Below are 63596 nucleotides of genomic sequence, written 5' to 3'. Positions count from 1 at the left end.
GAACCCTCAAACAAGTGAACCCATGCGTGGATGGGAAAATAAGGAATTACGGTATATTCAATGGACTCCCCGATGACATAGAAAATGACTTCCACTAGATGATATGCTAGCTATGCTAGCTTCCAAAACCACAATGGCTTTAATAACAGCTCTCCCCCATGCATAGTCTCTAAGTATCCATAGCACCGATAGAAAACAGTGCTATCAAGTCTTACTAAGGGGTCCCAGTTGCGACACAGTCGAGTCACTGAACTACATGCACGTCATGCAAAAAGGAGATTTATCAACCAGCTGTGCATGTGCTTGGGATTCAGGACTAAGGGAAAGGACATCGGGTGTAGCTCAAATCTGATAATCTAGTACTTCTCCAATGATGTGAATGCCATGACGCCAGTAGAGAAGTGAGTCATCACTTTGATGGACCAGATGGGCCAGATCACCTCGTGTTTTCTTCTCCTTGTGTTTTGAAACACAGGAAGACATAGTGGAGTGACTAGAGTTCTTTATAATAAAGAAGTTTTAGCTTAAAGTTGCACTATGCAGAAATTACTCCACCATTTCCTGGTTGCTAAAGTTCTAATAGTTAGCACAGATACACAATGTAAAGACAAGTCCTTGCAGTGAAATTGTGATGCTATAATCCCAAACATTGTCAATATATTATCCTTAAAAGGAGAAAGCATAATCAGAGAGGAACGTTCATTATTCATTTATTCAGGATAACGTAAAGCACAATCAGAGAGGAATGTTCATTATTCATTTATTCAGGATAATGTTTGAAGTAAAGATACGAACGTTCTCTCTGTGAGCGTTCCCCTTTCAAGGATTTGGCCACGAGTGCAGAGGTGCTGAAGGAGATGGTTCACTCTTACAGCACTACTGCACAGTGTCCTCTGAAGGACGTCTTTCTCTTCCTCCTCCTCCTCCTCCTCCTCCTCCTCCCTAATCTCCTGTGGGCAGATTCTCCCCTAAAATGGTCAAATAAACTACGTATCTCACAATGATGTTACTGCCCTTTGACAACTGACCCATAAAACTTCTTAATCACAAAGATTTGAAAACAAATCTGACCCTGGAGGTAGGGTCATACACTACATGACCAAAAGTATGTGGACACCTGCTCGTCAAACATCTAATTCCCAAATCATGGGCATTAACCTCTACGGGATCGGCTTCCCGTATATGGGACGGTTGAGCTAACGTGTGCTAATGTGATTAGCATGACTGTTGTAAGTAACAGCAAACTTTCCAGGACATAGACATGTCTTATATGGGCAGAAAGCTTAAATTATTGTTAATCTAACTGCACTGTCCAATTTACAGTAGCAATTACAGTAAAAAAACACCATGCTATTGTTTGAGGAGAGCGCGCAACAACAAAAAACATATCACAGCAACTGGTTTGATACATTCACCTCTGAAGGTAAATAATGTACTTACATTCAGTAATCTTGCTCTGATTTGTCATCCTAAGGGTCCCAGAGATAAAATGTAGCATAGTTTTGTTTGATAAAATCAATTTTTATATTTAAATGTAGGAACTGAGTTCTACAGTTTGAACCCCTGCTGTCTCTGGCTCCACACCCACCCCGCCCGGCCATCTAGATGTGTGAAAGTTAGTGTATAAGCTAATGATCCATCATGTATGACATTCCTGGGAGTGTGTAAACTTACATTTTGTATTACCATATAATTTTTGTTTGTTCTCTGTAGTTATGTACTTGAAAATGTATCAATTGATCAATTCGGCACATTTGGGCAGACTTGATACAAAATAGTCCAGTTTTGCAATGCTTCACTGGACCAATCTGAAACTTTGCACACACCTACTGCTGCCATCTAGTGGTCAAAATCTAAATTGCGCCTAAACTGAAATATTATATTGTGGCCTTCTCTTGCATTTCAAAGATGTATTATCTTTTACCAGATCTAATGTGTTGTATTCTCCTACATTAATTTCACATTTCCACAAAATGTAAAGTGTTTCCTTTCAAATGGTATCAAGAATATGCATATCCTTGCTTCAGCTCCTGAGCTACAGGCAGTTAGATTTGGGTATGTCATTTTAGGCGAAAATTGAAAAAAAGGGTCCGATCCTTAAAAGGTTAATATGGAGTTGGTCCCCCCTTTGCTGCTATAACAGCCTCCACTCTTCTGGGAAGCCTTTCCACTAAATGTTGGAACATTGCTGCGGGGCTTCCATTCAGCCACAAGAGCATTAGTGAGGTCAGGCACTGATGTTGGGCGATTAGGCCTGGATCGCAGTCGGCGTTTCAATTCATCCCAAAGGTGATCGATGGGGTTGAGGTCAGGGCTTTGTGCCAGCCAGTCAAGTTCCTCCACACCGACCTCGACAAACCATTTCTGTATGGACCTCACTTTGTGCACGGGGGCATTGTCATGCTGAAACAGGAAAGGGCCTTCCCCAAACTGTTGCCACAAAGTTGGAAGTATAGAATCATCTAGAATCTCATTGTATGCTGTAGCGTTAAGATTTCCCTTAACTGGAACTAAGGGGCCTAGCCCAAACCATGAAAAACAGCCCCAGACCATTATTCCTCCTCCACCAAACTTTACAGTTGGCACAATACATTGGGGCAGGTAGAGTTCTCCTGGCATCTGACAAACCCAGATTTGTCCGTCGGACTGCCAAATGGTGAAGTGTGATTCATCGCTCCAGAGAATGTGTTTCCACTGCTCCAGAGTCCAATGGCGGCGAGCTTTACACCACTCCAGCCGACGCTTGGCATTGCGCATGGTGACCTTAGGCTTGTGTGTGGCTGCTCGGCCATGGAAACCCATTTCATGAAGCTCCCGATGTACAGTTCTTGTGCTGACGTTGCTTCCAGACGCAGTTTGGAACTCGGTAGTGAGTGTTGCAACCGAGGACAGACAATTTTAACGCGCTACGCACTTCAGCACTCGCCGGTTCCGTTCTGTGAGCTTGTGTGGCCTACCACTTCGCGGCTGAGCCGTTGTTGCTCCTAGACATTTCCACTTCACAATAACAGCACTTACAGTTGACCGGGCAGCTTTAACAGGGCAGAAATTTGATGAACTGACTTGTTGGAAAGGTGGCATCCTATGACGGTGCAACGTTGAAAGTCACTGAGTACTTCAGTAAGGCCATTCTACTGCCAATGTTTGTGTATGGCGATTGCATAGCTGTGTGCTCGATTTTATACACCTGTCGGCAACGGGTGTGGTTGAAATAGCCGAATCCACTAATTTGAAGGGGTGTCCACATACTTCTGTATATATGTATATATATAGTGTACCTGTACTAACTCTGGTAGTGTTGATCTCCTGTCTAACCCTCTCTACCACTAGAGGGCTCTCTACCACGTACACTGAAGAACTGAAGCACAGTGTACAGTAGGCCAGGGTTGGACATTACAGTAGACTGGACATTAAGTCTTCTCCACAGGAGCATTCTCCACAGGAGTACTGTAGTAGTGTCATGATCAGAGAGCACGAACACAGAGACATCTAAATTAGACTGTGCCTCAGGTTCAGGTTCGAGTCTGCATGGGGATTGGATTCAGTACAGAATCAACTCTATGACAGGTGATGATTGGCCCACAGGCCCACAGCTATCAGAGCCCTCTTAATCCACCAATCAGAAGCCAGTAAATTCACCAATCACCTTATTTTATACCAATCACTTTCTGCCTATATGGTCTGGGTCTGAACTGTTCAGTGCTCACTGTCTCCTGCATGGTGTTTCCATGGTAAGGAATGAATTAAGTGCATCTTAAAGTGCTTAGGGGGTTGGCAGTCCCTCTACCCTCTCGGCAGACAGGCAGGTCCCAGCACCCCCTCTTTCATAACATGCATTCCTTCATTGGCTTTTTCCTTGTCTGATACTTAGCAGTGCAGAGAAGTATGTTCTGAGAATCAGGTAGCATGTGTCTGGGCTACTGCACGTGTACCGTGAAGAATCAGGGTATGAGCACGATTATTGGCTAAACTGACTGTGTCTTGGGCAGCGAATTGAGAATTTACAGGTAACTGCGAAACACTTTAACTGGAAACACTTGAGGAAATGAGAGATACAAGGACCACCCATTCGTAAAAATGTATGCACACATGACTGTAAGTCGCTTTGGATAAAAGCGTCTGCTAAATGGCATATTATATTATTAAGATATATTGAAAGCAAGTGCTTCCACCCAGGTGTGATTCCTGAGTTAATTAAGCAATTAACATCCCATCATGCTTAGGGTCATGTATAAAAATACTGGGCAGGCCATTCTTTTGGCTTCAATGGCTATGCCCCCATAGGATGACAATGCTCCCATCCACAGGGCACGAGTGGTGACTGAATGGTTTGATGTAAACCATATGCCATGGCTGTCTCAGCCACCAGATCTTAACCCAATTGAACACTTATGGAAGATTCTGGAGCGACGCCTGAGACAGCGTTTTCCACCACCATCAACAAAACACCAAATGATGGAGTTTGTCATGGAAGAATGATATCACATCCCTCCAATAGAGTTCCAGACACTTGTAGAATCTATGCCAATGTATATTGAAGCTTTTCTGGCTTGTAGTGGCCCAACACCCTATTAAGACACTTTATGTTGGTGTTTCCTTTATTTTGGCAGTTACCTGTGTGTATGTGTATGTGTACGTGTATGTGTATGTGTATGTGTGTGTGTGTGTGTGTGTGTGTGTGTGTGTGTGTGTCTGTGTGTGTATGAATGAATGAAGTACATGTGTGTTCTATTGCATGCATATGCACGCGTGTGTGTGTTTTATGTGTATGCAAGCTTGTGTGTGTATACTGTATGTTGTGTGTGAGTATGAACACGCAGAGAGCATGGTTTCCGTTGCCAAGGTGCCTGGCCTGTCACTCTCTCAACACGTTGTCTATGCCGGCAGCGAGGACAGAAGAACGGCTGAAATAACAGCTTCCTCCCCTCTGCCACAATTCAAGTGCTGAGAAAGCAACTGTTGTCACCACCACACACTCCAATGAACGTCAAACAAAACCATGTCATGAACAATTTCACCCAGTCCCATCTTGAGAGAATACAAAATAGAGGGGGAAATCATTTTCAATGCTTAGATGACACCAGGAAAGAATGTTGGGGGTGTCATTTGGTTGGTCGGTAATGAAAATAACTGATTGTCATTGCATAACATTAGGGGAACTGTACTGTACAGATCATTTTGTAACTGTTGGATCCTCATCAGAAGCCTAAAGATGTTTCTGATGTGGTGTGGTCTTCGTACCTATTCCCTATTTCTGCCTAGAACAGAGAGAATTCAAGGGACTACAGGGACTTTCAAAGTCTGTTTTTATCAAACCAAAGACAGCAAACTGAATGAGGTCCGCCAGGGAATCATAAAACTCAACCACATACAAGCTCATGTCAACACTAGGATCCAATGTCATCATTACATTATCATTGTATTGTTTTATGAGGGTATTGAACAAAACATTTTTTTAAAAACAGACTTTGTTTAGGATGGAAAATGTTACTTTAGTATCGACTATATTTTTTACAAACAGATCATGTGAAACGAATGCCTCTTGTTAAGGGGAATGGGCACCACACTGGCTACAAATAAAATAAAATCAAATTTTATTGGTCACATACACGTGTTTAGCAGATGTTATTGCGGGTGTAGTGAAATGCTTGTGTTTCTAGCTCCGACAGTACAGTATATCTAACAAGTAATATTTAACAATTTCACAACATATACCCAATACACACAAATCTAAGTAAAGCAACGGAATTAAGAATATATAAATGAATATATGGACGAGCAATGTCAGAGTGGCATAGACTAAGATACAGTAGAATAGTATAGAATACAGTATATACATATGAGACGAGTAATGCAAGATATGTAAACATTATTAAAGTGGCTAGTGTTCCATTTATTAAAGTGGCCAGTGATGTCTAATCTATGGATATACAGTCGTGGTCAAAAGTTTTGCGAATGACACAAGTATTGGTCTTCACAAAGTTGCTTCAATGTTATGAGATATTTTTGTCAGATGTTAGTATGGTATACTGAAGTATAATTACAAGCATTCCATAAGTGTCAAAGGCTTCTATTGACAATTACATTAAGTTTATGCAAAGAGTCAATATTTGCAGTGTTGAAACTTCTTTTTCAAGACCTCTGTAATCCGCCCTGGCATGCTGTCAATTAACTTCTGGGCCACATCCTGACTGATGGCAGCCCATTCTTGCATAATCAATGCTTGGAGTTTGTCAGAATTTGTGGGTTTTTGTTTGTCCACCCGCCTCTTGAGGATCGACCACCAGTTCTCAATGGGATTAATGTCTTGGGAGTTTCCTGGCCATAGACCCAAAATGTTGATGTTTTGTTCCCCGAGCCACTTAGTTATCACTTTTGCCTTATGGCAAGGTGCTCCATCATGCTGGAAAAGGCATTGGTCGTCACCAAACTGTTCTTGGATGGTTGGGAGAAGTTTCTCTCGGAGGATGTGTTGGTACCATTCTTTATTCATGGCTGTGTTCTTAGGCAAAATTGTGAGTGAGCAAGCTCTGCACTGGTGGTGCCCAGATCCCGCAGCTGAATCAACTTTAGGAGACGGTCCTGGTGCTTGCTGGACTTTCTTGGGCGCCCTGACGCCTTCTTCACAACAATTGAACCTCTCTCCTTGAAGTTCTTGATGATCCGATAAATGGTTGATTTAGGTGCAATCTTACTAGCAGCAATATCCTTGCCTGTGAAGCCCTTTTTGTGCAAAGCAATGATGACGGCACGTGTTTCCTTGCAGGTAACCATGGTTAACAGAGGAAGAACAATGATTTCAAGCACCACCCTCCTTTTAAAGCTTCCAGTCTGTTATTCTAACTCAATAAGCATGACAGAGTGATCTCCAGCCTTGTCCTCGTCAACACTCACTGACATGATGTCAGCTGGTCCTTTTGTGGCAGGGCTGAAATGCAGTGGAAATGTTTTTGGGGGATTAAGTTCATTTTCATGGCAAAGAGGGACTTTGCAATTCATCTGATCACTCTTCATGACATTCTGGAGTATATGCAAATTGCCATCATCAAAACTGAGGCAGCAGACTTTGTGAAAATTAGTATTTGTGTCATTCTCAAAACGTTTGACCACGACTGTAGGCAGCGGCCTCTAATGTGCTAGTGAAGGCTGTTTAACAGTCTGATGGCCTTGAGATATAAGCTGTTTTTCTGTCTCTCGGTCCCAGCTTTGATGCACCTGTACTGACCTCGCCTTCTGGATGATAGCGGGGTGAACAGGCAGGGGCTCGGGTGGTTGTTGTCCTTGATTATCTTTTTGGCCTTCCTGTGACATCGGGTGCAGTTGGTGTCCTGGAGGGCTGGTAGTTTGCCCACGGTGATGCGTTGGGCAGACTGCACCACCCTCTGGAGAGCCCTGTGGTTGCGGTGCAGTTGCCATCCCAGGCGGGGATACAGCCCGACAGGATGCTCTCAATTGTGCATCTGTAAAAGTTTGTGAGGGTTTTAGGTGCGAAGCCAAATTTCTTCAGCCTCCACAGCCTACAGAGAGGTTATTTTCCTGGTACCACACTCCCAGAGCCCTCACCTCCTCCCTGTAGGCTGTGTCGTCATTGTTGGTAATCAAGCCTACTACTGTTGTGTCATCTGCAAACTTGATGATTGAGTTGGAGGCGTGCTTGGCCACGCAGTCATGGGTGAACAGGGAGTACAGGAGGGGGCTGAGCACGCACCCTTGTGGGGCACCAGTGTTGAGGATCAGCGAAGTGGAGGTGTTGTTTCCTACCTTGACCACCTGGGGGCGGCCTGTCAGGAAGTCCAGGACCCAGTTGCACAGGGCGGGGTTCAGACCCAGGGCCTCGAGCTTAATTATGAGCTTGGAGGGTACTATGGTGTTGAAGGCTGAGCTATATTCAATGAACAGCATATGGATTACATATGTATTCCTCTTGTCCAGATGGGATAGGGCAGTGTGCAGTGTGATGGCGATTGCATCGTCTGTGGATCTATTGGGGCGGTAAGCAAATTGAAGCGGGTCTAGGGTGGCAGGTAAGGTAGAGGTGATATGATCCTTGACTAGTCTCTCAAAGCACTTCATGATGACATAAGTGAGTGCTAGGGGGCGATAGTCATTTAGTTCAGTTACCTTTGCTTTCTTGGGTACAGGGATAATGGTGGCCATCTTGAAGCATGTGGGGACAGCAGACTGGGATAGGGAGAGATTGAATATGTCCGTAAACACACCAGCCAGCTGGTCTGCGCATGCGCTGAGGACGCGTCTAGGGATGCCATCTGGGCCGGCAGCCTTGTGAGGGTTAACACGCTTAAATGTCTTACTCACGCCGGCCTATACTGACGTTTTTGCCTGTTTGATTGCCTTGCGGAGGGAATAACTACCCTGTTTGTATTCTGCCATATTCCTAGTCACCTTGCCTTGGTTAAATGCAGTGGTTCGCGCTTTCAGTTTTGCGCTAATGCTGCAATCTATCCACGGTTTCTGGTTAGGGTAGGTTTTAATAGTCACAGTGGGTTCAACATCTCCTATACACTTCCTGATAAACTCAGTCACCGTATCAGTATATCCGTCAATATTATTCTCTGAAGCTTCCCGGAACATATCCCAGTCCACGTGATTAAAACAATCTTGAAGCGTGGATTCCGATTGGTCAGACCAGCGTTAAATAGTCCTTAGCACAGGTACTTCCTGTTTGAGTTTCTTCCTATTGGAAGGGAGGAGCAAAATGGAGTCATGGTCAGATTTGCCATAAGGAGGGCAGGGGAGGGCCTTGTAAAGCATCCCGGAAGATGCAGTAGAAGTGGTCGAGTGTTTTAGCAGCGCGAGTACTACAGTCGATGTGTTGCTAGAACTTCGGTAGCCTTTTCCTCAAATTTGCTTTGTTAAAAACCCCAGCTACAATAAATGCAGCCTCAGGATATGTGTTATCCAGTTTGCATAAAGTCCAGTGAAGTTCTTTGAGGGCTGTCGTGGTATCGGCTTGAGGGTGGATATACACGGCCGTGACTATAACCGAATAACATTCTCTTGGGAGATAATACGGTCGGCATTTGATTGTGAGGTATTCTAGGTCGGGTGAACAAAATGACTTGAGTAAGGTGACTGCAGATATGGTGCAGCCTTTTGAAGTTAGTTTAATTGGGAAACCACACAGAGACTGTGGAGCGATCTGGGAGACTTCTAACACACTGCTGCTCATTAGCTGCTACAGTAGGAAGGGGGTGGCATTGCAGACGAGTGTATTGATAATAGAACGGTTTGTTATGAATTAAAGCCTGCCATGTTTAAGGCTGCGACCTTGCGCCTACTTTGAAACCCTGAGTTTACACAGTCAAACTGTCCATTTTGAATTAATGGAATGTCAACTCAAAATATTAAGATGTGCAGTTTTATTGATTGGATATGCAGATAGTGTCACGCCCTGGCACTGGGGACTCTGAAATGTTGAGCCAGGGTGTGTAGTTTCTGTGTTATATTTTCTATGTTGATGTGCTAGATCGTTTAGATCTATGTTGGCCAGGGTGGTTCCCAATCAGAGGCAGCTGTATCTCGTTGTCTCTGATTGGGGTCCATACTTAGGCAGCCTGTTTGGCACTAGTCGGTGTGGGATCTTGTTCCGTAAAGGTTTGTTTTGTGTAACCTAGGACTTCTAGTCCTGTATGTCCTGTGCTAGCACCACGCACGTGTCGTGCAAAGATGGGCATTCAGCCAGGACGGGGTGTGCCGGCTCAACGCTCGTGGTCTCCAGTACGCCTCCTCGGTCCCGTATATCCTGCGCCAGTGCCACGTGCTGTAGCGCCAGTACGAGTGCACAGCCCCGTACGTCCTGTGCTGATGCCTCACACGTATTGTGTGGAAGTAGGCATTCAGCCAGGACGGGTTGTGTCAGCTCTCCGCTCCAGACCTCCAGTCCGCCTCCACAGTCCGGCCCGGCCCGTTCCGGCTCCCCGCACCAAGCCAGTGGTGCGTGTTCCCAGTCCAGCCCGGCCTGTTCCTGCTCCCCGCGCCAAGCCAGTGGTGCGTGTTCCCAGTCCGGTCCGGCCTGTTCCTGTCCCTCGCGCCAAGCCAGTGGTGTACGTCGCCAGCCCGGTCCGGCCTGTTCCTGTCCCTCGCGCCAAGCCAGTGGTGCGCGTCGCCAGCCCGGTCCGGCCTGTTCCTGCCCCTCGCACCAAGCCAGTGGTGCGCGTCGCCAGCCCGGTCCGGCCTGTTCCTGTCCCTCGCACCAAGCCAGTGGTGCGCGTCGCCAGCCCGGTCCGGCCTGTTCCTGCCCCTCGCACCAAGCCAGTGGTGCGCTTCGCCAGCCCGGTCCGGCCTGTTCCTGCCCCTCGCACCAAGCCAGTGGTGCGCGTCGCCAGCCCGGTCCGGCCTGTTCCTGCTCCCCGCACAAAGCCAGTGGTGCGCGTCGTCAGCCCGGTCCGGCCCGTTCCTGCTCCCCACACCAAGCCAGTGGTGCGTGTGTCCAGTCCGGCACAGCCCGTGCCTGTTCCACCGGTGCCTGGTCCGCTCCGGAGCCAGAGCAATCCGCTCCACCGGGGTCCGGTCCAACTCCAGTCAGCGGATCCACTCTGGAGCCAGAGCAATCCGCTCCACCGGTGTCCAGTCCAGCTCCGGCCAGCGGCTCCAGTCCGGAGCCTGTATGGTTTGATCCACCGTCATCGGGTCCAGCTCCAGTCAGCGGTGCCAGACCAGATCAGGGGCGCAACGGGGAGGTGGAGAGAAAGTGGTGGTCACGCCCGGAGCCGGATCCGCCTCCGAGGCGGAATGCCCACCCGGCCCCTACCCTGTTGTGTTTGTGTGGCGCGGTCACAGTCCGCGCCTTTGGGGGGGGGGGGGGGGTACTGTCACGCCCTGGCTCTGGGGACTCTGAAATGTTGAGCCAGGGTGTGTAGTTTCTGTGTTATATTTTCTATGTTGATGTGCTAGATCGTTTAGATCTATGTTGGCCAGGGTGGTTCCCATTCAGAGGCAGCTGTATCTCGTTGTCTCTGATTGGGGACCATACTTAGGCAGCCTGTTTGGCACTAGTCGGTGTGGGATCTTGTTCCGTAAAGGTTTGTTTTGTGTAACCTAGGACTTCACGTATCGTTTGTTTGTTGTTTTGTGTCGTGTTAAGTACTTAATAAAATGTACGCTTATCATGCTGCGCCTTGGTCCGTATCTTCCGTTAACGATCGTGACAGATAGTGGCTGTAAAGGGACTGATGGAGATTCTGTCTGCACATTCATTGAGTAATATCAACCTTGCTACAGATGGCCTTGGATATATCTCCCAATTAGAGAGTGAGAGTGAGAGAGAGAGAGAGAGAGAGAGAGAGAGAGAGAGAGAGAGAGAGAGAGAGAGAGAGAGAGAGAGAGAGAGAGAGAGAAGGTGAGGCTTATTTGATACAAATCCAGCATGATGACTGGAATTTCCACATCTGAATTATGAAAGGCAGCAGGGGAGCAGGGGAGCATGGGAACGCTGCAAAACAATACAGAAAGAACAGAGCGAGAATGAGAGAGAGAGTGAGAGAGAGAGAGAGAGAGGGAGAGGGAAAGAGCGCGAGAGAGAGAGACAGACAGACAGACAGATGCTGAATTATTGTCAAACTGAAGAGAATAAGTGATGATTCTGAGATCAGCAACTAAAAGAGGGAGATGCCAACGAAAAAGCTGTTGCTTTTTAGGGAACTGTAGATGTATGCTGAAGTAGCTTATCGAAACAAAACACAGACCCTTCAATGGACCAAGCACACTATCAGTACAACATGTTATCAAGCTGCATGTGAGGTGAGGACAGCGATTCTTAAAAACAATAAATCACTCATGATGACGTCTTTTACCTTCTACCTTTTCCAAGGCCCTGTTGTTATTGGAGACAAGGGTGGTGGACCAATCTGGACGATGGAAGGATTTACCACCTTTTTATTTGAGGAACGACTCAACTCCTCTGCCAATAGGGAGGCTGCTGCGTCACAAGACATGGGTTTTTATTCGGTAACGTTTTCGTTTGAGTTATATTGGTAGGTTTTTTTCCTTCGCTAGTGAATATTCCACTGGCTTCACTCTAGGGACAGTGTGTCAAAGTTTGACATTTCAAACCCCTTTCTAAGGCAACAGGTTTTTTCTCCTTCTCCCTCTCCTGAATTGGATCAAAGAAAAGCCCCAGTCTTCAAACCAGATTCAGAACAGGCCGGGCTGAGATAAGGAGACTTCTAATTGAAACCACATTGAGTTTAGGAGGAAAATACATGACACTGGTCTCTCTCTCTCGCTCTCTCTCTCTCAGTGAGAGGTGACGCTCGGCCCATTGGCACAGTCACACTCTTAATACCCCACTACCCAGATAAGGTAACAGAGCAGTCACTATTACTGCCTGTCAGTGTAAATGTTTATTTCCATAGTGATTACATTTCCATACATGGACGGATGGAAAGTTTGTTTCAACCTTTTTAACGAACCCTCGGCTGGGTTGTGTCAAATATGTGAAAAACTTGATCCCTGCAGTCAGTCGGAATGCAGAACGGGCTATTTCTACATTCTCTGATTTTTTGGGGGAAACAGCATGATTTTGATCAAGTTTGTAGTTTTTTCCCAACCCAACTTTATGGACACAGGGACAAGTGTTGTTTGACAGAGGTAATGGTTTATTGATACAGTATAGTGAACGTAAAGGATCCCCTTTCGATTCCTTGACACAGTCACCACTTCCTTGTTTGGTCATGTCCTCTCAGCCTTTCTGTCAACTTGTGCACTCGTCTAAGGTCAATGAAGATGAATTAATTCTCTACAGCACTTGGAAGTGCAGTGTAATGATGTGCCTGCAGGAATATTGTTCAGAGCCTGTTTAAACAAACGGACTGCAGCTGAACTAAAACGAAAATTAATTGGTGTATACAAATACATTTTGTCTGGCCAAGTTTGAAGTTGGGGACACACATTCTCACGAAAACATTAGAAAAGTAGGTCATTTACCAGCTCTTAAACATTTACATTTACGTCATTTAGCAGACGCTCTTATCCAGAGCGACTTACAAATTGGTGCATTCACCCTATAGCCAGTGGGATAACCACTTTACCATTTTTTTTTTTTTTTTTTTTTTTTGGGGGGGGGGATTAGTTTATCCTATCCCAGGTATTCCTTAAAGAGGTGGGGTTTCAGATGCCTCCGGAAGGTGGTGAGTGACTCCGCTGTCCTGGCGTTGTGAGGGAGCTTGTTCCACCATTGGGGTGCCAGAGCAGCGAACAGTTTTGACTGGGCTGAGCGGGAACTATGCTTCCGCAGAGGAAGGGGAGCCAGCAGGCCAGAGGTGGATGAACGCAATGCCCTCGTTTGGGTGTAGGGACTGATCAGAGCCTGAAGGTACGGAGGTGCCGTTCCCCTCACAGCTCCATAGGCAAGCACCATGGACTTGTAACAGATGCGAGCTTCAACTGGAAGCCAGTGGAGTGTGCGGAGGAGAGGGGTGACGTGAGAGAACTTGGGAAGGTTGAACACCAGACGGGCTGCGGCATTCTGGATGAGTTGTAGGGGTTTAATGGCACAGGCAGGGAGCCCAGCCAACAGCGAGTTGCAGTAATCCAGACGGGAGATGACAAGTGCCTGGATTAGGACCTGTGCCGCTTCCTGTGTAAGGCAGGGTCGTACTCTCCGAATGTTGTAGAGCATGAACCTGCAGGATCGGGTCACCGCCTTGATGTTAGCGGAGAACGACAGGGTGTTGTCCAGGGTCACGCCAAGGCTCTTCGCACTCTGGGAGGAGGACACAACGGAGTTGTCAACCGTGATGGCGAGATCATGGAACGGGCAGTCCTTCCCCGGGAGGAAGAGCAGCTCCGTCTTGCCAAGGTTCAGCTTGAGGTGGTGATCCGTCATCCATACTGATATGTCTGCCAGACATGCAGAGATGCGATTCGCCACCTGGTTATCAGAAGGGGGAAAGGAGAAGATTAGTTGTGTGTCGTCAGCGTAGCAATGATAGGAGAGGCCATGTGAGGATATGACAGAGCCAAGTGACTTGGTGTATAGCGAGAATAGGAGAGGGCCTAGAACTGAGCCCTGGGGGACACCAGTGGTGAGAGCACGTGGAGCGGAGACAGCTTCTCGCCACGCCACTTGGTAGGAGCGACCGGTCAGGTAGGACGCAATCCAAGAGTGAGCCGCGCCGGAGATGCCCAGCTCGGAGAGGGTGGAGAGGAGGATCTGATGGTTCACAGTATCAAAGGCAGCAGACAGGTCTAGAAGGACAAGAGCAGAGGAGAGAGAGTTAGCTTTAGCAGTGCGGAGAGCCTCCGTGACACAGAGAAGAGCAGTCTCAGTTGAATGACCAGTCCTGAAACCTGACTGGTTTGGATCAAGAAGGTCATTCTGAGAGAGATAGCAAGAGAGTTGGCTAAAGACGGCACGCTCAATAGTTTTGGAAAGAAAAGAAAGAAGGGATACTGGTCTGTAGTTGTTGACATCAGAGGGATCAAGTGTTGGTTTTTTGAGAAGGGGTGCAACTCTCGCTCTCTTGAAGACGGAAGGGACATAGCCAGCGGTCAAGGATGAGTTGATCAGCGAGGTGAGGTAGGGGAGAAGGTCACCGGAGATGGTCTGGAGAAGAGAGGAGGGGATGGGGTCAAGCGGGCAGGTTGTTGGGCGGCCTGTAGTCACAAGTCGCAAGATTTTGTCTGGAGAGAGAGGGGAGAAAGAAGTCAAAGCATAGGGTAGGGCAGTGTGAGCAGGACCAGCAGTGTCATTAGACTTAACAAACGAGGATCGGATGTCGTCAACCTTCTTTTCAAAGTGGTTGACGAAGTCATCCACAGAGAGGGAGGGGGGGGGGGGGCGGGGGGGGGGGATTCAGCAGGGAGGAGAATGTGGCAAAGAGCTTCCTAGGGTTAGAGGCAGATGCTTGGAATTTAGAGTGGTAGAAAGTGGCCTTAGCAGCAGAAACAGATGAAGAAAATGTAGAGAGGAGGGAGTGAAAAGATGCCAGGTCCACAGGGAGTCTAGTTTTCTCCATTTCCGCTCAGCTGCCCGGAGCTCTGTTCTGTGAGCTCGCAATGAGTCATCAAGCCACGGAGCTGGAGGGGAGGACCGAGCCGGCCGGGAGGATAGGGGACACAGAGAGTCAAAGGATGCAGAAAGGGAGGAGAGGAGGGTTGAGGAGGCAGAATCAGGAGATTGGAGGGAGAAGGATTGAGCAGAGGGAAGAGATGATAGGATGGAAGAGGAGAGAGTAGTGGGAGAGAGAGAGTGAAGGTTGCGGCGGCGCATTACCATCTGTGTAGGGGCAGAGTGAGTAGTGTTGGAGGAGAGCGAGAGAGAAAAGGATACAAAGTAGTGGTCGGAGACATGGAGGGGAGTTGCAGTGAGATTAGTAGAAGAGCAGCATCTAGTAAAGATGAGGTCAAGCGTATTGCCTGCCTTGTGAGTAGGGGGGGACGGTGAGAGGGTGAGGTCAAAAGAGGAGAGGAGTGGAAAGAAGGAGGCAGAGAGAAATGAGTCAAATGTAGATGTAGGGAGGTTAAAATCCCCCAAAACTGTGAGGGGTGAGCCATCCTCAGGAAAGGAACTTATCAAGGCGTCAAGCTCATTGATGAACTCTCCAAGGGAACCTGGAGGGCGATAGATGACAAGGATATTAAGCTTAAATGGGCTAGTGACTGTGACAGCATGGAATTCAAATGAGGAGATAGACAGATGGGTTAGGGGAAAAATTGAGAATGTCCACTTGGGAGAGATGAGGATTCCTGTGCCACCACCCCTCTGACCAGATGCTCTCGGGGTATGCGAGAACACATGGTCAGACGAGGAGAGAGCAGTAGGAGTAGCAGTGTTTTCAGTGGTAATCCATGTTTCCGTCAGCGCCAGGAAGTCGAGGGACTGGAGGGTAGCATAGGCTGGGATGAAGTCAGCCTTGTTGGCAGCAGAACGGCAGTTCCAGAGGCTGCCTGAGACCTGGAACTCCAGGTGTGTGGTGCGTGCAGGGACCACCAGGTTAGAGAGGCAGCAGCCACGCGGTGTGAGGCGTTTGTGTAGCCTGTGCGGAGAGGAGAGAACAGGGATAGGCAGAGGCATAGTTGACAGGCTGTAGCAAATGGCTACAATAATGCAGAGGAGATCGGAATGAAATGAACTAAACATCTGGGAAAGGAGAGAGCGGGGCCTCCCTTACCACAACTCCCATATATAACTCTCCCAACTTCCACCTCAGAAACTATAATTGTTTCACTGAAACACCCGAATAAAACTCTCCCAACTTCCACTTTAGAAATTAGAATTGTTGTAAGATACAGCGGTTCAATGTTTCAAGGAATAGACTCAACTTACTTTATTCAGCTAGCTAACTATGACGCCATAGCTAACTAGCATGCTAGCATCCAATAACACACGGTTTAGCACCAATACTTGGTTACAACAAACTACCAATAGTGTGTTAACACGCTAAACAGATAATTCGTGTCCGTGTCTAGTTCCTTTCATAACGCAGCAATAATTAAACGTTGGCTAGCTAGCACAAAGATAATGTATTTAGCTGCTACAGTACTGCTAGCGTTGGCTAGCTAGCAATGGCTGCTGTGTTGACTTTGTTTGAGAAACGGCGTCGCTGCGAACGAATGTAGCTGGCTAAAATTATATTGTATTTAGTTGCTATAGTACTGCCAGCTGGTAGCGTTGGCTAGCTAGCAATGGCTGCGGTGATGACTTTGTTTGAAAAACGGCGTCGCTGCGAACGAATGTAGCTGGCTAAAAGGATATTGTATTTAGTTGCTACAGTGCTGGTAGTGTTGGCTAGCTAGCAATGGCTGCGGTGTTGACTTGTCGTGTTGTCGCTGCGAACGAATATAGCTGGCTAGCTAACCTCGATAGTTACTCTATACTACACCTTTATCTTTGATACAAATACAACTATGTAGCTAGCCAACATTACAATAATCAAATCGTTCCATTGTAATGTAATGTGTCATATTAAAGCAACGCTGGTGGACCATAATACATTGGGCCTGTATAAATGTGTCCCCTAATGCATGACCAAATGGTTTTAGCCACAGAGGATTTCCTCGAGATACACAGGATGGTTTAGCTATCAAGAAAAGACAAAAGCTCAAAGATCTCGTCATTATGCTAGCGTCAACATTACCCATGCCATTGTGACTCCTACATTGTGATATGCACAGGATTAAAAACACCTATTGCATCTCTATGCTAACATAAAGAAAATTAGTTCAGTACTGTGGAACCTTATTCCCTTGAATCTCTTTCCTCATAGTAAACTGATGATGTTCATCCCTTCTTAGGGGAGGTCTAGAAGAAAACGAATAGGCCACATTATGCAATTGAACATTTAGCCTTTAGGTTATTTCATGCACCATTAACTACTTTATTATTACCTGTTAGTATGACATAATCCTTCTCTGATATATGACCTAGGAGACCTGGAATAGTTTAATTTCATGTCCAGGCTTGGAAAATGTCTGCTAAATGGTTATAATATCAGCTTTAGGGTAATTTGTTCAATGGATTGTTTAGGCAGAAGGAAATCTACACCATCCATTCAGATGTCTTAACCACAGAGCTTTAAGGATCTTCAGCTTAAGGACCAAAATCATGGAGGGAAATGCCTTATGTAGAAGTTTTGTTTTTTTGGGCAACTGTGACTTACATTTTTACTAGGGCAGAAAGCGTACACTGTAAGTCTATGGGGCTCCGGTTTTCAGCAACTATATAATTATAGTTCTCAGAGAGACTGTTTCTCGTACTCTGTTGTTGTTATGTTGTTGTTTTGGTCCTTGTGTCTCTCAGGTGTCAGTCAACCCTCTCTCATGAGTCCATTAGGAAAAATGTACTTGTCCGAAAGCAAGTATTTTCCCTTTCCCTTAGTGAACTGAACTCTGGGTCTGTCTTTCTGTCCTTGATGGTGAGTGGTCCCATTGAGGTCACACCGTATGGTTTACGGCCTGTTGTGACAGCCATAGCCCCCGGAGTGCTGCTCCCAATGCTCCATGGGAAACAGAAACACCCTGGGATAGGGTTGCAGACAGCTGCTGCAGAACAAACAGCTCAGAAAGAGGAGGAACACTCCACCGCATCTTGGCTATGCAGGACGACAGGACCAAGAGAGAGAAAGAGAGCTCCCGAACTCTAACTCCTGGGCTTGACATTCAATCAGTCAAAAGCTGCTGTGTGTTCTCTCTGTGTGCTTAGTTCCCCCTCTTTATGGATGGCTATTAGGATTGATTGATGTTGAACCTGACCTGTGGGATATATATGCACCTGTTCCTATGACTGTTTACAGAGGACGTTAGTAAGGCTTTCACTTACGGGGTTTTTGGGTGCCAGCTTTTGACTAATGTTGTCAGCTATTGATGGCATTGTTCTAAGAACTCCTTTGACTTAGCCAAATGTGGTGGTGGTGTTCTCTGCGACCTTGGTGACCATGAGATACAGTACGACGACTCTAGAAACTCTCTAGCGGCTAACATTTCATAAATAAACTGTTTCCTGTGCCTACATAGTTTATGGATTTTAGCTGTGGTCTGAAACCTATTTTCTGTAAATATTACACAAATCTTGTCTGTTACGTCTGTTTTCCTTGGCAGCGACTCCATCTGATTCTGAAGCAGAGAGAGAGAGCAGCATTTGGGAAACACATGATTGGATAAGACACGTCCTCAACTTCAGGATTTGGTGGTTTAACTTCACGACTCCAATCCATCATCACGTATTGTCATTTTCTACAGCCTCCCGTTTATCAACGTTTGCTAAATACTAACAATACCACAAATGACAAACCTGATAGATGCGGTTTCATTTCGCTTGCCAGCGCGGTGCGGAGTCTGCCACAAATATAATAAACTAGTCTCTTGATTATGTAACCCAATATAATTGTGGCGATGATATTTCATCTTAATGTTCTCTAAGTCTTTGTCTTTTGGAACCACAGAATGAAAACATCGTCTTCATAATTTTTATGCTGCATGATTGGAGACCAGATTGTCAGGTGTTTCCTTGGTTTCCATAACTCGGAATGCTCTGCTCTTATTTTGGGAGCTTCACCATGGAAACGAAGGACACGTTATCCACAGACCTAAGAAGAGAAACCGTTGGTTACATAATGTTGGATTACGACGAGACTTTAATTCAATATAAACTCTATGGGATGCTATAGAATCAGAACTTTTCCAGGCCTTTCTCTCTGTGCCCAACCGACATTCTTGCTGCTTGGGCTGCACACAATCCTCGCTGGGGAAAGGAAGAGGTGAATTGGTGTGCAACATAATCTCTCTGGATGGTTAATGTTAACAGCGGTGGGCCCGCATACTTTTCATCTGACCTCACTACACTACGGGCCATATTCAATCAAATAGGCCTGGGGAGTTTCCGGCTTTGCAGGGTAGCTCGTAAAATATGATCCTTCATGCACAGAATGGAACGTTGTTTTGTCAAGCATAGATACATAAAAGCAAACATACATTATTGCATCACAAAAATAATAATGTCTTTGAGATAGATATTCTAGTATCAAGGTTTTATGAACTACAACTAGAAAGTGTGCACACTGCACACAGAGTCCTACACAATCTGATCCCAGATCTGCCCCGGGCAGCTTTCCCATCTACGGCTCTTTAAAGAGCCCAACCTGAGCACTTCAGTGCCTCTAAAAGCCCCATGGCACTGATCTGAGGACAGATCAGCTCCAAAATATTTTATACAAATTTACTCCACACCATAAAACCCCCTGTATTTTGTGAGGTATTGGGTTGAGGACTGAGGTACACCATTGCATAACAGCCTTTGAACACCAGAGCTCTGGTGCTGGGCCCAGGGAAGCCAAGGCAGACCCGCTGACTGTAATGGCTCCTACAGGCCTGACTCAGTCACACTCCACTGGAAGGAGGAGCGGCCTGGCCCCTGGAGTTTCTGATGACCATAAAACCTGCCTGCGCTGGCGGCACATCGGCCCTGTCAGGAAACGAAGGAAAGAAAGAGAGGAAGGAAAGAAAGAGAGAAAGGAAGAAAAAGGCCAATGAATGAAGGATGCTGAGGAGGATAGGTGGCACTAGTTCTGCTCAGTACATCAATGGCAGCCATCTGTTTGTGTACCAGTATCAAACACATGTCAGTTTGTGAGTTTGATTGAACATCCTCCTGAGACATTCAGCCTGGGCCGGAGTTAAAGGTCTCTTACAAACATGAGACAAGCAATTGTTGTCTGTACAGCCACATTGGTTCTCTGTATACGGTTTGTCTGAACATCGGTTCTCGTTGATGAACCGTGACAAAACATAGCAGCATAGGGAAGAAGTCACTGGAGAGAATACAGGGGAATATCCTGAAGTTGTGTTCAGGACACAGTGTGCTCTTGATAAGCTGTTAGTTATAAATGACCACCTGCAGCCATTTGGTTTCCTCACAAGGCACCTCTTCAGAGTAGCACTCCTTCACCTCATAACCAGACCATTATGAACACTTTAACTATCCAACGAGAGAAAATAAAATAAAATGTAAAGTCAACAGTGGGAAATACCACAGGAAAACCAAAATGATATGACAACAGCGGATACAGCAGCGGTTGAAAGATGACTTATGGGAAGAGCGGAAGGGTCTCTGAAATCTAACTCTGTGAAATGCCACTTTTCTGTTCAACATCACTCCCTGGTTAGCTTTTTATTGCGACCTGTTTTCGTTGGCCTTTGCTCCAGTCATATAGTCTTCTGTGGCTAACCGTATTATAGAGGGGAATAGTAATGCTTTCCCAGTTTACTTTAAAAGCCACTCAATATGAAACAGTGGTATCAGAGGCCTCTGTGGACTTTCTATGAGGTAGTGCTAGATGTCTATATCGTAGGCCCTTGAATGGTTCCATACATCTACATGTATTCTTAGTGCATTCATTGGTGACTCCTCTAAATGGAAAATCAACCAATCCGATGGGCAGGAAAGCTGATAGACTGACGGACTATGTTCCATAATCAAAGAGGTGTCACTGGTCATGGAAGCAGGGGGTCTTCATTTTCTGTACAGACTCATTCTCAGGACTAACAGTGAAATCACATTGAGTCTTGAGAGAGTTTGCACCATCACCATCAAAGCGATTCAGCGATTCTCATTGAGGGCTTGTGTAAGGCTCCGAAACAGCTTGTATTCTTTTTAGTTTGATAGAGAACCTTTGTGTGTCTGGAGAGGAGTGGGACTTTTAGCTGTCCATTCATTCCAGGTGAAAGTCAGTCAGAATGAAATGTGTGTTAGTAAATCTACATCCAGCACCTACTGCATGTACTGTTCTATATGGCTGCTAATATCCCTTTTCCTCACCCTCAGCCACCAATTCTCTTGTCACTCATTCAATACTGCTTCAGTAAAGTAAAGCACTTCATATTTTCCCAAGCAACTCCCAATGACTTTATGTTGGAGTATAGAATATGGGACTGTGCCATCATCAAACTGTGTCTTGGAGTTCTTTCACTTCATGTGTTTGTTCAAGGCAAAGGGTTGAGACTATACAGTTATGCTGTGCATAGTAATGTGAGCCTGATGAGAAGGTGGAGAGTGCTTCAGTGTCCTCGTAGGAGGTTTGTGAGATGTTTTACAGTTGGTTTGCATGCTCAGATAAGTATTATAACATTATATGACACATATTAAATGATGAGAAGGAGAGAACCCCCATTTGAATTCCAACGGCCGGTTTCCCAGAGACAGAACAAGCCTAGTCCTGGACTAAAACAGATTTTAAAGGAGAATCTCCGTTGAGAACGCTTTTTAGTTCTAGGCTTAATCTGTGTCTGGGATTCCAGCCCCAAATGTACTTCTCCCAGTTTGTGAATTAGTCCCGGAATAAACAAAATTCAACACAGAGAACAAGGCCTACTTTATATGTTGATGTTCCAGATGTTAATCTGAAGGTTTTACTAGTAAATTGGTTGGTTAGAATCACAGGAGGTTGGTGGCACATTAATTGGGGAGAACGGGCTCGTGGGTAAGGCTTCTCTCTGGAGCGGAATCAGTGGAATGGTAACAAATTCGCCAAACACATGGTTTCCAGGTGTTTGATGCCATTCCATTTGTGCCGTTCCGGCCTTTATTATGAGCTGTCCTCCCCTTAGCAGCCACCTGTGGTTAGGATAGTACCAATAGCCATTCCTGTGTCACAATAATATCTGTACACTGATGTGGCTGCCTGTGTAAACCACTTTTAGGGATTTGATGACATGAATGATGTCATCATGAATCTGGTATGAGTTGCTCCTATATTTAACACATCCAGCCATGTCACTTACAACACATGGCCAATAATCCCTCAGCCCACACAAGGATACAATCAGATACTAATAAATAATATGTCTCCTAGTCTATGCCCGACAACATGTTCCTGTGTGAGTTGACACAGATTAACCTTAATCCCCAATCAAAGGTCCAAGAAAGCTACATTTATGATTTGGTTTTCCTGTGTGATTAGGCCTGGATGCTTAATAAAACTTGGTAGAATGGCCACTCTCCACATATAGGGCAAACAAATAGACCTCTATTGAGTTTGTGTGAGAAATCAGAAATCTCTTCTACTGAAACAGGTGCGACGTGTTAGCCTTAACGTCCTCTTACAGTGACTGGAAAATATCTTGACTTGGCAAAAATCATTTAATGTGGAACACAGTCGTGCTAAGTAAGAACAAGTGCCCCTTAGATCGTTGCTCCCCTCCTCCAGCCTCAATTAAACGACCGTACTTTGTCAGGATCCTGTCAACAGTAGTTAAGAGAGCCATGGCTTTGGTTGCGTAACCATATCCTCTCAGTCCTGGCTCGCAGGTTGAAATTAAAGACCCAAGGAATCATTCCTGCACTAGGCTACACAATGTCCTGACTCCATCTATAAAAAGGTATTACTTTAATGTATCAGTAGTTATGGATATGTCGAGAATATAGTCTGCATAGAAAAAAAATGGGCCTACTTCAATATAGTGTTTTAAAAAAGTATACTTTCAACAGACGGAAACTGAATCAAAGAAGAGAGCATATTGTGCTGTACATGTAGCGTGCTTATTTCCCATATTCATACTTTCATATTGTTAAAAAACGATTTTACAGATCCAATGAACTCCCGAGTGGCGCAGTGGTCTAAGGCACTGCATCACAGTGTCACTACAGACCTGGGTTCAATCCCAGGATGTATCGCAGCCAGCTGCGACAGGGAGACCCATGAGGCGGTGCACAATTGTCCGGGATAGGGGAGGGTTTGGCCGGCCGGGATGTCCTTGTCCCATTGCGCTCTAGCGACTCCTTGTGGCGGGCCAGATTCATGCATGCTGACCTCGGTCACCAGTTGTACGGTGTTTCCTCCAACACATTGGTGCTTCTGGGTTAAGTGAGCAGCGCGGCTTGGCAGGGTTGTGTTTCGGAGGACGCATTGCTCTTGACCTTTACCTCTCCCAAGTCTGTACGGGAGTTGCAGCGATGGGACAAGACTGTAACTACCAATTGGATATCACGAAAAAGGGGTAAAAAATATAGATTTAGATTTTACAAGTTGCAATATAAAGGGTAATCTTACAGTCAGATCCAATGAATTCAAAACTGCTCCAGGAAGAGCACATGTGAAATATGGCCTAGCATTCTTCATTGCAAAGCCTCCTGGGAAATGAGCTAACAAGTCAAGCTCCCATTTGGATTACACAAAAATGCACAGAAGGACTTGTGAAACAACACAAACTTGGTAGCTAATCTCCCACAATTATTTCCAGTTCTGTTTGGCTGATGATACTGATTACCTACTGGAAACTATTATTGATGACTGACAGGCAAATATCTGTTGTGATCTTTGGAATCTTCCTGATGACGGGTAATGCATTCTGAATGTGAAATATGTACATTCACAACAATATTACTGAGTTTTAGTATGGATATTTGGTCCTCATGGTTTGCCACTGTAATCCTTCACTGTAGGCCATGTATTATATACCCAGATATGGACTTTAACAAACGTTAATTATGAAGTGGAAAACGACCTCAATGTCCAGATGTTGCTAGACTTGGTTTGAAACGGACTACATGTTCTTTGGTTTTGAAAACAAACACAATCCTGTGAAAAATGAATTGTTATTGGTAATCATATTTTCTTTCCCTCGTTTCATATAAACGCTTTAGTTCTCCTGATTGATTTATTTGCCATGAGCTTTGATTGTTCTGATTGGCCCATTGGCCCGTGCTCTGCCCTTCGCAGCTCAAAGCGTTGTCTGTATATTTTTCCTGTTCACGTTTATTTGCATTAATCACCTCCGACTGAAGCCCGGAGGCAGATCCTAAAACCAGAGAACAACCTCAGATTAATCAGACTTCTGGGAAAACAAACGGATCAATCTGAAAGTCCTCCAGAAACCACTTGGAGATGATCATCTGTCTTGTAGTTCCTTTTTTGTGTGCTGTCTCAGCTGAGGTTCTACATTGAGCCTAACAGATGTAGAAGTCATTTCATATCAATTGTTTGGATTATTCTAACAGTGATCTAACGAGGCATATATTTTTTTCACAATATCTTAAGGTATATTTTTGTTGTTGATGTCCTTATTGGCCTCTTCTGATATCGTTTTTCATGTCACCAGAACGCCTCTGGTAAGAGTATCTATCTGGATAACAAGGCGGTTCATGCCAATTTCTACAGCTGTGCTCACCCATTACGCCAGGAACATCAGGGATAAACCAGACTTACAAAAGCTCATTTATTTTCAATTGCGTGTTTCCATGTTTATTTAATCCTGAAGAACCCATCACGTTAGACCAGGTTGTGGCTTACGCCCACTAGCAGTCTGTCCTAGCTCTGGAAATATGGCACCTATTTGTCTACATTGGGTATGATTTTGACAAATGTGTCTCTCTCTGGTATCACTGGCATGCCTACATGACACGTATAATCGGCAGGAATTTTTATGTACTGTCAAAATGTTTAGTAGATTCGACAGCCAAGAATCCATTGTGCCTATTGAAACAAACTACACAACAGCCAACTTCAATGCTGTGTCCATTGATGGTTTACCATACAAGAATCAATCCTGATATGTACATTTTAGTCATTTAGCAGACACTCTTAACCAGAGCGACATATACAGTAGTGAGTGCAAATATTTTCATATTTTGTTTGTTCTGGTCCCCCATGGGAATCAAACCCACAACCCTGGCATTGCAAGTGCCATGCTCTACCAACTGAGCCACACGGGACCATAGCCTGTTAATCATCTGAAGTGTTCCAAAACGTCATACATAAGGACATTTACTACAGGGTCTTTGTTGTGAGACTTATCTGAATTAATATGCTAACAGCTCAACAGACTTTTATTTTTTTCCAAAAGTATAAAAGAATAACTGAATACATTTGCAGGATTTCTACGATTTGTCCGATGCTAACATTTTTGAAGCAGAGTGACGCATTGAATCTGTCATTACTTTGTATTTCATGAACTTTGGCTTAACACTTAACAGTATTAGATAGGTGTGGTCACTAAAGTATAAATATCTTCCAGTAAATCTACCATTTCCTATCCATGTCTTTTAGATTTTGCTTAGCCGGAGATTCTCAGAATGTGTTATTATTCAAATGTTGGAATATCAGTTCTTAGAAAGAAATCTTGAGTATAAATAAAATCATTACATAAAACCTGTCATCTAGGCTTGGAATGATTTACAGGAAAGTCTGACTTTGACAAATCCTCACGTCATGAACAGCCGCATGCTCTATCTTAATACACAACTCAGCACAAATGTTCAAACAGAGTCTTTGTTACACACTGCTGTTATACCGTTCAATGTAACCGTTGTGAATTAACACAAGACCTTACTGGCTAAACCCTACTGGGTTTGCCTCATTCAGCTTTTTATCAGCATTCATCATTTTGGGTTCCTGGTAACTTTGGAGTTTTCATAACCATTCATCCAAGAGATTATGTAACGACGGACGTCAGAAAGTGGGACATTGTTCGTCAGAAACTTGTTAAATGGTTCAGCACAATGAACGGCTGCCCAGTGTCTGTTTTACAACTTGAGGCTATGATGTTCTCAGTAACTTTCCTACTGTGTTCTTAGACATATGAGAAAACATTCCAATCACAACCCCCATCTCTCGATTCCCCATCCCACACAATAGCAGGCAGGCCAGGTGTCTTGTCTTCAGCCGACCGTGCATGGCAATGGATGAGCGTGAAGGTTTAAAATCAGGAGTGAAACATGAAGCCATCTCACGTTTCTAATAAATGCCACTATATAATATAATAATATGCCATTTAGCAGACGCTTTTATCCAAAATGACTTACAGTCATGTGTGCATACATTTTTACGTATGGGTGGTCCCGGGGATCGAACCCACTACCCTGGCGTTACAAGCGCCATGCTCTACCAATTGAGCTACACTACCCTGACATGAACTGGGACAGGGAGGAGTCTTTGTTTACTGGTAGGTTGAGTCAAGGTGGATTTATGGGTAAGACGTGCTGCTCTGAGAGTAGCCTCGCCTTGTGTTGCCTACAGATCACAGGTGAGGCCGCTCTTAATGGTGCAGCACTCCATCCTGCATGGTGCTTCCTCTCAGGCAACATTCCATACATCACTGTTTCAATGGTGCTGCCATGATGCTTGCTCCTAATGTGGCTTCCTCGTACTGTTAGTCTTCAAACTCACTGCCAACACAGGTTGATAAAAATAAAAAGGGGTCTGGATTCCTGCCTCATCCACGGGCAACCGCGTGATGAAAGGATGACAAGGTTTGCAAGTTTACGACGTGACGGTGTCCAGTACCATATGCAGAATGGAGAGCTGCTCTGATATTTCCTTCATGTGTTGTCTAATAATGTTGCCAGTGAGGCCAAAGTTCATGGGTGGATACTTCAATGACTGAATCTCTGCAACCTGTTGAAAAACGACCCCATTTGTTTCTCCGAGTGTTGACGCGAGATATGCTTTTCTTGCCACAAACTTTTACTACCTAACATTTAGAAGATAACACAATAACTCAGGGTTGGACTTCATCCGTATCGCCGAAGTATTGCGTAAGATCTGCGTTATAGCTTGATTTTAAAGGCAATGTTCCCGTGTTCGCGGAGACTGCATTAACGGCAAACTCTGCACATGTCGGCTCAATCGGAAATTACGTTTAAACTTGAATGCAAATCTTCTGTGATAAGGATTGAATCCAGCCCTTAGTCCTCCTGCAGTCGCCCACGAATGAACTGAGAAGATTGTACTGAGGGATGGAAAATATCAAATGATTTTCTCCTCCAACTCGCCAATCTTGAGACTATCCAACTGGGGGAATTGACATGGTGTGCCGTTATAAGGGCTGGCCCATCTGGGCCACATCTGCAACCGTTTTCCAAATCACTAAACCTGCTGACCGAAAAAAAGGCTAAAACTTTCTAATTGTATATATTTTTTATCCATTTTGCTGGTTCACGAGCCATATTTCCATCGGAATGAAGGTAATCCATCTTGAGAATCACTATGTAAAAGTTCGTAAATCTCTGTGTTGATGGCCGTCACCTTGGTCTGCCAATGTCAGGGGCATGAGGCCAGGGTAGAACCCAGACCTCCATATGGCCAGAGAAAGTAGGACGCTGACGGAGGACGAGTGCAGTGCACATCTGCTTCCATTGGGCTATGATGGTGTTAGATATGCTGGTGTGGTGCGATAGTGTTGAGCGGGGGAGCTTCTCCATTAACCCTGGGGAAAGGAGGACAAGCTAAGCCTTTAGGGTCTTTACAGGAAATAAAACTCCTCATTGGTTTTCTCTTCAACTCCCCAGCAAGCGGAGGACAACAAACATGTGGGCCATCTCCTCGGCCATATGACTTTCATTGCTGAGTGGGATGTCCAGGGCATTTAGATGTGATAAAACAATGGAAGAGGAACAACTGATCTTGATTACTGAAGCAGAACGAGGAAGAACTTCTGACCCATATAACACAATGCTCCACCCAAGAGTAGTAGAAACAGAGGCTCCCCATCCCATGCTAATAGTTAAGGCGGGCTGATCTACGGGTCCTGCAGGATCTGGTTGTAGCTCCCTCCACCGGAGACGGTCTGTCTCCCTGTGGCCCATTAACCACTGTGGGTTTAACAAGAGACTAGAGATGGAAGACACGGAGCAGAGACATGGAGAGAGCAGCCAACGCATGGCAATCCATTTACTCCTCATATTCATCAAGTTGAGATATAGAACTTCTCCTGTGGTGTTTGGGAAGTTATTGAGGCCATGGGTGAACACTAAACATCTGTGGATTGGAGGCCCAGTTTCAGTATATAGTAACAGTGAGTGAACTCCAGAGATGACTAATTCAACATGGCTAGATAGGATACAGTTTATGTCAAATTGACGTCTAAAGTTGAAATATTTTGCATTTTAGCTAACCCTAAAGGCGTCAGCATGCTTCAGTTCAGTTGGCGGCTTGTTAGTCTTACCTGTGAGGGCAGCAGAGGTGTTGGAGCCGGCAGCAAGCATTTTGATTGGTCCATGTGAACTGAAGAAGTCCACCAATTGGAAGGCTGTCTTCTCCTCATTGCCTCCCAGACCTAGCTGACCTTCGTTGTTTCCCCGGGAGAGTACACGTTTCCCCGAGCTGTGGACAGGACACACACATTAGGCTAAACGCGTCAGCATGCTTCAGTTAGGCTGAAAACTCTCATACTCCCTTAAAAGACCTTCCCTTGAAAAACTAGAAAAAAGTGGTAATAGTACTGTTTGTCCATTTTGAGACGCCGTAGCCAGTATACACTTCCTCAAAATAGTCAGAATAAATCTAAGAAAGTTTTTTTGCCGAAGAGATCTTAGTCTTGCAATTATACATCTAACTTAGATGTGCAGTATTTTTCAATAGAAAATGTGCATGAAAATGAGTCGTACCTCGTTGAATGACAACAAAGACTTTATTGAATAATTCCTACTGTTGACCAATCCAAAACAAACAAAAACGTCACAAAATGTTGCCATAATATATGCACAAACTCTTCCGAACTGTTTCGGCTGGAAAGATGCCGGACCCCTTACGAAAGAGATTGCAGTCAGAGTGCAGTATAACTGCAGTATGCTGCAAATACCGAAGTCCAAAATAACACAGTTTTTTTTACTGCAGTAATTTTGCAGTGTAACTGCAGTTAGAGTGCAGTATAACTGCAGTTCAACTGCAGTACACTGCGATTATTCTGCAATCACTGCGTCCAAAATACCACAGTTGACTGCAGTTACTGCACTTTTACTGCAGTTTCAAAACTGCAATCCTTTTTTGTAAGGGACGCCTTAACCCTAAACCTTTTTCTAACCTGTTACGTTAATTATCCTAACCTGCTGCATAAGTTCCCCTACCTGCTACACAAAGTCAATTCTGGTCAATTCTGACATAAACTGTATCCCATCTAGTCAAAACCACAAATCGTGGATGATCGAACTTCTCAGGTCAAAGTACAGATAGGCGTAATGATGATGAATTGAACCTTGAACGGAGGTTAATCACCAGTAGCAGATGCATAAACTCTACACTCCGCAGGCTGGCGTGTGTTGCTGAGGGATTTTTTAGTGGGGTGTCTTCAACACTGGAGTGTTTGAACTGGGGGTCGTGGCTTGACGAAGCCCAGGTGGCCCTTCATTTCGTTGCAGAGGATTGAGATTGGAAAGGACCAGGGAAGGAAACACAGCAAGAAAACATCAACAGCACCAGTGACAAACTTTGGAAACAGGAGGAAGCCATCATGAGCAACAAAGTACTTTCCTGATGGGGGGGGGGTTGTGAAAGATTACTGAGTCACCTGAGCAAATCTGAATAGATTTGGAATTGTAGAGGTTTATCTCTGTCTGTGTCCATTAGTATTGTTTATAATTGAGAAAACTGTAAATTTTTCTGTAAATGTATTTGTTTTGCTCCTCTTGAACACAGATAGGGGTAATATAACTTGTTGTATTCTTATTTTCTGTCTTCCCAAACTTTCATCCAGTGACAAAGATGTGAGAAAGTACATGCTTAGCCTGCAGAGTTGTGCAGCCAGGCTACACGTTTACCTGGGAACCCATTCAGGGCATTATGGAAAAGTGCCCTCTCTCTCTCTCCCTCCCTCTCTCCCTCTATCCCTCCCTCTCTCCCTCCCTCTCTCTATCTCTCTCCCTCCCTCTCTCTCTCCCTCCCTCCCTCCCTACTCTGCCCAGACATGGGTGAGGGAGACAAAGGGGCCATTGTAAGGCAGAGGAGAAAATGATTTTCTTTCTAAATAGACTAGAGAATAGAAAATAGGTTTTTATTTTATGTTGAGCAACCTTGTCAGTGGATTGGAGAGCGATCTAGCCTCTCCAGTGGTTTCATCACTCATCATGGTGATATGGTGCAGGTGCTGCCACCACTCTGCACCACTGAGACTGGGATGCTTTGGCAGAAGAAACGCTTCAATTGGTTTAAGAGACTCCCCATTCACAACAATAACGGCTCCTATCAATTTGAGCCTGTGGGAACTGGTCCTCAGATTCCCAGAAGGATAATGTTTTGGGGTTTTCTTTGTGGTCAGATTCAGTTAGATACTGTATGGGCATGTACGTACACAGACGTGCTGTTTTTTATGAATCAAGCTGTGGCCATTAAAATCTTTGTTCAAAGGTCTAATTGAGCTCTATTAAGCAAAATAACAACAACAAAACAATCAGGGTTTTATTATCTGAAGCCAGTAAACACCTATGTTTTTCTCAAAAATGTCAAGTGATGCTTGATATTCAGATCTCAATGTGCAGAACAATAAGTTCAATCAACTCATGAGCTTTATTAGCAGTCACATGTTTATAGTGACGGTGATCTACCCCTACAGGAAGTGCACAAACACAAGAACGATCTGTACTTTACTGTCAGAGTTAAACATTAATGGGTCACTCAACCACTGAGTCATTGTCCTAATTAGCAGAACAATGTAAGAGCCATGTGCTCTGAGGTAAAACTGTTTCTGGTTACTGGGGCCAAACTTTCTGATTACAGTGTGTCCAGACCTTGCCCTAATTAGTCCAAGCCGTTGTCACTACTGAACACTCTGCTCTGGTTCTCTTTTGATGTGGTATCATTTCACTTTAACTGGATCGGGCGTGGAGCCAGCCTGGCCCCCTGGTCAGGCAAAAACAACATGTTTGTTTGCAGTCAAGAGGATGAAAAAGGACCCTGAAGTTTCACAACTGTACAGGACTTGGGCAGGGGCGGACTGGACATCTGGCATCTCGGGCAAATGCCAGGTGGGCTGGTCCATTTTTAGCCTAGTGGGCCAGTCTAACTTTTTTTGGCGCAAAATGATCACTGTCTGGCTAATAATGGTGGCCTCAAGGAAGAAATGGGCTGTTGTGGGGGCCGCCAGGAAAAAAATGGTCCGGTGTGGGGGCCAAAAGGAAAAAATTGAGCCGGTGTGTTAGAAATGCCGGGGCTGATTTTTGGTTCCAGTCCGCCACTCAGCTTGGGTGTTGACTTTGGTTACCTGCATGTCAATGCTTGTTGGTCACTGTGTCTCTGGCAGGAATGGTCCAACGAGTACGAGGGGTTAATGTGTTTCCCAAGTTTCAACATTTAATTTTTTCCCTTAACAGCCCTTCTTTTTTTAAAAAGTCAGAATACATGTGTGTTTTGGTTTCTGTTATTCATACTTCTGGTGGTCAGTCAGTCACCCATTAATTTGTCCATTGCATAAAATCTGGATTTGGTGATTTAGTGGAGTGCAGCATGAATCATGAATACGCCTTTATTGAGTTCCTGTGGGATGGAGCAGGCAGGCACTCTGTCTGGAACAACTGTCAGTCTGTATCCTGTCGCATGCGATGGCACGTGTGGGTTGGATGGGACTCCTACCATAATCAGCTGGAAGGAAGTGTGTGGACACACCCCCATTCCCTCCATCCCCTCCTCCTCCTCTCCTCCGTACTACCCCCACTCATACCCCCTCTATCCTAGGGGCTCCAGTTCTTGGCGGGAGAGCATGGTCACTGCCTCCCAAAGAGCTCCAGTGGAGGTTGGATTTCGAGACCCGATGACGCTGCTCCACTCGTGTCAGTTGTGCTCAGAAAGAATGTACTGTTGTGTAGTGTGTTCCAAAAGCAAAGTGCTTAAAAACATGGTACTGGTTAGTCTGCACTGTGTGCACATGTTGGGCAGAAGTGGAGATGGGAGTGTGTCATACAAACTACACTGCATGAGTTTAACTTTACTCCCAAGGCCATAGGTTAGGATGGAGCGAGGGTGCCACTCCTGTTCTCCCCCTGTGCCACCCCCCCCCCCCTGTTTTGCCAACCACATTGGCACCTCCTGGCATCTACATCACAATATCAGTTGAGTTGAACAAAGGATTAAAAAATAAAAATCACACAAAGGAGGAGGAGAAGGGGGGGAGGAGGAGGAGGAGGAAGGAGAGGAGGAGGAGGAGGAGGAAGAGGAAGGGGAGGAGGAGGAGGAAGGGGAGGAGGAGGAGGAGGAGGAGGAAGGGGAGGAGGAGGAGGTGGAGAAGGGGGGGAGGAGGAGGAGGAGGAGGAGGAGGGGGAGGAGGAAGGGGAGGAGGAGGAGAAGAGGAGAGGAAAGGAGGAAGGGGAGGAGGAGGAAGAAGAGGAGGAGGAGGAGGAAGGGGAGGAGGAGGAGGAGGAGGAGTATGGGGGGAGGAGGAGGAGGAGGAGGAGGGGTGGAGGAGGAGTAGGAGGAGGGGAGGAGGAGGAGGGGAGGAGGAGGAGGAAGGGAAGGTGGAGGAGGAGGGGAAAACCGGGTGGGTGATGCAAAAAAGGAGGGAGGGAAAAATAGAGGGAAACATTTCAGTGAGATTCCACGCATTTAGCCACCACCCTCCCCACCCACCCAAGAATAGGGTGTGTGGTGTGTGGGGTTGTGGTTGTGACATCGGCAGTCCCCTCCCACCCCCCACCCTTCTCCTATCCTGCTAGTATAGATGCTTCGTGGTCCGGTGGTCATCTCCACTCCACAGTGTTTCAACGGAGCGCTGCACAAGTCCTAAGTTGAGCTGCTACCTTATTGAAGTTGTCCAGCATCCCTGTCCAGAGATCTCCATGGCAGGCACCATGCTCCTCAGAGTCTCTCTCCTGCTCCTCGCTGGATCCATTCTCCTCAGCTGCATCCCTGCACAGAGGATTAGAGGCAAGTGCACAGATTGGCTGTTCTGTAAAGTCCGGTGTATTGTGTTTCTGGATAGTGTGGTCTTGTGTTACGTGTTTTATGTATAGTTTTGAGCATGCATGTTATGTTTTTGCCAAAGCATTTGTGACGGAAAGTGGTTTTGTGTTGTTGTTGCTTATCATTGTGCATTGTGCACTATGCAATGTTTTGCTGACTTTGAATATGTTCTCCAAATGCCATTGACATTGTATAGAAAAAAATTGCTTTGCCAAAACCAAATTGCTATGTGAACATAAAGTAGGGGTTTCATGGTCCAGTTGGTCCAGTTTGTAAAGTCCCATGAAATTATCCCAAAAGTATTGACCAAAATGTTGGGGACAATGCATAATGTATAGAGTTGTGCAGACTTGACTGCAGCGAAACCACAGTGTGAATGGTATCCTCATTAGAATAACAATATAATTCATGCCATTTAGCAGATGCTTTTATCCAAGCGACTTACTGACCATTAATGCAATGCATTTAGATTCAGGTGCAAAACCACTGTAACTGTGACTGTGCAAGATCAGAATTAGTTTGACTCAAAAACGGAATGAAAAGCAGAAGTTTGGTTGTCATACATTATGTTTCCTTGAATTTTGTTCTGATGTTTTTTGGTCTTCCTGTAGAATTGTAATGTCGGTTTGGAGCTTGAATTGCCTCTTGTTAGAGATAATGTTCAAACTGTTCGAGCTACAGGACTTTCAGCAGTCTACTGATTGGCCCATTAAACATACAGTAGTTATGTAATATGATGAATTCACTTTCCTAGAAATGAAAAGGGAAATGTCAGGCTAAAAACAATGGATGATCGATACACTGTATTAGCTCACATGCAAACACTCGCCAATATCAACATTTTCTTTGAGCAGCAGTGTGTATATGAATGGTAAACCAACTAAAATTCTGAGAAGTGAGGACATTTTGCCTGTCCTCACTTGTAAATATATTATTTTAGGTTTAGGGGTTAGGTTTATGGCTAGAATTAGGGTTAGGGTTAGAATTAGGGTTAGGGTTAGTGGTTAGGTTTAGGGTTAGGTTTAGGGTTAGGTTTAGAGTTAGGGTTTAAGGTTAGGGTAAGGGTTAGGTTTAGGGTAGGTTTAGTGGTTAGGGAAAATAGGATTTTGAATGGGAATGAATTATAGTAGGACATAGCTGTGTGTATGTATATATCTGCCTGTTGGTTGTCTTGGGGTGTTTCTTGGACAGGATCCCATGATTTAAAAAAAGTTAATCTATGTGAGCGCCAATCTGTGTGTTGACAAGAAATCTTATCCTAATAATAATTGTGCTGCCGTCCAGTGGACTTCCCAGAGGATGTAGCCTTGTGATTGCGGTGTCTAACGCAGCAGGGAGGGGTTTGGTTCGGCTTGGGATTGGGCCAACATCTCCCCTCCGCACACACCAGAATCTCAGGCAGAGAAGCTTCTTGTTAAACAGTACATGTTGTACAACATCCACGTGTCCACTTTGCTTTCCGTGCGGCGGTGTCTGCTTTCTGCACATTGTTAAGGTGCGACATGTATATTCCTGAGTACATACACGTGCCTGCTTTGCTTTCCGTGCGGTGGTGGTGGTGGTGGGGGTACATTGTAAATGGGCTACATGTGTGTACCTGAGTGTCTGAGCTCGGTGTATGTTGAAGCTGTGGTTGTGCAGGCAGCTGGAGACGGGGTTGGCCCGCAGCTCTTCATGCATGGTCAAACTTCATTAGAGGAGATGAAAGAGAGACGGCTCAGGGTCTCACACACCAAAAGACTCATCAGTTGTGCAACAGTGCTCGGTGCAAATATCCCCTACCTTCACGCTGTTTAACTACCGTCTCTCTGGTGAGGATGTGGGGGGGCTGTTGTGCCCCACTACTGTAGCTGCAGAAGGAGGGATGGGAAGCTCTACGTATGAAAGGGTGAAGTTGGACTCATGTCAGATGGACACACAGTCAGAGAGAATACAGTAGGAGAGCAGGTCTGTGTTTGTCAACACGCGGCAATGCATGTGCTTTATACAGTATGTGCTGCCAGTGAAAGCCCATTCAGTTATGGAGTACATCCACAGCTGCAGAACGTTGAGATCACGTCCATCTACTAAATGTGACTGGACAATATATACATATGAACCTAGAGAAGCTGTCAGGGACAATTTATGTTCCCTATAGCCATGAGATAAAATGCTCCTGGAGAGTCGATTTATAAAAGCGGTGTCTGGAGATTTAGGGGACTTTTGTTACAGTTGTGTGTGTCATTTTGAGAAGGTACAGGTATGCTCAATCTGGGAGAAATGGAAGGACCATGTTCCAGAACAGAATATACTGCAGGGGTTTCACAGTTTGGTTTGATTAAAGTTTGTTAGTTCCTCATTCAATATACAACAAACAAACACAACGGAATGGGATATCGCTGGAAGAGAAGTTGCTTATGACTAACATATTTAGAAGTCTGCCAAAGGATTAAATGCTAGCTAGACTTTTTCCCTAAGCGCAATACCCTGAAGGCTGGCTGTTGTTCACTTTAAGGGTCATGGAACCAAACCAACTTTTTTCACTTGTGATCAGCCTCACACTGGATTCTGCTCTTGGGTCAATCAGCTGCAGTTGGAAAGTCTTCAACTGTGAAACACCACGTCCGTGCCAAGAAACCAGCATGCGTGATTACACGTCTTAAGTGTCAAACTTCCATGCTTTCCCACCATTTGAGAAGGCAACAGGATGTCAATGCCAATCTGTAGAACAAACAGCCCGAAGATAGCTTAAGAGACTGAAGACGGACATACTTATGATCGCACACAATCTGTCTCCTGGAAGACTCAGAGTTGGCAAATCAAACATGCCTGCTGCTTACGCTTATTATTTTTTTTTTCCTAGACGAATTCTTAATATCATTAAAAGTTGGAAGAAGATTCAGTTGTCACTTTAAAGAACTCCCGGCTTTCGGCGTCTCACCTTTTGACACCAACCGTGATCTGCCCAACGATGCCTCTCTACCAGACGAACTCAATGCATTTTATGCACGCTTATTGCCCACTTTGACAACAACAACATTGTGCCGGGTGTGAAGGCATCACCGACCCAGAGGATAGGGTGATCTCGCTGTCACGTTCGCTTACAGACGGGACGGACCAAGGCGCAGCGTGATATGCATACATGTTTATTAAAATGAATAAACACAACGACAAAACAACAAACTAAACGAAACGTGAAGTCCAAGGTACAACATACCTCACACGGAACAAGATCCCACAACCCACTAGTGCCAATAGGCTGCCTAAGTATGGACCCCAATCAGAGACAACGAGCTACAGCTGCCTCTGATTGGGAACCACACCGGTCAACATAGATCTACACGATCTAGATCTACACCACACAGAAAATACACACCCTGACTCAACAAATACGAGTCCCCAGAGTCAGGGCGTGACACTCGCTCTCTGAGGCCGACATAAGAAAGGTCTTTAAATCAGATCAATACCTGCAAGGCCACGGGGCCCGACGGTATTCCAGGGTGCTTTCTCAGAGCATGCACAGCTGGCAGGCATATTCACAATAATTTTCAACCTCTCCTTGTCCCAGTCTTTAATCAAATCAAATCAAATTGTATTGGTCAAATACACATATTTAGCAGACGTTATTGTGGGTGTAGCGACATGCTTGTGTTCCTAGCTCCAACAGTGCAGTAGTATATAATAATTCACAACAATACACACAAATCTAAAAGTAAAAGAATGGAATGAAGAAATATATTAATATTAGGACAAGCAATGTCGGAGTGGTATTGACTAAAATACAGTAGAATATAGTATATACATATTAAATGAGTAAAGCAGTGTGTAAACATTATTAAAGTGACTACTGTTCCATGTCTATGTACTGTACATAGGGCAGCAGCCTCTAAGGTGCAGGGTTGAGTAACCGGCTATTGACAGCTATTTAACAGTCTGATGGCCTTGAGATAGAAGCTGTTTTTCAGTCTCTCGGTCCCAGCTTTGATGCACCTGTACTGACCTTGCCTTCTGGATGATAGCGGGGTAATAAACAAGCCGTGGCACGGGTGGTTGATGTCCTTAATGATCTTTTTGGCCTTCCTGTGAGGGCAGGCATTGTGACCTTGGTGATGCGTTGGGCAGACCGCACCACCCTCTGGAGAGCCCTGCGGTTGCGGGCGGTGCAGTTGCCGTACCAGGCGGTGATAAAGCCCGACAGGATGCTCTCAATTGTGCATCTGTAAAAGTTTGTGAGGGTCTTAGGGACCAAGCACCACATGTTTTAAGATGACCACCATCATTCCTGTCCCCAAGATCGCTAAGGCTTCATGCCACAATGACTACCGCCCTGTAGCACTCACTTCTGTAATCATGAAGTGCTTTGAGAGGCTGGTTATGGCACACATTAACTCCACCATCCCAGACACCCTAGACACACTCCAATTTGCATACCGCCCCAACAGATCAATAGATGACGCAATCTCAATTGCTCTCCACACTGCCCTCGCCCACCTAGATAAGAGGAATACCTATGTGAGAATGCTGTTCATTGACTACAGCTCAGCGTTCAACACCATTGTCCCCTCCAAGCTCGTCACCAAGCTTAGGACTCTGGGTCTGAACACCTCCCTCTGCAACTGGATCCTGGACTTCCTGACGGGCCATCCCCAGATGGTGAGGGTAGGCAACATCACCTCCGCCATGCTGACCCTCAACACGAGTGCCCCACAGGGGTGTGTGCTTCACTACATGGTATGGCAACAGCACCGCCCTCGATCGCATGGCGCTACAGAGGGTGGTGCGGACAGCCCAGTACATCATTGGGGCCAAGCTCCCTGCCATCCTGGACATCTATATCAGGCAGTGTGGAAGGAAGGCCCGGAAAATCGTTAAAGACTCCAACCACCCAAGCCATAGACTATCCTCTCTGCTTCAGCACGGCAAGCGGTACCGGTGCATTAAGTCTGACACCAACAGGATCTTGAACAGCTTCTATCTCCAAGCAATAAGACTGAAAATAGCTAACAAAATAGCTACATGGACTATCTGAGTTAACCTTGTATCTTTATTTACCTTTTATTTTTGCACTGTCTCTATGCACACTCACACACTCAGTCCAGCATCTTCTCACTCACGCATAATATGCACATACATTTATACTGACTCTACACACACGCACACTCACTCACATACAAGCTGCTGCTACTCTGTTTATCATATATCCTGATACCTAGCCACCTTACCCCTCCCTGTACATATCTACCTCCATCACTCCAGTATCCCTGCACACTGTAAATATGGTACTGGAACTGACCCTGTATATAGTATGCTTACTTACTTATTGTGTTCTTCATATTTTTCTTGTGTGTTTTGTCTAGTATTACATTGTTATTGATTATTGCATTGTTGGGTTTTGAGTTTGCAAGAAAGGCATTTCACTGTACTTGTGCATGTGACATTAAAAACGTAAAACTTGAAACATTAGTCAAGAGCAGGATAACTTTATTGACAACAGTAAACAACATAGCTAACAAGCTTTCCAGCATGAGGGGGCTATTTTTTATGCAGGTTGGCATTTATTGGCATGACTCATGTAATGGAGGCAGCTCTGCAGAGTGGTCACTACACTCACACCCTTTTTGGTTCCATAGGAGAACCCTTTTGAGTTCCATGTAGAACCCTTTTTGGTTCCAGATATAACCCTTTTGGGTTCCATGTAGAACCCTCTGTAGAAAGGGTTCTACATAGAACCCAAAAGGGTTCTACCTGGAACCAAAAAGGGTTATTCAAAGGGTTCTCCTATGGGGACAGCTGAAGAACCCTAGATAGCACCTTTTTTCCTAAGAGTGTAGGCATACCTTTACTTAGAAAAAAAGGTGCTATCTACAACATAAAAGGGTTCTTCGGCTGTTATCATAGGAGAACCCTTGAAGGACCCTTTTTGGTTCCATGTAGAACCCGTTTGGTTTCAGGTAGAACCCTTTGGTGTTCCATGTAGAACCCTTTCCACAGATGGTTCTAAATGGAACCCAAAATAGTTCTACATAGAACCAAAAAGGGCTCTCCTATTTGGACAGCCGAAGAATCCTTTTGGAACCCTTTTTTCTAAGTGTGGCAGAAATCTCTCAGTTCTACCTCCAGGGCAAGATTCATGACAATAAACGCCAACCTGCATTTTTGATGAGTAGGCCTTTCCATAAGCTTCAGTATACATTTATTGGTATTATGTAACATAATAATGTCTTCCACATTCTCCCCCTGTAGCTAGAATCACTCTTCATCTGTATATTGTTGTCTCCACAAGGGGTGAAGTTGTCATCTGGTCTATAATCAGAGGATAACACATTACAGTCCTTGTAAGTCTAGGGTCTCTTTAATAGATCCTCATGGATTTAGAGCTATAAAGCCAGAGACTGAAAACATCCTTCTTGTTAAATTAAAGGGAGTCAGCAATAACATGACAGGAGTCTTGAGTCTTGAGGTAAGCAGAGGTTATGTCACGTTGCCGGGGGAGATGCGTTTATTAATGACAGTTAGAATGGAAGGCGCCACTAGAAATAGGATGTTCGACAGCAGAAACCTGACAAACAAAACATCCTTTTCCCTCCAATTATATTCCAAACAATTCAAGATTACTCTTTGGGGTTAAGCAGAGATGCGAAATGGACACAAGTATCCAAGTAAACAGTTAATTCACTCACACTGTGGAATAAGTTGAACAATGTTGTGCTGATTCAGCAAACCCAGTGGTCTTTTAAATTCTTCCAAACCAATAGTTCCTGGCAACTTCCACAAAACCACCACACAAATATGGTTGTTTGTTTGTTTTTCACTTTCTCGTGATTGAAGAGTTTCGCGGGTCATCGATAATGAAGGCGCCGATATGATATCCAAGGTTCATTCCAAGTTTGCTCTGTGAATGGGAGTGATTAGGTTATCGTTAAAGCCTAATTAACACTCTGCGTGATTAGGATTAGCTGGAGTGCCAGAACGCTCGCCTTGCCTCTTGCCTGCATGGGCATTAAAAAGGGCGGGCTGCTGACTGATGTGTGTGACGACACAAAACGGCCACAACATCCATTTTAAGCCTGCTTTTCATTAGCATTTAACAGCCTCTTTAACCCAGCAGCTGAACCAGTCGAGTTCCTGTATGGTGGGATATGGGAATCTGGTGGACAAGGGAAAGCCTTCTCCAAAGCTAAAGAGCCTTATTACCAGGTTTAAATGAGCTCCAGTACTGATGTTTAGCCTCTGTTCTTGAATAATGACTTTTCTGAACTCAACCTTCAAGAGTTCCATCCTCCATTTCAATTCACCTTCTAATTTTACCTCTCCAAGCCTGACGATATCAGTGGGTTTAAAGTACTTTGAGTTTATCCTAATAGTCCAATGTTAAGACTGATGGAAGAATCAAGTATTCCATCTCCTGTATGCATTCAGGGTTATATTGGCTGCAGTTGAAGGGTACTGCAGTCTGTTTCATGAAAACCACAAACACAGTCCTATTTGATTAATCCCTTGGGTACCTGGGGAGAGGCAGCAGTTTATCTTGCAATTACCCCTAAGTCCAGAAGTTTCTTAAATGCAGCACTTGCAATCTGCTCATGTTCATGTGAGGTGCTGAAGGTTAGCTGTGATGGAATACACTAGCATCTTTACGTGTAATGAACCACAGTTCAACTAATCACAACTACAATGCAATTCAACTGTATTATTCTACTTCTTGGTCTTTAACAGTGAGAAGACAGAACATGAAGGTCCGCATCAACGCCACCGGCGACACCATCGTGATGAAGTTTGTCCGTCCCAACCCTGACACCAAGCTGGAAGGCTACATCCTGGGTTACGGCAGCAGCATGTTCTCTAAACAGTTCATCCAGCTGCCTGAGAATGGAGAGCCCTACGAGACTGAGATAGGTAAGACTAGTCTATGGTAAGACCACGCACGCACGCACACACACACACACACACACACACACACACACACACACACACACACACACACACACACACACACACACACACACACACACACACACACACACACACACACACACACACACACACACACACACACACACACACACAAACACAAACACAAACACAAACACAAACACACACACACACACACACACACACACACACACACACACACACACACACACACACACACACACACACACACACACACACACACACACACAAACACACACTAACCTATTGACTTTCAGGGATTCATCATTTATCAGATAGTCATAACATAAGTGTATATTGTGACTCCAACATACATCACTAGATAACCCGGGGGGAGAAACCGTTCCTCTGAGAAACTTAGCAACCTGTCTTTGTAGAGCACAGAGATTCCCCAAACAGGGTGAAAAGGGCAGGAGTTACACTGAGCACTCCACAGTGTTTACTTTCCTCTTTCAAACCCTTTCCTGCAGCTCAGTGGGTTCCATTCATCACAAACCACAGCCTCTCATGAGATACTTTCAACATTCCAACATCCCAACCCACTACAGCACCATAGCAGGGCAGCACTGGGTCAGTGAAAGATTACCTTACAGCTTGTGTAGATCATCCATTGAGCATGAAACCACATGCTTATGTTAGAATTTGAACGATACGCTGTTGCTTATTTTCCTTGATACTCCCACTCTCTACATTCACTTGTGTTAAAGTAAACATTGGAGTGCTTTAATAATTAAATCAAACAAATATGAGTCCTTTATTGCTGTTTTGTGTTGATCTGTTTGGATTTAGGACAGGCACTAAATGAGAGCAGGTCAGGAACACGTTTCCTCTTGTCGTATGAAAAGGCCTCAATGGCCATTGTGTAAATCCCAGGCTTTGAAGTGTTAGAGTAGAAAGGAACCAGGGACTAAAGAGAATTGAAAAACTCCCTTGGCTGGCTCCCCAATCAGTGAAAGGAGTGCTGTTTGTTCAATGCAGAACAGCTTTTTAGCAACTTCTCTTTGAGCCCTTTCACCTGTGTGAGAGACAACAGAAGTGATCAAACATCATTTATCACTGGTACAAGCTGTGACCTTCCACGTACAAAACCAACGACAACAAAGAGCTGAGTTAGATTGGTCTCAGGTGCCCCTCCAGAACACCTGATTGAAGTACCTCATCATGAGAGAGCCCACGGGGATCCAACGAGAGAGCAGAGGGTAGACAAAACCTTCTCAGCAATGATGACACATAGTAGTCCAATAGGACATGATTGTTACTGTGACTCTCTCGGATTCTCTTCTGTGCTGACTCTTAACTTAAATTGATTTAAAGTGTTTCCCCACACCCAACAGTTTTCTTTATTTTAAGCAATCAAATGACTATCATTTGTCCAATGCCCCACCCGTAACATTGTGCCAGCTTCGATCCATGCCAACCTACTCCTACTCCTGGCCTGCCAGCTCAAATGCTCTGGCTTTATGTTAATCCATTGAACACCAGGACCTAATCAGGCCCTTATTCAGGCCCTTAGTGCTCCACCCTTCACATCCTGTCTATTTTGTTATGTACAGTTATTCATTAATGAGCTCTCCGTTCTCATGCAACAGAAACACAACATTTCTGGATCACTGTTTTTATAGCACGTTGAATCCAAGTGGCCAGATGTGTCTTAACTGTGTTCCAGATCCATAACCATATTTTCACCCCTCCTAGCTGGCCTCAGACATTGTTTGCATATAGACAAGTATAATAACAATACACGACTGTTAGATTGTGGGCGGCTAATATAAACCCCTTTATATTCTATGTATTAAAGTCTCTACAGGTTGGACAACGTTCCATTGTTCAGAGGAGTTCAAGCAACTCAACTGCATTTCAATTTACTATCCGAACGACTGTTTGTTTTCATCTGTTGTGCTTGAAGTCAAGCTCTTTCATCTGTGTATCTGTTCTGCATCTGTTTATGGCTGGTTTGAATAGTTTCAGCCCATCTCCCCAACACCAGAGACCTGGCTGGGTAGTGACTCACCAGGCGTCAGGAGGACTCTTTCTACCCACACTCTTCTTTCACGGTCCAGGAAAATATACCCATTCTGGTATATTAGTTTTTCCATGACAGAGAAATCAATGTGACAACGTTTTCTTATTTAACCCTTTCAGACGCAGAGCCCAAGTATCTTGTTGCTGTCCAGCCAATCCCGAGTAATGATGTGAAGAAACAATGCACAGGTACCTGTGGCAGTCTGTCTACACATCTAAAAGGTTAATCAGGTCATCAAACGTGTTGTAAATATAGTGTATGACTATTGACCTTTGTCCTCACAGGAAAGGTCAACCTGGAGAAGCCACTCCACCTGGTGATTGGCTCTATCACCCCAACCTCTGTGCTGCTGTCCTGGGGAACCTTCCTGAAGACGCCCTATGATGTAGGCAACATCATGAACGACTGTCTGGAAGACGGGTGAGTTATACCCTACCACACCGCCAGCGAAACATCTGGTTCCAGTTCCATGTTGCCTTTTCAGACCAAAGTTTTCCACAGAAACAGCCTCACTCAGCGCAAAATGGATGACAGGTGAATACAGTTACACACTGTTTAGGCATTCAGACGATCTGGTTTTCACAAAAGAAAAGGATCTAGTTGAAATCAGGTGCACACACTGAGATCTGAATACAAGGCTGTTATTGCCAGCTATGTATAAAGATGATATACTGTATGAAGGCTTGACTAGATTTAAACTCATACCATGCATTCAATGTACTGTACTGTCGAACCTTGGAGGATTTATGAAGCATAATAGTTCTATAGAGAAACGTTGAGGAAGTGTGTCATTTATTTTTTATGGAAAATGGAGCATGGGAATGGGCCGAGGTCTGTTCCAGCACAGGTGTGTGCAGGAGTTGACTGAGGATACACGGACTGTACTGCTGGGACACACTTTTCCATCACTCTATTTATGCTCAGCCTTAAATGCATTCTAGAATTCCCCCCTCGCCGAAAGTTGGAGGAGTCGTTGGAAATCTCAACCTAAGTTACAGCTGAGAGTGCCTCCTTCCATCTGGTGGCGTATTAAAAGCTAATGTCAGTTCCTTCTGTTTACTGCTTGGCTACTGCCGGCAGCGCTACCTAGAAAGACAATCACTGAGGGAATGAAAGGGGATCGGTTGACACTGACGAGATGACCGGAGATACCGGAGCCAGAATTAACAATAGCTAATGGAGGGCGGTGGAGCTGGAATAGCCACCCATACTGTATGATGTAGTGCACGTCTGCTGTGCTTTGTTGTGAAATGAAGACAGCATTTTCCAAAGGTTAGAGTTTACCATAAAGATGCACAGCTACTTTACAAGAATCAGCATGTTGTTTACTGTGCCTTGTTTGTCCTTCCCATGCAGACACTACACCGTCCGCTACAGGGAGAGGAACAGGAAGTGGATCTACCAGACCTGCCCCACCAGCGACACCGTGATTGACAACCTGAAGCCCAACACCCCATACGAGTTTGGGGTCCGCTCCAACAAAGACGAAAGCAGCGGAGTCTGGAGCAAGCCTGTCATTCACAAAACCAACATGGGTGCAGGGTTGGGTAGGTTACTTTCTACATGTAATCGGTTACAGTTACTAGCTACCTGTCCAAAGTTGTAATCATTAACATAACATTTGGGTTCCCCAAACTCAGTAACATAATCTGATTACTTTCAGTTACTTTTAGATTACTTTCCCCTTAAGAGGCATTAGAAGAAGACAAAAAGGATCCATAAAACACATTTGTTGTGTCATCATGGTGGTCTCTGACTTGTGGTCAGACTCGCTCAGGTGGAACAAATGTAAACTTACCGCCTTCTTTTCAATGCTGAATTAAATGTAATTGAGAAAACAGAAAGGTGTCATAATGTATAAATTTTTTGAGCAAACATCCTTTCCAAATTTAAAAGTAATCCAAGAAGTAGTCATCTAGTTTTTAAAAAGTATCTGTAATCTGATGACAATATTTTAGCTGGTAATGTGTAGCTCCTGTGTAGCTCAGTTGGTAGAGCATGGTGCTTGCAACGCCAGGGTTGTGGGTTCGATTCCCACGGGGGGCCAGTATGAAAAATGTATCCACTCACTAACTGTAAGTCGCTCTGGATAAGAGTGTCTGCTAAATGACAAAAATGTAATGGATTACACTTTAAGTTTTTTGGTAATCCGATTACATGTAATCAGTTACTCCCCAACCCTGCATGGGCAGTATGTACATCACACTTAGGAAAATGAAAATCAGCGATTTCAGGGAGTACATCGTTTTATTTTTTAAGAAGTCTGTAAGAAATCTTTGTGGCACAAGAAAACAGAGTAAAACATCCATACCATGTGAGCCATTTGTGCTTTATTGTTCCTACTTGCCAGACTTTCAAAAGACGACCTGCCGACACACTCTTCTCAGAATAGCAGTTGTTAACATCTTCTTCTTCATGTTTTGCAGACAAAATCATCCAGAAGCCCTACAAGCACCGGACCCTTATTGCGAAGCCAATGGTATGTGCTGTGTTTTGTTGGCCATACAGCATAAGAACCTATGATCTACGGGACTCTCAGTCTCTGAATTAAATAGCTTCCACAGGCATACATATTCTCACACTACAACTTTACCCTACAACTACATTTATTTCTTCAAGAAAATCATTTTCTATTTCCTGCTGTCTCTGTGGAGGGAGAATATACAAGGTGGTGAGAGAGGGTGAAAAGCAGAGTGTAGCTGAGTTGTGTAAGGCCAGAGTAGAGTAGACAAACTTCTGTCTGCTTCCCCTGTCTGACCCCAGCACCCGGCCTGAGAGACTCTTTAATGTGGGTTAAAGAAGGTGACCCTCACACCCCAGCGGTGACAACACAAAACAGGCAGAACATCGCAAATCAACACATGACACGCTCGCTCTGACACAGTCTTTCTGCCCACTCACAATCAATCAATCAATCAATCAATCAATCAAATGTATTTATAAAGCGCTTTTTACATCAGCTATTTTGATTTTGTAGCTCATTTGCGCGTTTGTGACTGTTATATGGCCCTTGACCATGTGTGTTGTGTGTGTGTGTGTGTGTGTGTGTGTATGTGTGTGTGTGTGTGTGTGTGTGTGTTGTGTGTGTCTGTCAGTTAGGCTAAGTCAGGTACCAGTAAGTGAAGTGTAGACAGCAGACCATATATGTTTTCTGGTGAAATGGCTCTTCCAGTCAGAAGTCAGGTTGAGGGGCACGTTAGGTACGCTAGAAGCCTCAAGGGATACTCACAGTGATGTAGCACTCAAGGGGAGACAGCCCAAAGCACAATGCTATCCTCACCATAAAACTAAAACATGGCTTTAGCACCGGAAGCGTATTAGCGTTGACATATGAACTGTGGCTGTGGATCTGGTGTCAATAAAAACTTCCACCAACTGTAGATCATTTTTGTTTCTCAGAAACCACCCATGTCCCGCGCACTTTTCCCACCTCGTCCAGGTAAGCCATTTATATATATATATTGCATTGAATATATGATATGATATATATATTACATGGTAATGAAACAATGAGGGATGCTACATGCCCATATACATGTCCATGCAACACCGTTGCATAAGCTTTATTCCAATGTACAGTAATGTAAAGTAGGTCATTATGTTGTTCCAGGTGTGTACGTCCAGACAGCTAAATACTACTTACCCTTGTTACACCTGTTTTCTGAGGGTATAACTGCATATTATACTGTTTTTTTTATATGGTGTAACACCTATGTAATGTAAAGTGCTGGTTTACAGCATCAATACTTTAGACATATGGAATATGTTGCAGCTACTTGAAACCATGCCTATCTCCTCTGTAATCCATTCTTGATTCCTTTCTCCCCCAGCTATTCACAACAGGACTCAGCCTAGAATCCCTCCTCTGACCAAAAACCAAGGTTTCCCAGGAGCTCCCAAGACATCTTTCGGTGATTACTCTCTCTCTCCACTCTCATTCTAATGCACTTTACATTTCATTTATTTTTATTTTTATTAACCTTTATTTAACTAGGCAAATCAGTTAAGAACAAATTCTTATTTACAATGACGGCCTACCAAAAGGCCTCCTGCGGGGACGGGGGCTGGGATAAAATATAAATATGGGACAAAACACACATCACGACAAGAGAGACACTACATAAAGAGAGACCTAAGACAACAACATAGCATGGCAGCAACACATGACAACATGAGCACAGTTAGAAAGATATGGCATATAGAAGCAAACCGGATGGACATCATGAAAATGATCGGAGAGGTTGAGAGTAGAAGAAGTTCAGGAGCAAAAACAAATAAAATATAATTATTGTAAGTTGACTGTGTCCATAAGGTGCAGATAGTAAGTATAGGCTGGAAGTAGAGGCCTGGGCATTGTTGTTCACTAATTTACCCCAAGTAGGGAAAGGATGGCGGGGTTGAAAAGTAATAAAGGGGAGTATATATATAAAAACATGGGGGATTGGAAGTGATGCAGACAATTACATTGATGGAAGTTACAATCTGCAATATTAAGTTGATCTACCCCCAATAAAAAAATTAAATAAAAGAATAAAAAAAAAACACATGACAACACAGCATGGTAGCAACACAACATCATACTCTGCTGTTTTTTTGTATTACTCATGGTTGCACAGGTATTGTGGCCAAAAACACTACTCTTTTCACTGTCTTTAAAGACCTTCTGTGGTCAAACACATTTCCTGCCCCAACGCCTTCTCTACCTTTGCACTTTGTTCCTATTCACACTTTATGAAACGTGATATTATTTTCTACAGCACCACCAGAGAGCCACCTGGAAGCTAGACCTGACCCCCGCTCCAATGAGCCTCAATGGCCACAGTTCCCACTGGGTAAACAGAGACAGACATTTTGAATCATATCAAGCTTTATTCACAGTCAGTCATCGCTTGGCTATGTCCACTACGCTGCTGCGAGGGGAGGGGTGGGTTGGGGTGGGGGGTGAGAACCGCAGCTGTTCGTTGTGATTGGCTGCATGCTGGCATGCCTTGAGTCCACTGAGAGTTAGAAAGTCCCTGGATCGCGGAGATGGTGGTGGCACAGGATGGTGCCGCCACAGAGTTGGAAGTATGTGCGTAAGTTTCTGCCAGAGCAAATGCGAAGGGCACGCATGACGGTGATCTTGTTTCGCATTTCTCACATCCTCTGAGCTTAGATCTCAGGCGCTGTGAGAGCATTGACTGCTTGTTTCGCTCACTTTCCCTCCATACTGTATCAGTCCAACTCAGCACTTTACCTTTACCTCATTCTCTTCCACTCTTTTTTTCTGTCATCCATTGATCTATTCATCCATCCATTTTCTATTTTTCTGCTGTTTGTTCTTCCCATGTCTATCCCCACAACCTATGTGACTCTCTCCTTCTCTCCAGCAGTGTCCATCAAAATCCCTCATTTCATATGTTTGTGTCCACGAACCATGACATCTTTCTTGACATCAGTCATATCAGTCATCTCTCTCCATTTTTCATTCCTCATTCGTTTACAGAGTTATTGCACTGTCTGCATGACAACACTGCATGCAAAAGACGTCTTTGAATTTCCCATTAGGGAAAGGCAGCACAAAGTCGCTCACTACCCCTTCTGTCCCTCTAAATACTCCTTCCAATGATGTTTTCAAGACCTTCTGTGTGTATTTCTATGAGGTACAACTACATTATGGGACAAGGTTAAATCAATCTGAATCCACTATTAGAAAAAGATAAATAACTACAATCTTATACAGTCAATGAAAGGTATTCGGAGACATTCATCTCACAGCCAAAGAGATGGATTTGAATGCCTGTCTATGAACTGTTGATATTGACCGCAACAATTGGGCATCAAAATGTTCCATAAGGTACGTCCTTATGTGACTCCATAGTTTCCAGTCCCCATAATCAAAGTATACCTCTCTCTTCTCTCTCACCCAGACGGAGGAAACAGTATTAGAAATGCTTCCTCTCATCTCGTGGACCTCCCTCCTGCCTCCCCCCAACTCCTGCCCACCAAAACCCCCAGTACCTCCTCTGCCACCCCTGTCCCTAACAACCCCTCTCCACATGGTGAAAAGCAACAGGGAAAGACCCAACCCAGGGGACCAACTAGCGCCACAGAGAAGCCACATAACCCTTCCTCTGGTAATTTCCACCTTTCAACTCTCTTTAACCTTCCCCTTCTTTTGCAGAGTCTGTGATGTCATGTTAAGGGCATCAGAGTATACTCTGGTACCCCTCAAATATAAGTTATTTAAAATGCCTAACTCTTTTCGGAGCAAACGCCTAGATGTTTACTGAAACCGAAAGACTTACTGGTATCTAAAGCTATTAGGGAGATTTGAACTTTTTATGAAGTGAGGCAGGAATCCTTTGTTTTCCTTTACCTCAATGGGTAGTCTTTGAGAGTACTGCCGAGTAACAGATAGGCAAGGAAGCGCCATCTTGAATTTCTCTACAAACCACTGTAACCCAACCCTCCAGAAACAGATAAAACCATTTTTTCCCCACACAGCTTTCAGTGAATCACAGGAAGGAGCATCACTGCTGACACACGCCCTGGGCAGTGAGAAAGCCAATAATAATAACTTGGGTAACGATGACCTCATTGTACAAATGCCGTCACTGTGTTTTGCCTCAGCTGGTCTACGTACACTCCACTGTCTGTCTGCTGTCCATTGTGTCACCATCCTCTCAGACCACAGCTTCAGTGTTGTTGTCCAGCTTTAATGCACACTCATTGGTCCACAGCTTCAGTGTTGTTGTACAGCTTTAATGCAGACTCATTTGACCACAGCTTCAGTGTTGTTGTACAGCTTTAATGCACACTCATTGGTCCACAGCTTCAGTGTTGTTGTCCAGCTTTAATGCAGACTCATTGATCCACAGGTCAGGAGTTGGACTGAATGCCCTTTATTGCACCATCCACCACATTATCAACTACATTATCCATATCTGCATGGCATACACAATCTGACTGTCATGGTTACGCTGCACTGCTGAGCCCCAGCAGCATCTATGACTGTATTCCTCAAGATTGTGGAAGCTTTACGACAAAAAAAATGCTTGAAAAATCCAATAGTTAATATTGTTTACGTCACTAAATTAATTAGAAGTACACAGAGAAAACATGCAACGCTTGTAAAAACAAGGCTAACATGAGTTAAGAGCTCATGTTAGAGAACTACACAGTAGATGCATTCAATCAAACTACACTATTGAATGCTGCAGATCCTTTGAGAGATCATTGATTGAATCATCATCACTAACCCCACTATTCCTCTCCTAAGGGCCGTGGCTCCCAGCACACCTGAATGGCACAACAGAATGGTCTTTAACAGACATTGAGACTACTCATTGTAACAGGTTCTACAATTGTTTTTGTGGTTTTCTAGGTCAAGGCAGCCAGAGAAATTTGAAACCCCATGGCCCGGCCATCACACTGATAGCCAGGACCATGAAGTCTCCTGCTGCCAGAAACCCTCTCTTTCCCTTCACTGATGGCTCAAGACAAGATATCCCATCCGCCTCCTCCTCCTCCTTCACCTCCTCCTCCTCCTCCACCTCCTCCTCTTCCTCATCCCTTCTTCGTAGTGCCAATAACTCATCACAGACCTCCGGTACACCAGGGGGTAATGGAATCTCTCTCTTCCCCCTTCTCCTTCCTTCCTCCTCTTCCTCCTATTATGTAATCTCCTTGTGGTTTTCTGAAAATCCCCTCTACCCCCACAAACCCTGTGTAACCAGTGTGCAGTACTTACTCCAAACCCACCACACATGTTGTCATATCTAGGCAGAGATCGAGATTAGGCAAAGATTGCAGAGTTGGTTTGGCTTCAAGTGCCTAATTTCACCCTGCACAACATCTGGAGAGCGTGATTGGTCATGCTTCGACGTAGCTTGTCACCTCCGCGGTCAAGATTTGTCACGGCTGTCCAATCTATCCATTTCTCGATTCTCGCACCATCTGAAGAAGTCACTTACACTGCTACTTTTAGAAAGATCCGTCACATGTCGTAGATTCTGGTTGCAGCACGGGTCAGCCATGTTAAGATAGAGCTTTACACTGTCTTTGGGGAAACACGTGTTGTTCACTTGAGGCTGAAGCGCTTACAGGACTCTCCACTGGTCCATCACATACTGTATAACACGTTCCTTTTCCACGCAAAGTCACATCTGTTTTTGTCCTGTTTTTTTTTCCTGTTTATTTTCCTCCTCACAAGGCCTGTTGGGAGATTCATCTCTAATCAGTTTTTTCCTGAATAATTAAGTCTTAACTAACAATACTAGCCAATTCAGTGTTGTTGTCCAGTTTCAATGCAGACTCATTGGTCCACAGCTTCAGTTTTGTTGTCCAGCTTTAATGCAGACTCATTGGTCCACAGGTCATGATCAGGAGTTGGACTGAATGCCCTTTATTGCACCATCCACCACATTATCAACCACATTATCTGCATTATCCATATCTGCATGGCATACACAATCTGACTGTCATGGTTACGCTGCACTGCTGAGCCCCAGCAGCATCTATGACTGTATTCCTCAAGATTGTGGAAGCTTTACGACGAAGAAAATGCTTGAAAAATCCTATAGTAAATATTGTTTACGTCACTAAATTCATTACAAGTACACACAGAAAATATGCAATGCTTGTAACAACAAGGCTAACATGAGTTAAGAGCTCATGTTAGAGAACTACACAGTAGATGCATTCAATCAAACTACACTATTGAATGCTGCAGATCCTTTGAGAGATCATTGATTGAATCATCATCACTAACCCCACTATTCCTCTCCTAAGGGCCGTGGCTCACAGCACACCTGAATTGCACAATAGAGTTGTCTTTAACAGACATTGAGACTACACATTGTAATAGGTTCTATAATTATTTTTGTGGTTTTCTAGGTCAAGACAGCCAGAGAAATTTGAAACCCCATGGCCCGGCCATCACACTGATAGCCAGGACCATGAAGTCTCCTGCTGCCAGAAACCCTCTCTTTCCCTTCACTGATGGCTCAAGACAAGATACCCCATCCTCCTCCACCTCCTCCTCCTCCTCCTCCTCTTCCTCATCCCTTCTTCGTAGGGCCAATAACTCATCACAGACCTCCGGGACACCAGGGGGTAAAGGAATCTCTCTCTCTCCCCTTCTCCTTCCTTCCTCCTTCCTTCCTCCTCTTCCTCCTAATATGTAATCTCCTTGTGGTTTTCTGAAAATCCCCTCTACCCCCACAAACCCTGTGTAACCAGTGTGCAGTACTTACTCCATACCCACCACACATGTTGTCATATCTAGGCAGAGATCGAGATTAGGCAAAGATTGCAGAGTTGGTTTGGCTTCAAGTGCCTAATTTCACCCTGCACAACATGTCGAGAGCGTGATTGGTCATGCTTCGACGTAGCTTGTCACCTCCGCGGTCAAGATTTGTCACGGCTGTCCAATCTATCCATTTCTCGATTCTCGCACCATCTGAAGAAGTCACTTACACTGCTACTTTTAGAAAGATCCGTCAGCATGTCGTAGATTCTGGTTGCAGCACGGGTCAGCCATGTTAAGATAGAGCTTTACACTGTCTTTGGGGAAACACGTGTTGTTCACTTGAGGCTGAAGCGCTTACAGGACTCTCCACTGGTCCATCACATATGACACCCTCCTTTTCCTATTTATTTTCCTCCTCACAAGATCTGTTGGGAGATTCATCTCTAACCTGTTTTTTTCCTGAATAATTAAGTCTGAGCTAACAATGCCAGCTGCTTTTTCCATAACAGTCCTTCTTCTTCTCCACAGCCAATGGTAAGCATCACAAAGGACCCGGCCTTCCCAAACCAGTCGTTTGGAACAGACTGAGAATGGGTAAAAAGAGCTGATATTTCTCCTCTGCGTCTCTCATCCATTAACCCATACAGTTTGTTGGTGTTGTGGCAGCATCATCAACCCATGTCGGTGTCCTTCACCCATTCTTTTTGTTTGTCAATAATGTTTCTGTCTCTCCAACCATCCATCCATCTGTCCATCAGCCCGTCAGTCTGTCTGTCCATGTGTTGTGTTGCCATCTGTCCAAGGGTCTTGGTGTTCTTGCCGTTAACGCAAGCTTCTGCAGATTCAATGCTGTTGCAGGCTTCAAAAGCTTTTGACAAGGAGTAATCAAAGGGGTATTAAGCAATCACTGCTCTTTTTGGGAAGTAAGACTGTGTTAGTACCCATTTGGTCTGTGTAATGTGGTGGTGGGGAAACTCGGTTCATGTTTTCCAAGCGGAAACTGAAGCATTTTCAGAGGCCTTCAAAGATCAGGCTCTTCAGATGCCGAGCTACTTAACCAATGCTGTTTCTCTGTCACAAACTGGCAAACTGGAATATACGTAATGCCGTTCATAAAGCTGAACAAAGTCAAATCAATGTAGAGCTGCAGAAACCTATCTTTTTAGGAGTTCCAACGTTTTTTCCACCACTTTTGGTTGGGGTTCACCCTGTGCATGATTGTATGCATGTCAGTCCTGTACTGTCCTCATTGAGCATGAGCTGTGGTTGGTGTGGTCTATTATCATACTTCATTGTATGGTTGTGGTCTGTCTCATGTTATGGTCAACTGGCTGTGGTCTGTCTCATGTTATGGTCAACTGGTTGTGTCTTTATTGATAATGCAAAACAGTGGAATATTCTTTGAAAGATCTTCATTGATATGTTCAGACACTCCACATTTCCCCCGAATACACAATAGGTTTGGGAATAGGAATTAATCTTAGTACTTTTCCTGCAGCAAACACAAACAACTCGCTGTTGGAGGACATAAACCCTGGTGTTTCGGGCCGTTCAGGCTTCTTTTCCATTGAGGACCAGTTCTATGGTAAAATGGCATGATTCCAGTCTATCTGCACCCAGCGCAAAGCTAGCCCCGCCCACGCTGACTCACGCTAGCTCCCATCGCCATCATTTCTGCCCAGTCTGCATGAGTCGGCCATGTTGGATGTAAAAAACATATTTTTTTTTTTAAGAGTCTTGTTTTGATCAAAACACTGGTCGGCCATCACTAAGAATTCAACCAAAGGCTTCAGTTTAGCCAAGCATTTGGAAAATACTTTCCTTTTTTTGGAAAGTTTGCATCTGCAGGTCGTTAGTTTATTTTTAAGAACCTTATTTTGGCGTGTTCCTCACCAAGCTTTGCACTTTCTCTCACCACATGTTAAGAAATAAAGTGTTCTATAATAGCCTTGCCACCATGTAATGAACTTGATGTTTTGTTTGGAGGGCGGCTCAAATGTTATTTTAATATATTTTCCTGGGTAGGTTCCACATGCTTCTGGCTTGATTGCAAGTATTGACTTTAGAAGAACAATAAGCTTCACAGGCTAGTGCGTCACTGTGGAGGTGCCAGTGTTTAGAGCACTCATCATGCAATCAGGAGAGCACGGCTCTCATCAGCTTTTTCATCAGCTACGGGAATTCAATATTTGCTTTTGGTTACGGATTTGTGCTTGTATGAACTAGATTTAGTGGACCAATAGTTTTGCATGAGTAGACAGATCACAGTGCAAAGGCAGAATAAGTCAGCAGTCGATAATGATTGTGTGTGGTGGCTTGGCACTTTCCATGCTTTACTGCATGTACTGTACCCTGTTGAACATTTGTAATCTTGATCTGTGTTGGTTCCATGTGGCTAGAAAAATGCAATGTTTTAAGATTATGTAGAACACTGTCATTGCAGATAAATATCTATGCTTACTCCGATTTCAGTAGACTTACAGTTTTATAAATGTATAACATATGCTATTGAGAGAAAGAAAAAAGTTAAGGAAAGCTTTTCTTTTTAAGTAGAACCATGTTTTCTAGAAACTGTAGAGTTTAATAAAGCAGTGCTAACTGCAAACTGGCAGTATTTCATACATGTGTAATTGATGGAAAGGAATGGACCCATATTGCTTTATATTACAAGCTAAAATGTTTCAGAACTACACCAGCTTTCATGTACTGGGGGTTTGCATTTATCATATTTTCTTATGGATTGGGAACAATTCCTTGATTGTCAAGAATTTGGCCTCAATGCAACAGCGCTAATTGGCAACAGGTTAAGCATCTAGTTCTGGGTAACTTTCAGAACATGTGTAAAACCTCAAGGAATTATGTAGGATTGTTCATGTTTTAAGGTTCATTGGGCGTAGGATATGGGGTTTTCCCATCCATTTATTTATACAGTCCATATAGAGTTCCTCCCAGGCATAAATGCCAAAATAATTATGGTCATCAGTATGATGTACACGCTCAGAAAAAAGGTGCTATCTAGAACCTAAAAGGGTTATTCGGCTGTCCCCATAGGAGAACCCTTTTTGGTTCCAGGTAGAACTCTTTTGAGATCCATGTAGAACCCCTTTAACCTTTTTGGAACCCTTTTTTCTAAGAGTGTATGACAGATGGCAGATGTCAGATACGTGATGAAATCCTGCTGTAGGATTTCTCTAGATATTGCTGAATTGTGTCAACAATGGTGAAGGTATTTGGGTTATTCTACAAGTGGCGGCGAAAGAGTGTTACATAGTTTTTCATTTAAGATGACCTCTTCAAGGCAAATAACACCATCAGAGAGACAAAGAAATGGTTATCTCAGACATTCTAATGTTTAGTGATTATGTGATTGACTGTTGTTTCCTTTGATTTCTATTTTTCAGGATCTCGTCCATCCATTCCTGTCAACAAAAAGACCAACCTGGTTGGCAAACCTGGTGATATGGGTAAGGTCTAGTTGGTTTATATATCATCCACTGCTTGAAATGTTGGTGTACACACCAGTTTCAAAACTCCATTATACACCAGCTATTAGTGAAAGGGTATTTTGTCATCAGAAAGTTTGTCATTTGGCTGAGCTTATGTTTACAACCTCGAAAGGCACTTTTCCTCTAAGCAAATATAGAAATATTTTAGAAAGCCATGAAAAACAACGTGCTTTGACAAACTCTCTGTTCTCTACAGACAAGCTGAATGTTTTGAAGCAAACAGACAAGGCCTCCATTTTGAAGAAGTTTCCATCAGTGACGTCTAAACCTGCCAAGCAAGAACGCAGACACACAACAACGACCGCACCATCAGTCAATGGTATGACTGTTCACTGATCAGAGCTAAATTACGTCTTAAGAAGAAAACCTACTTTACTGGTGCCCCGTGTGAGGACAAGCCTTACATTTGTCTTGTGGAGCTCTAAAGCATCTCCTTGTTTTTTTCTCATCCTCTCACAGACATCTGGTTTGAAACCTGGGAGAACTCTTCATTATTCAGCTCCTTGCCAGCCTCTGACGTGGACGCATTGGGAAAGAAACGTTTTGTTGGTAAGTAAAAATAAAAATAAACTCCTTGTAACTATCATGGACTTCTGTTGTCCCCAGCAGAAAATACTAAGTTACTAAATGGTTGTTTTGAACCAGTAGCGCAGGGATCCATTAAATGTGATATCTCTCTTCCTTAAGCACCCCATGTGGTCTACAAGACGGACAAGAAACCAGACGAGCCTTGTTCCATCACCTCCTCTCTCAACTACTTCCCAGAGGAGGAGGGCGGGCAGACAAACGTGACCGCCCCGCCCAAGTCTCCGCCCTCCAACCTCACCGTGGTAACGGTGGAGGGATGCCCCTCCTTCATCATTCTAGACTGGGAGAAGACTGACAACGACACCACAGGTGGGGAGAGTGGGACACTGTACCCGTCTATGTGCTCCAACTACAATGCAAATGCATAGCTACATACATTGCAAAGTGTGACTCTGAATACCTGGATACTTGGTGAATTCTTGAATTGAACAGTGATTTCCTGGTTGTCTTGTAGAATATGAGGTCATCTCCACGACGAAGGGACCAGATGGTACTCAGGTCTCCATCCTGACCACCAACCAGACTCACACTGCAGTGGAGAACCTCAAACCAGAGAGCAGGTATATAACACATCATCTTTGTGTCTCAGATTGATACAACACATTGTATTCACTCTGGCTATGCTCTCTCTCTGTCCTCAGATGGTAGCTTTTTTCAGTGCTTTGAAAAAGTATGAGAATGCATGCACTCGCTACTGTAAGTCACTTTGGATAAGAGCATCTGCTAAATGACTAAAATGTAAATGTTTGTGAAACTTAAACTTTCTGAAAGGCTTTCGTTCATGGAAATAATACAGCATTTGAATTATTAATTGTATTATTACTACTTTTGTCAGAAGGATTAGCTAGCTAGCTACGTCTGGTTAAGATCAGGACCTGCACTTCTCTCTGGTGTAGTTGGAGAAGGAAGGTGAGCAGAGGAGGGCCGCTATGCTCCCTAGGTTTTTAATGAAGCCTGAATATGGGACTATTTGACATTAAAGAAGTGATAGAATATAAACCAGGGCTTCCTGTGAGCTGAGGCCGCTGAGGCTGCTGGCACGTGGTGGACCAATCGCTGTGTCTGAACATCTCATATGGAGGAGACATTAGTGGAAGGGACTCTCTGGCTCTCCTGGCTCTCTGGACTGCACTGTCTGGAGAAGAGATAGATAGGGAGGCAATACTAGAGCCTCATTTGTCCTTGCTGTAACACAAGGCTGAACAAGAATACACCACGTTTCCATCAAGATACAGTGTCCACTTTAAATGCTGTGAGGATAAGAGGAAAATCTGATTCTGTGGAAATGATTGCTTGCAATTGGAAATGGAGCGGAAATTAGAATCTGGAGCGAGTCGGTTAGATGATCGCTGTGAGACCTTCTGATAGTGACACTTCCTGCTCTTACCTCACAGCTACGAGTTCAAAGTGAAACCCAAGAACGAGCTTGGAGCGGGGCCACCCAGTGAGCCTGTGTCCTTCAACACCGAATCAGGTACAGTATGGGCCAAAGAAACTTCCTAGCCCAGCACTAACACACCTCATTAAACGACACAAGAACTTGGTAATTGGTTGTTTTGTTGAATCGCTGACTTACACCATTACCTATTCAGGAGCCAGTTAAAAGCTCAAGAGCCACATCTGGCCTTTGGCATGGGCCATTTGTTGACTAGGTCAGGCATTTGGTGTTAAACAAACAAATAAGCATCCACTAACATATGCACGTACAAACGTACTAACACACAGCCTCGTCTGCCAGCTCCAGTCATGTCTGGCGATCCACCACTTACCGGTGTAGGGGTCTGTAATTAACTAGCTGTTATTAACCTAATGATTTCAGCATGGCCCCTCTATTTCCATAACATTGGCTGCTGCCTCTCCATGTAAAGTGCCTCCAACCCCTGGGGTGCTGTCCGGCTGCCAGCTCTCCCTCATCCTGCATAGCAGCTCACAGCACACTCAACCAAACTCACTGATACAACAGTGTATCATAAATACATGGCGAGTAGCGAATCAGGTCATTTTTGTGTTACTGGAAGGACCTCACCGCTGGGCCTCATTGGCCCACAAAGGCTTACCCTCTATGTGAAAGATGATGAGGAGTTTGAAAGCAGATGATTTGCCCTCGGGGCCTCCTGGAGCCTCACACTACCGTACCACACTGGCTCTCCAGTGCCAAAGACTCAGGATCAAGTCGACTAAATTACTTGCCGTAGATTTTGTATGGCTTTGCTACAGGGCGTGTGGTTTTGTGGTCTTTTATTTAGGAGAATCACCAACTTGTTATAAAAAAATTCATTTCGGAACCATTTGTACAGTCTATTCTGAGAAGAAGACATTTGAAAGCACTTACTAACTCACATCTCTCTCTGCCTCTTTCCCTCCATCCCTCCATCCCTCCGTCCTGCAGCGGACCCACGTGTGAGTGAGAATGTCTCAGGTAAGCCCCCCAGTCTGCTCTACGGTCTGTCCTGAGCACCGGTCCCAGGTGACATGTCCCACCAGGCTGAATGAATGGATGATCTAATGCCTGGCACAGGGAGAGTCTGTGGAGACTCAGGCCACAGTGCCCCAGTGTAGCAGTACACTGCTCTCCATCCAATATCTATGAGCTCACTTCTTCCACACCCAACTCACAGCCAGACCAAACATTTACACAGCTAAATGAATGGAGAGATTTTTATTTTCCCTTTCATTTCATCAGTAGTAAAAGGCTGTGATGCACTAAAAAGACAACTTTGATTGGGAATGCATATATACATTTAGGATTCTACACAGCTCTATTTTCTTAATTGTTATCTTTGTTTCATGCTTCATGCCTTTGATATTCCACGTTCTAATATTCTGTTAACTCTTTCCTGTAGGAAAAGATGCCATCTGGACCCAGTTCCCCTTCAAGACAGACTCGTACTCGGATTGCAATGGCAAGCAGTACGTGAAGAGGACCTGGTACCGCAAGTTTGTGGGCATTCAGCTCTGCAACTCTCTCCGATACAAGATCTATCTGAGTGATTCTCTCAACGGTCAGTTCTGCTTCCGGCACTCAATGTCTATAGTACAGTACAGTACAGAACAGTACTGTTGCTCAGTTTAAATTGCCATCCCCTTTGACAACTTTTATCCCTAATAACTTTACAGGTAAATTTTACAACATTGGGGACCAGACTGGCCATGGTGAGGACCACTGTCAGTTTGTAGACTCGTTCCTCGATGGAAGGACAGGAAACCAAGTCATGGCTGACCAGCTGCCAGCAAGAGAAGGTACAGGCTACATCAACGACAGATCTATCATTGAATTGTTGAAATGCGAACCTGTTAAGAATATGCTTAATATCCATGCTTGAAAACAACTACATTTTCACAATGTCTAAAATGACTCAAAGTTCAGCCCCTCACTTCATTTTGTCTGTCACATACAGGGTATTACAGGGCTATGAGACAAGAGCCTGTCAACTTTGGTCAGATAGGACGGAACTCTCACGTCACCTACGTGTCATGGTACGAGTGTGGAACGCCCATTCCTGGCAAATGGTAGGACCCCCCAAAGCTGTCTGTGGAGAAGCCCGAAGAATATAAATATAAAACCGTCTAGGTAGGTGGCAGGAGGGGTCCTTCCACGCATCCCATCAGTCTCTGGATGCTACATATCCCCCATCCAGCCGCCTCTGAACCACAGCCATGTAAAAACGTGTACATGATCTACGTGTCAGGGAAATATTATGTCCATATGTAATAGCTTTATCTCATCTTATTTATCAAACATGACAAAAAGGCAAACTGATAAAAACAACATAGTATGAGATAGATGGAGAAACTTCTAACAAACAGTGTGAGGTAACAAGCATACAGTAGATATAATTTTTATTGAAATAATGGGAAGCTGGCTCCCTGAAACTTATTTTGATAACGTGTATAATATTATTTATCAAAGTGTTTGATGCCATGTTCCGAGTTCTAGGAAATGGGTTATAATGCAACGCTTCTGCTGTACAGTACGAGTTGTAGAGTTTCAGACAACCTGACAGAATTTCATGGTTTCATTCAGTGACTGATTCATGGTGCAATAATTGTTCCATAGATTGGTCAGTCTTAGGGTTCTATTCAATCCGTATCACTGAAGTTCAGCGTTACGGCAACATTCCCGTGTTAGTGGAGACTGCATTCATGGTAAACGCTGCATATGTCGGCTCAATCGGAAATGACCTTTACATTTCGATCGCGCAATCTCTAAATCTACAAGTTGAATCCAGCCCTAGTTCATAATACACCTTCAGAGAAGATAATGCTGTATATATTAACATGAAGTCCACTCTCACACATATCCTGTAACCAGTGGAGGCTGGCTCATAATAATGGCTGGAACAGAGTAAATGGAATGGCATCAAACACATGGTAACCATGTATTTGATGTATTTGATAACATTCCACTAATTCCGCTACAGCCATTACCACGAGCCCGTCCTCCCCAATTAAGGTGCCACCAATCTCCTGTGCCAGTAACGTTCATTGTATGAATGTTGACCGAGCTATGGCGCATGGTGCACCTGCATTTTCCCCTCGCTGTCACCTAAAATCAAAAACAAGCATAGGAAAATAAGCACACACGCAAACACACATCCACAAACTCATACACACAGAGGAGGTCTTGTACCAAACCAATATTTCTCCTTCAGTAGCCCTGATATATGGGGTGGCAATGCATGGGAGGTTTTTACACTTGCAATTTGCACAGCATAAATGTATTTATATGTATATGGAGAGAAAGTATTTTTTCAACTAACTTTTGCAAAGACACGTCCCTTAAAGCGACCATTCATACTTCTCAGTGTTCCTCTGGCAACATTTTACAACCTCTGATACAACACGTTGTATTTATATCATGTTGGAAAATAAGAGAGATATCTTATCTTCTTAGTAGCCTTGATAAATGGTACAGAGTGGAGTCCTGTTGAATGATTTCTTAGTTTTGTACAGAAATACACTTTTGGCTCCATGCGCTTGCAGATCAGTGTTTTTATGCTTATTTTGTATGGAAAATGTTTGTCACATGAAACTGTACTGTTGTTTTTTCAAACATACTTTCATTCCTGTATCTAGTTTCAATAATAAAAACAGAAGTTCTGTTCCTTTTTTATAAAAAAAAAAGATGTCCTTGCCATTTTTCACTTAGGGTAGCTAGAGTGATAGTGTTTTCCAGTTGAAGAAGCGTACTGGTGGAACTTGAAAAATAAACTGCCTTTCTTAACTGGACTGCTCTGTTTCATCCATAGAATTTCTATAAAGTAGAAAATAAAATATAGTTGTTTTTATGCTCTGTCTATGTTGACATGAGACGTTGACCACCACTGAGCCTATCTCCTTACAGCTCATACATCCTGGTGTACTTTCCCCATGTCAGAGTAGAACCACATCGCCAATTAGAAAAATCAACAGACATCCATGGATTACCACACTTTTCCAGAGAGAGCCTCCCAAACGCCAAATTCAACACAGGGACATTCTTCGAAATCACAGGGGCAAGGAGAAAAAAAGGCTAATGAAAACTTCAAACTGGGCTCTCAATGTCTGTATTAGCTTTCAAAGAGAAAGTTATAGTCTGAGCATAACAGTTAATGTCACTTCAAGGTGGAGCGTTCCCTCAAATAGGACAGTAGTCTGAACCCAGCAGCCTGACTACATCTCCCACAGCTGACCTACATAAGCTTTTAGAAGCAGTCTTTCAAAAGGAAGTTCAAGTTAAGTCACTCTCATACAAAACCAGCAGGCTAAATACTGCTAAAATAACCACTTCATACAAAACCAGCAGGCTAAATATTGCTAAAATAACCACTTTATACAAAACCAACAGGCTAAATACTGCTAAACTAACCACTTCATACAAAACCAACAGGCTAAATACTGCTAAACTAACCACTTCACCATCGTTGCTTTAGTAATATTAACACTGCTCTGTATTAAGAAGGATGGACCAGTCCGTGCAGGCAATGAGATAACCAGCTGAAAGTTTATACCACAGAAAATGTAACTTTTTACGATAAGATTTGCATAATGAAAAAAATAAGCTTCAGCTAAACAGTGTCATCAGGGACGCTGCCAAGCTTGTGCCAAGCTGATCTATGGGGAACAACTCAGGGGTTGGAGTAACAGAATGGGAATGTTATACAGATGTAGGATCTTCATTTGAGCCAGTTTGCTACAGCAGGAAAATAATCCTGCAGCAAAAGGAAATGTGAATTATTATGTGGATTATAATTAATGGGCATTTTTGTAGGTGTGGATAATTTTTTTGTAAGGGAAAATCAAATCTGAAATTTCAAAGTGGCCTTTTTAAGCCACAAATACACTACAAATAAAAACAATTCCTGCATTGCGGGAAAGTTATCCTGCAACAGGGCGATCAAATGAAGATCCTACATATATACAGTGGGGAAATAATGTATTTAGGCAGCCACCAATTGTGCAAGGTCTCCCACTTAAAAAGATGAGAGAGGCCTGTAATTTTCATCATAGGTACACGTCAACTATGACAGACAAATTTAGGAAAAAAAATCCAGAAAATCACATTGTAGGATTTTAAATTAATTTATTTGCAAATTATGGTGAAAAATAAGTATTTGGTCACCTACAAACAAGCAAGATTTCTGGCTCTCACAGACCTGTAACTTCTTCTTTAAGAGGCTCCTCTGTCCTCCACTCGTTACCTGTATTAATGGCACCTGTTTGAACTTGTTATCAGTATAAAAGACACCTGTCCACAACCTCAAACAGTCACACTCCAAACTCCACTATGGCCAAGACCAAAGAGCTGTCAAAGGACACCAGAAACAAAATTGTAGACCTGCACCAGGCTGGGAAGACTGAATCTGCAATAGGTAAGCAGCTTGGTTTGAAGAAATCAACTGTGGGAGCAATTATTAGGAAATGGAAGATATACAAGACCACTGATAATCTCCCTCGATCTGGGGCTCCACGCAAGATCTCACCCCGTGGGGTCAAAATGATCACACGAACGGTGAGCAAAAATCCCAGAACCATACGGGGGGACCTAGTGAATGACCTGCAGAGAGCTGGGACCAAAGTAACAAAGCCTACCATCAGTAACACGCCGCCAGGGACTCAAATCCTGCAGTGCCAGACGTGTCCCCCTGCTTAAGCCAGTACATGTCCAGGCCCGTCTGAAGTTTGCTAGAGTGCATTTGGATGATCCAGAAGAGGATTGG

General features: G+C 44.3%; 1 protein-coding gene across 10 annotated transcripts; it reads left to right on the top strand.

Annotated features, from left to right (window-relative positions):
* Window positions 1-32905: 32905 nt before the first annotated feature.
* On the top strand, window positions 32906-61619 carry LOC311126007 (target of Nesh-SH3-like). 10 transcript variants are annotated; one of them, XM_084200029.1, is made up of 25 exons: window positions 32906-33080; window positions 40812-40991; window positions 43191-43259; window positions 43356-43491; window positions 44428-44618; window positions 45498-45550; window positions 46471-46510; window positions 46902-46982; window positions 47829-47903; window positions 48981-49187; window positions 49558-49635; window positions 50438-50674; window positions 51949-52167; window positions 52832-52897; window positions 53802-53888; window positions 55705-55767; window positions 56006-56128; window positions 56269-56358; window positions 56497-56706; window positions 56852-56957; window positions 57792-57871; window positions 58787-58816; window positions 59241-59399; window positions 59515-59637; window positions 59796-61619. In XM_084200029.1, exons 1-25 carry the CDS (start codon window positions 32993-32995, stop codon window positions 59909-59911), a joined length of 2907 nt encoding a protein of 968 aa, XP_084056155.1. In that variant the 5' UTR covers window positions 32906-32992; the 3' UTR covers window positions 59912-61619. The 10 variants fall into 10 exon arrangements, with proteins under 10 accessions (XP_084056155.1, XP_084056157.1, XP_084056158.1 ...); XM_084200031.1 differs by lacking the exon at window positions 47829-47903; XM_084200032.1 differs by lacking the exon at window positions 49558-49635.
* Window positions 61620-63596: the final 1977 nt, after the last annotated feature.

Source organism: Coregonus lavaretus, assembly GCF_964263955.1.
Source record: "Coregonus lavaretus genome assembly, contig: HAP1_SCAFFOLD_877, whole genome shotgun sequence".
NCBI classification, from domain to species: domain Eukaryota; kingdom Metazoa; phylum Chordata; class Actinopteri; order Salmoniformes; family Salmonidae; genus Coregonus; species Coregonus lavaretus.
Note: the sequence above shows the minus strand (reverse complement) of the source record. Positions and strands in the feature narration are given on the sequence as shown.

Coding starts and splice junctions, on each gene's coding strand:
- LOC311126007 (XM_084200029.1), top strand. CDS start 32,993: ATGGCAGGCACCATGCTCCTCAGAGTCTCTCTCCTGCTCCTCGCTGGA. Junction 50,675..51,948: donor GACCTCCGGTACACCAGGGG/GTAATGGAATCT, acceptor GTGGTTTTCTAG/GTCAAGACAGCCAGAGAAAT. Junction 56,129..56,268: donor GACCGCACCATCAGTCAATG/GTATGACTGTTC, acceptor ATCCTCTCACAG/ACATCTGGTTTGAAACCTGG.